The sequence below is a fragment of the Dysidea avara genome, chromosome 5, assembly GCF_963678975.1.
Source record: "Dysidea avara chromosome 5, odDysAvar1.4, whole genome shotgun sequence".
In the NCBI taxonomy this organism is placed as follows: domain Eukaryota; kingdom Metazoa; phylum Porifera; class Demospongiae; order Dictyoceratida; family Dysideidae; genus Dysidea; species Dysidea avara.
Window position 1 is genome coordinate 21,300,448 of NC_089276.1, and position 53,411 is coordinate 21,353,858.

The 53,411-nt window shown below is 37.8% G+C and overlaps 1 protein-coding gene across 2 annotated transcripts; it reads left to right on the forward strand.

Annotated features, from left to right (window-relative positions):
* The first annotated feature begins 335 nt into the window (after positions 1–335).
* On the forward strand, positions 336–36,914 carry LOC136256168 (mucin-2-like). Of its 2 annotated transcripts, none has more exons than XM_066049113.1 (21): positions 336–554; positions 5,464–5,769; positions 6,836–7,097; positions 7,969–8,877; positions 9,943–10,116; positions 10,907–11,830; positions 14,424–14,594; positions 15,547–15,711; positions 17,719–18,648; positions 20,279–20,449; positions 21,225–21,413; positions 22,602–23,099; positions 23,314–23,361; positions 24,336–24,536; positions 30,053–30,253; positions 30,634–30,843; positions 31,096–31,302; positions 31,561–31,767; positions 32,240–32,422; positions 34,686–34,811; positions 36,608–36,914. In XM_066049113.1, the coding sequence occupies exons 1-21, from the start codon at positions 363–365 to the stop codon at positions 36,727–36,729; spliced, it is 6,396 nt and encodes a 2,131-aa protein (XP_065905185.1). In that variant the 5' UTR covers positions 336–362; the 3' UTR covers positions 36,730–36,914. The 2 variants fall into 2 exon arrangements, with proteins under 2 accessions (XP_065905185.1, XP_065905186.1); XM_066049114.1 differs by having other exon boundaries at positions 30,637–30,843.
* Positions 36,915–53,411: the final 16,497 nt, after the last annotated feature.

Genomic DNA, 53,411 nt, shown 5'->3' on the forward strand with positions numbered 1-53,411 from the left:
TATGCCAATACCGAATGCATTCACAAAAAAAGTATGGACAGCACTGAGGGTAGTATTACAGTCTTTTGATAGCTTTAGTTGTGGAGGTTATGTACCACATGGCATACCAGTTATCTCAATAATAGCAATATACATCATATGACAACTACAGCTAACAAAGACATGACAACTACAGCTAACAAATAACTATATGTTATTAGTGACATAATCAACCTCAAGATAGAATACCCTTGAAGCTAACCGCAACACCAAAAGAATGTGCTTTGTTAATTACACACATCCTGCATCCGCTATTTTGGGTATAAAAGTTTATCTTGTTGGATACCTCACTTCAGTGTTTGCAATCTTTAAAAGGTGCAAGAATGATAGGCAAAGCAAGTGGAGTTTTCTTTTTGTGCTTGCTAAAGCATGCTGTGTCTGTTCCAATGAATGACTTCTTTATGCTTGGAACAGGAACTTTCTCTACACTTGGAGATGCTGAAGAGTCAGAGTGTGTACAGGGTTCTCAAAGTATTGTCTCCGAATATTGTGGTGACCCCTTTGATACAATATGCGTAAGTTAAAAATACCTCCTCGGTAATAACTATGTCAAATAATACTATCACTGTCAATGTCTAAAAGTCTAAATAATAAAGTAGCTATCTAGCATAGCTGCATGACTCTTATGTAGAAAAAAGCTATCATGTGCGTCAGTGTACAGTATAATAATTGTTGGGCAATATTAACTGATAGCTATATGTCCTAGAAGACTCGGTCATTGATATAACCTCCATGTACATTGTAGCTAGTTACAAACATGAAAGGATTTTGTATGGCTGAAGTAACCTTTGAAAGCCACTGCATGGCTGCCAGCTTATTCGGACAACGTCATGTGCAGGATTCGATTCTAGCCATTTTCCAATACTACAAGAGAAAAGCACAAATTTCGACCACCATCACATCAGACATGATATCGATAGCTCACAAAGAAGATTCCTATACTCTTCTGGAGAGTTCTACATCATAGATTAGGTTTTGCACGCAAAATTTCAGACTTGCGGCTTCCTTCGTCTGGCTGCACTGAGGAGAGGCAAAAGTGACCTGTCCGCAAAAAAATGGTTGCTGAACCGAAAGTTTTTATTTTCAAGAATAACACAAACTACTCTACAAGGGGTAGTCACTACCAATAGTCCTGTAGAACTATCTGCGACCAAATCAAGCAATCAAAAGCTAAATTAGTACTGAATCAAGCGATCAATACATCCTAGAAAGTGGTGATTAAGCTAGTTCGCAAACAAAACAAGAATTTCGTCAATCAAAAAACCTTGATCATGGTTGCAGATGGTTCTACAGGACTATTGTTAGTGACCTCCCCTTGCTCTTAGTACTCAAGCACACTAGCTGTATGAAGGTAAGAACTCTTCTTACTATAATAATAGCATACAGGTTACTCACATTTATAAGATTTTTTTTTAATTGCTAGGGGAAATGGGCAGCTAGCAGGTATCAAGGGGTCGCAACTCCCTTGAAATCTCGTAAAGCTCTCTTAGAAATCTTGTTGAAATCTCTGAAAATTGTTGTAAAGTTCACTTCTGTATTTTCAGTGTCACGTATGCTCCCCACAAGTTTGCAGAGAATTTGAGAAAGAATTACGCGCATTTCCGTACACTACGTATCACGTGACATTATTTTCCGTATATCTAAGATTCAAATGATTTGAAATCTTGCCATAATTGCTTGAAGTATTGAAAAATCGCAGTTATGTTTGCCTTCACCATTTATACTTTTTTTCCTTTTGTTTTATCCACTTCTTTATCCTTTGATGATAAACACGGTGCTCCTTTGTTCTAAATATTATGGATTTGAAATCTCGTACAGGATTTTCGGAGTTGCGGACCCTTGGCCGGTATAGCACTATTACCCAGGGTTCAAGCTAGGTTTTTTTTTCGTTTCGTTTTAGCAACCTTAAGCTTTGCTGTCGATTCAAATCATAGCCAGTAGCTAGCTACGTTTAATATTGAACCTAAAGTCATCGAACGCTACCTATTATGAACTTATTACACTAAGCTACTATAAGTGAGCTAAAACAGCCAACAATACCACATTTACAATACTTTCCCTCAGTTTCTACGAGGGTTTCTATTTGTAAGAGGGCTCAAGCTAGGCCAAGTGAGCTAGGCTCTAGTGGATACTCGGTACGGTGTGACGAATCGAACAAAATTACAACCAAACACCTAGATAACTTCTCACCACACAGGGCCGTAGCCAGACTTTTATCTGGGTAGGTTCTTTTAGAAGAAAAGTGGACCTTTTTATGTTTCAGATTATATAATGGTGTGTGCATCCAGCATGCGAAGCATGCTGAAACTAGAGGGGTCTGGGGTATGCCCCCCAGGAAATTTTTGAAAATAGATACTAAAAAGTTGAATTTAGTGGCATTTCAGTCAATAAAAATAACAGTTAAGCTGAAGATCATCTGTATGATTGATATCTGGAAAAATATCTACTGCTACTGTAATTATACCATCTGCACATGCATGTGTCTAAATAGCTATAATATATTGGAATGTCATAGTGAATAAGAATGGGAAAGATTGAGCATTCTGCCATGATCAACAGGGGCAGTGGAGTAGAACAAAGGGTGTCTTAAACAATGAAATTTACACATTGCATGCATGGAGTTGAAGCATGGATGCTATTCGTGGGCTCTGCATGGAGGGGCTTGTCCACCAAAATCTTATTTATTTATTATTTGCTTTACAGCATACATACAACAAGATGCGTACAGTATAAACATTAGTAGTCCTTAAAATCTAGTGTATGCTGAAGGTCCGCTGGAATCCAGTGCCAGTGGCCTAATATTTTAATGAAAGCTCGGTTTAGATAATCTACATGTACCATTTAAAAGAATGTAATCGTGACTGTTCTATTAGAGTGATTGTTCTATTAGAGTGGTTGACTGCTCTATTAGAGTATCTCGATCTTGCATTGCATTTAATACAAGCACTGAATGAGTTGCTTGGAGCACTTAATTTAGCTTCTTATTAGTGGTATCTAGTAAACTGTAGCTGATGAACTTTCGCTCCTGAAAATTTGGACTTGTATACTAAAATTGTGGACCTTTTTGGTTAAATTATGGACCTTTTTGCTAAAATTGTGGACCTTTTTTCCAGGAGGGCGGTTCTTCAGAACCCCCCGAACCCCCCCTGGCTACGGGCCTGCCACAACAACGCACCGGAATATTTCCGGTTAGGACCTTTCAATAGAGTGATCTTGGTTCTTCCTAAGTCCCAAGTTTTAAGCAGCATGAGTAGCCGGCAGCCGAGGCTAGAAACCTAGAAGAGGTAGGGTAATTCCCTAGTGAGTAATTCATAGAGTAACTTTTACGTCACAAAATTACGTTTAAAAGCGTCACTAATTTATAACCGCAACTTCCCGGCGTGGGGCAAATTTAATGGCGGGACTCCTTAAAGAGGCTACAACTCGGCTTCTGGTACTTTATTCCGCATGAAACTTACTCAGAGCATAGAACAGAACTTGGAAAAGATGATGAAATACATTTTTTGGCCATCAGGCCGGTTGGTTTTACCCGGGTTTTTGGACTCAACTCGACTAAGATTAGGCTTTATAGGCCCCTTGAACCTTCTTCACTTGTAACAGTACACTAATACTAACAACACTTCAGTGCCAAGAAAGAATGATCAATACTAATGTACGTTGGTTTGTCGATAGGGTTTTACTCTTCGCCACCCCAGTCACCACCTTTCATGACCGGCGAATATTAGGCTCAAAAACATCCAGACTTCCTACTGTAGTTGTTGCTATCTCTCTCTCTCTCTCTCTCTCTCTCTCTTCGCTTTAGGGCACGCGTATAGTAGTTGCTGCGAGTAGTCGACTTTACTAATTAGAGCACTATAGTGCCGCGCGCATAGTCGACTTTAGGGGACGTACACGTCTAGTAGCTAGTTGCCACAAGTGAGTTGCCACGGTTATTCGACTTTAGGGGACGCGTCTAGTAGTATTAAGGTTAGGTTAGAGTTCAGCTTTGGCTTCTTCTTCACATTTAGGGTTACTTAGGTTCTTCTTACTACTCAGTGATATACAGCTTACTTCGATCGTGAGTCACACTCAACATAGTGATAGAAAAGAAGGGAGCTAGCAGTGGTAGCGAATTTGGTAGCACACTAGGCTATCATGCAGGGTTCGATCCCCCATCAGGATTGCACTTTTTTGCCTTCAGTTTTTGGTTACCTTTTTTGTCTAAGTTCTATAGGGATATGAAATAGGGTGAAAAGAGTGATACCCTACCCTTTGTCAATAAAAACGTTGTGGGACTTTTCTATGTTACTTTTGAAAGTGTCGAAATCCGTGTGCCCACGCATTTTTTTGCCAATTACCAACCGTAACTTGCCCATCACCGATCAAACTAACCTGCACTACTTGAATATCTGAACTGACAGTAAAACTTAAGACAAAAAAGGGTCACTAAACGAAAAAAAGCCCCGCAAAACTCAGCTGAAGTGCAGTCCACTATAGCTGCAGGTGTAGCTATATGAGATCCCTCTCCTACTCAAATTTAAAATTTCTACATTTGTTTGCATAGTTTATTTCTGGTGAATCATCACATAAAAGCTTTTACTGTAGTTCAACCAAGACTATCTGTAGTTATCGAGGCATCTTATGCAAAAGTTGTTTTCTTAAGATTTACAAGATCTCAGTGTAAACACTATAATGTAGAAGTGTTGGAAGATGTCACTATAGACATTGTGCGTACCAAGGCGTGGTCTGGCAAAAACCTGAAAAAAATTGCTACGGCTTCAAGTTTCATGCTTTACAAGAAAAGTGAGGGCAAAAGTATCGAGTGTTCTATTGCAAAAACTTTCCCTAGGCAGAATAACTCGCCATGCAGCAAATATGTTATATACTTTTACCCAGTAACTTACTTTATACCAGCGCTACTAACACGTTTCCTTCGTATTATCATTAAAAAAAATTTTGTAGGCATAGAATGCATACGTTTTTTGCCCTCAAAAATGGCGGATGCATTATTTTGATGATGTACACTGTAATAAAGTGCCACGCCTTGGCACGCACATGGTCTATAGTAATGGGACATCCTAGTAATACCGAGAAGTAAATAAATCATTCCTGGATGATAACTTTTCAAAGTAAATTTTATGACATAATAACTGCTCATTTGAGAACATCTCAGTCTCACATTCAAGAATATGATTTTGACCAACTCTCATTAGCCATCAACGGAGGTTAGACTTCTTTAAGCAACCAAATGGACTTCAGCCCCACTGGCTTTATTCTTGTATTTTCTATGTCCTATGATGCCCATGTATCACATATGTACAAAGTGCCATTGTGAGTTATAAATATATACCACTGACAGGATTATAAAATTAAGCAATGCTAACTTATTGATTAGGGATGCATATGGTTGATCACATGTATATATAGCTAATTTGTTTGTTGTAGGTGACAAGAGATGGTGGCCTCCAACTGTATGATGGATTGTTTGGTGGACCAGCAATAGGAGTGCCACATTCTGCTGGAGCACTCGAGGATGTGGGACCTTCCATGGTTGCACCGTATTGGTGTGATAGTTCTAATGGAGAGGTTACATATGGATCAATACGTATGGGTGTTGCTGGTGCAGATGTACAACTTCAAAAAGCTGATGACTGTGTGAGAAAAGGTTTTCCTTTGAAAGCACCAGCCTTTCAGAGTGATGCATTATTTATTGCTACATGGACTAATGTTATACCTCCTGGTGGTGGTCAGGTAAATACTGTGTCTTGTTGTGGGGATTTTGGTGGAGGAACACTTTACAGTTGCATCTCCAAAATTTAATACAACATTAGCTACATATGTTCTCGCAAATCATGAGATCTCTCTATGTTTGCTTTTGATATTCTCAAACTTCTCAAATACTCACATGTACTAGTTAATAATTTTAAGTTCAGTACCTTGGTTTTATGTGAAATAAATACTATTAAGAGGGGAAGAATCTGTTTCTGGTTCCTCGCTATACGGAATGTAAAAAAAGAATGTCCAAAATCATGCTATCAGACCTAATTAGATACAACTAGTCTTACGTGGTATTAAGAGTTAATAATAGTGGGGAAGAGAGTGTGTTCACACTCTCCTCCACTATTACTAACTCTTAGAGGTATGGTTAGCACACTATCAGTTTAGTGTTGTTCTAATTCTCAGCACTGAAATTAAAATTAATTACCAGTAGCTCTAGTAACAATGATACAGTTTTCCTCAATACTGAAGTTAGAACTGGAACTTATCAGTACTGGAACTGGAATTGGTCGTAATTACTGTAGCAAATTATAAATAAGCAAGACCAGAATTAGTGTTCTGTGAAAGGCAACAAATGATTAATATTCAATAGAATAGAATGATCCAACAGACTACGATCATTGGATTGGACTGATGAACTATAGACTACTAGACTCGTACCTTTTCTTTTTGCTATTTGGGCTAAGAGAACCCATTATGTTGGAGTTAATTCTTCCTCCAACTTCTACTTTCTCAGGACCTTAAATGTCCATGCTCTTAAGTGCTAAACTTAGATACACTGATAGAAAAGAAAGGATATTGATATAATTATAAAATTTTAATAGTATATATGACCAGCTTGCAAAAATAGAGCATATATGGGCAGATAAAGCTTTCCTAAGTTTTCAGACTTTCACATCTTATCACTTTTGCAGAATTTTGGTAAGGCTACTACAATATCAGCAAATATTCAATGACTTGTAATATTGTGTAACAGTTTATTCAGTGCGTATTCTTTGTAACATTGTAATTACAGTGTGTGTTACTTTTTATATTACAGACTAATACTTTTCAATCAGTTATTGCAACAAATGCGGCTGAAGATGAAACTTATGTAATAAACCAATATCTTGACAATGGTATCAACTGGGGCCAGTGTAATGGGATTAATGCACAAGCTGGAGTCACTTCAGCTACAGGCTCTTTAGGCCCTCCTTCCTCTAATACAGCTGGCATTGTTAATGTAGAAATGGGAAGTAATGTTGGTGATCCAGGCAAATATGTTTATTGTGTACACAATCAAGACAAAGAAGAACCAGTCAGTAAGCACTTCATATATGTGTTTTACATTAGTTGTGTTCAACTTGTGTACCAATAATTCAAAATTAATTTTAGAGTTAATAGCTGTGTAGCTGCTCAATGAAGGTATCTCAGGCTATAGGACCAGGTGTCCTACAGACCTTCAGCACTTGTGCCTTAATAAATAAACTGAGTTTCACATGTGGTACTTAGAGATAATAAGTCACTCTAGTAGAGTTTATAAATACATGAAATTGACAGAAAACCCTGACCACTTGGCAGACTCCTGTAAGCGTTTAAGAGTAAATCGGATGGCTGCAGGTTCAAGGCTTCCCAGGTACAGTCATGGATTTTTTTCTCCTTTCTGCCTGTTTTCATACATACTTAATATATTTTCTTTAAACAGGCTATAGGACAAGGTATCTTACAAACCTTCAGCATTTGTGCTGTAAAGCCTTAATTAAAAAAAATTATAATCGCCCTATTAGATCCTTTTACAGCATGTAATTCAAACCTAGTGTCATTTTGTCAAGTTGGTTACATTAATGGTAATTACACTACTATTAATTGTGGAATTTGATCATAACAATGTAAAGGAGAATCTAGACTTACTGTATTTTTGACCATGAATTTGTTGCCATTTCCATGACTAAAGTAGGAAGTGAATTTACATAACCAACCACTGGATAAACAGTAGATGCTTTCCTTTAACTTTTTAGAGTTTCTTGGCACAGGCCAGGGTTGTTCCAAGACATTTGTAACAACCAGTCTCTTCAGTTTTATAACCATGTGGGTTAATGTTACTTGTATTGGTGAAGCTATTTTTCTAGTGCACATTATGAACACATTATTACAGGTATGTACGTATATAATACGGTTAATGTTTTACTGCAGCTTGTACTAGAAATGGCATACAGTACCAAGTTAATGAGGAAGTAGTGACAAATTGTGCAGAAAGATGTACCTGTACAGCCTCTGGAATGTTTACGTGTGTACCACAAAGGTGTCCACCAATTAATGGCCCAACCTGCACTGCCAGTGGTGATCCTCATTATGTAAGCTGGGATGGACGCAGATTTGACTTCCAAAGAGACTGTGAACATGTCATGGCTCAATTTTGTGGAAGCAATGACTTTGTAATTTCAGCTAATAATGATGTGTGTGGAACAGGTGTTTCATGTGTTAGAGGTGTGAGGATCAGTATTCCAGGTAGCAATCCCAGTGAAATTTATATCGACCAGGGATCAAGATTATTCTTTAATGGGGTACAACAGGCATCTAATGATCAGACATACCCTTCTGATGTTGATGTTAATATACGACGTACTGGTGGACGTGTACATGTTACCTTAAGACAACACGGTGTCTATGTTTATTATGATGGAGATAGTTATTTAAAAATCCAGGTGTCAACTGATTATCATGGAATGAATAGGCTGTGCGGCCTATGTGGCAATTACAATGGTAATCAGAATGATGATATTACCGCAATAGGAGATTTAAGTTGTCCAGGTGGAAGAGGAAGAAGAAGTGCGCAAGGAGAAGGCACTGATCAATGTGACAATAGTGCAGGTACCCAAGCAGCAGCCAGGGCAGCTTGTCGTGTAATGAATACAAGTAGTATATTTACTGTCTGCAATGCTGCAGTTGATCCTGGTCCATTTATTAGAGACTGTGAATTTGATTACTGCTGTGGTGACACTAGTCTCCGTGAAGGGTATGTCTGTGGTGCGCTATCTAGTTATGCTGCTGCATGTGCTGAGGCAGGAGCTCAGCCATCAAACTGGAGATCAGAATTTTGTCGTAAGCTTGTAGAGAATTCTTAATGTTGTATGTAATCTAATAAATCAAGTATTTTTTGATGACATACATGTAATACTTGTGCTCTTCATGGTATACTGGGTTACGCATTTCCCCTTGAATAGTAGCCACCCTTGAGTAGTGCCACAATCAGTTATAAAATAATTATAATGAGCTTAAACATCATTTCTGATTATCTAATATTCAAGTTTGAATAATTGCCCAGTCAGTTAATAAATGCCACAGCATCTAACCAAGCAAATATGTAGCTATATGTCTAAACTCCAAAGCCTTTTCTTAAGTCTCTTACATAACTAAAAAGGGCTCTCACCATTGCTACTACCGTAATTTGCTTAATTTTCATGCAAAAAATTTTGTGTAAAAATATTTTCATATGATTTATGTGAATGATTACTCTATTAGAGTATTTCGAACTTGTATAAAAGTTTCATGCTAATTTTGCATACGAAAATTATTTTACAACGAAAAAAAGCAAATTGCGGTATTTCACCAATAATATATAAATAGAGTTGACAGAAGCTAGAGCTGACAGAAGCTAGAGCTGACAGAAGCATGTTATAAGATGTCTTTGAGCAGGCTGTAGGACCAGGTGTCCTACAGACCTTCAACATTTGTGTTGTAAAGCATTAATAAATTTTAAAAAAGATAGAAAGTTTGATTGATGCTACATGGGTTTATTGAAGATAGTGTGTTTTACTGTTTCACTATTCAGTAATATTGCAGTGAATCACTTACATATGTGAACTACGGAAATACACTTGCAGTACTCCAGTACATTACATGCCACACTGAGCATCCTTGATCCTCAAATGTGTGAATGTATGTACATTCCTAAGGACCATAATATAATCATATATGAATACTTTATAGATTATTGGATCTTTTGTGTTGGAAAGAGCATTATTTTTCTTTACGCCATACTGCAAAATTTCTAGTCGGTACAATATTTCATTATGGAAAGAAATTTCTTTCATCAGCTTTGTTAATAAGCATTGTAAACAGTGGCATTATATCTATGTACTTTAATGTGCCTGTGATTTCCTTTAGCTGCAAATTGTCCAAATGGAATGATATTCCAACAGTGTGGCTCATTCTGTCCTAAGACATGTGAAGAGATGGACTCTGATGAACTTTGTGAGGGAAGATGTGCTGAAGGTTGTTTCTGTCCTCCTGGTCAGTATCTTCTTGATGGAAGGTGTGTGGATGCTGAAATTTGCACAGGTAATTTTAGTTAATGGCTATTGAATTAAATTGCATTGAGTGAGCAACAGCAGTAGCAGCAGCACATATTAATGGGCTTCTGTACAGTATCAAGCAGCCATGCTGTTTTTATAGAATTGCATAAGCATGTTCCACACCCAAGCTTTTGCGTGTGTATACACTGCTCAAGGAAAGAACAATAACTACACCAACTGGGTATCAAACCTAGAGATTTTCAATTACTAAGCTGATGCTCTTCTCTTTTGGCTATGCTGCCTATGTTCCTGGTTCAATACCAAGTTTTGCAAAGTTTGGTGTTGTTGTTGTTGTTTCCTTGAGCAAAAGAATTTATTCATGGTGCTTCAGTCTCTACCCAGCTGTAAAGGACCTGGTGGCCTAGTGTCAAGCATCCCACCCAGCTGTAACATCAATGGGTACCTGCATGGTGTTAACTGGGGGAAGCAAACGCCAACTGTACTTAGTGGTTTTGGAGTTATTGTAGAACTTTGGGTTCTGTGGCTTCTCTCCATCAGACCTGGACAGTTATCCAATGGGATAGTAGTCCTGCCTCAGGTGGATTTGACTGCACAAGACTCAATTGTACATCCCTGACTGGTACACATGCATCCCAGTGCTTGTTCGCTGAGCGACATTAACTGTGTTCCATATTATGACTGCTGGAGGCTGCGCTTATGTGTGTGTGGTGGGAGGGGTGTATGTATATATGTGTGCAAATATTAAAAGCACTGCATGCATTGTGTATACCACTAATATATCTTTATTATAATAATTACTATTATTATGTTATTAGCTTGTGAGCTCAATGGAGTAACTGTACTTGATGGTCAGCAGATACAACCTAACTGCACCAGCAAGTGCACTTGCCAACGTGGAACATTTGTATGTGAAGCACAAACTTGCTTACTTGATGGACCTACCTGTGTTATTGCTGGTGATCCTCACTATCAGACTTACGATCTTCGCTACTTTGATTTCCAAGGAGATTGTGAATATACAGTATCTAAGCCATGTAGCAGTAATGAGTTTGATATTTCTGTTCGAAATGAAGCACACAATGATAAAGTATCATGTGCTGATCAAGTGACTGTTACTGGTGGAGGTCTCACAATAGTACTAGGTAGAGGTAATGGAGGAACGATCACCATTGATGGTATCCTACAGGATAACAAAGGTGATGGTATAATTAGGGAAAACAGCGAGGTGCAAGTTCTACGAACTGGAGGGCATCCTAATGTATTATTCCCAACACATGGAGTTAGAGTGTCTTTTGATGGACTATATCGTGTTGAAGTAACTGTGTCTACAAAATGGCAAGGCCAGCTTTGTGGACTATGTGGTAACTACAATGGTAATGATGCAGATGATAACCAGAGCCCAGGTGGAATGACACTCGGAACCATTGATTTTGCTAACAGTTGGATTGTTGGTAACTCAGCTGGTTGCAATGCACCTGATACTGATGTAAGACGAATCTGTCCAAGTACACTTCGAGTTGGAGTAGCACGTGCATGTGGTGCATTTACTGGTGACTTCTTTAGTGTTTGCAATGCCTTAGTGGATCCTACACCTTATCGATCAAATTGTATTTTTGATACATGTGGTTGCAATGGAGAAGATCAAAAGGAATGTTATTGTGAGAGTTTGGCTGCTTATGCTGCTGCATGTGCTGCTAAAGGAGTACCCTTGCCAGACTGGAGAGCAAAATATCGCTGCCGTAAGTATGCATATTACAGCAATAAATACTAGTTTATATTAATGTTAGTGGAACTCTTGAACAATAAAATTTTATTACCTATTAGCACCATTACAAAGCATCATTAGTTTTACAAGGCATAATTATACAAGTACACAAAAAATTTGGAATTTTTAACTAGAGTAGGGACCATAGCACATCAATAAAAAGTACTGAAACAAGTTGGAGTAGTGCATGATTTTAAATCACAGTAAAACAATAAGAAGTATTATATCCCTACTGTGCTCAAGATACCATAATGGAAATGCACAGTAAGGATATAACACTTTCTAATGTTTCACTGTGATTTAATATCATGCACTACTCCAACTTGTTTCAGTACTATTTATTGATGTGCTATGGTCCCTACTCTTGTTGAAAATTCCAATTTCTTGTGTACTTGCTTGTTAACTTTTTTTGTAAATAATTATTATGACTGGTGAGCCCACGCATACCACATCAAAAGAAAGAAGTTGTGCCATGCACCACAAGCCCCAGCTATATCAATTATCATCTGAAAAGTGAAGTATCCATTGCGCTTCACTGTCAGCTATGTTCAACCCGTTACACAACATTACGAATCAAGAACTGTTTGAAAAGTGCCTCTACAATCCACACATACCGAAAAAGAAAAATAATGCCACATGCCCCAGTTATATCAATTATCATCTGAAAAGTGAGGTAGCTACTGTGAGAGATACGGACGACTTTCATTACGAAGGGAAGCCATCACATGCTACCACCAAATCGACACTTTTGCTGTCAGCAAAGTTGAGTGGGACATAAAGGAGGACACTGGTAAGGCTATGAAGAATGCATTGTATGTACTGCGGTATGCCAAAAGGTACCTCTCGGGCCGAAGCAATGTCAAACAGTGAAAAAATCAAGCCCATAGCCTTAGCCATTATCGAGTTATGCTTGTATGAAGGCATCAGTCAGTTACTCAGTCAGTTACTCAGTCAGTCACTAGAATTCTGTTAAATAATTTTTTTAATTCCGTAGCAACTTGTTGAAAGCATTTCGGGTCGATCTTAAGGCTTGTTTGGGCTTACTTTTGCCTAACCAATACTGCCTCATTGCCATCTGGGAAAAGTGAGGCTGGTTTTTGGGCAATGGTTTTTCATGGACTACGCCTACCCTTTTGTGATCCCTACTATACAGTACTATCGTATTGTATGATAACAATGATGCAATATATTAGAAAAGCAATTTCTAAGTATGTGTGGGATTGCATGAATTATTAAGCTAATTTACAAGTTATTGCATTTAATTTTGCAGAAGAAATGTAAGCACATAATAAAAACAGCATTGGCCTGTATAATTATGATACTGTATACTAACAGACTGTCATAATCACCCCATACAATTTAGCTTCTTTAAATTGTTAAGTTGAAGGAGGTAGGGTCCATCTCTGACAATATGAAATGAATCTTCCTATGAGTTATGTGGATATTTTAACAGTAAAAATTCTTTTACGGTTTCGTATGCATATGATATCAGGCACTTTGACTTGTGTTTTTTGGAGCAAAAATGCACAATTATTATATCATCAACTTCCTACCCTCCTTTGTGTCCTATTTGTTTTTGCCTCTAGTGAAAAGGTGTTAAAGTAGTTGGATGGCCTTGTGTGGTGATATAATTATGGAATAAAACAAAGTAATTTTTGCGATATGCCTCCATATGTGATCAAAGTGAGGGGATTGATTGTGAATGAGCATACCATAGTGTTCTCTGTAATGTAACAAATAGAACATAATTATGTAGCTGATAACCAAGTTAACGTATACTAAATAAAGCTTGTCAGTATCTAGTATTTGGGCAGCATACATATAATTTTTGTTATAAAATTCACAGCCTAGTGATACATATGCTTGGCACTATTATTTTCTTGATGTGTTATATACACTCCCTGTGCATATTTGGTTATGTTACAAAAACTCAACAAACAAATGTGAGGAAATTATAGTCAACATAAGAAATGATACACGTTGATATTGTGCTACATCCTATAGCTAATCCAGATGCCTAACAATTATTAACATGCAATTGAATAAGCATCGACCATGCGAAATTCAGAACAAACAACTAAACACAAATACACAAATATACACAAGGATTCACATACGTCAGCTGTTTTTCTCTTATCATGTATACTTAAACAAGACTCTTTGACTTAGTGCAAAACTCACTAAAGTGACACCTTAGCCTGAAAATCAGGCCCATAGTACTAGTGCCTGTCTGACAGCATTAGCTGGTAAGTCATTAAATTGTAAAAATCATTTTTAAAAATTCATAGGAACTTCTCAGAACGTTGAGGACAAGTCACTTTGAGGTAATGTTTGAGTGTGAATATTCCTACCAAGACATTGTGAACTTAGTATGACACTAGTTTCTGGTCTATACAGTGTATTTTGAAGGGAAACAAAAACCTCCACAATTCCTACTGTTTAAGTATATACTGTGTACAATATGTCTATCATGTAGCACTTTAGCATCATTTCAACTATTTGTCACTTTTTACATTGATGCATGTATTTGAATTGTGTGGATAATAACTGTTATTGTTCTATTGTAGCTGTGACATGTCCAGCTAATATGGTATACCAGCAGTGTGGTTCTATCTACCCTCAATCTTGTGATAGTGTTGGTAGACCAAGAATTAGTGGATGTGCTCAAGGTTGCTTCTGTCCTGTTGGACTAGTTGTTGATGACAATGGAAGATGTGTTGAACCAACAACCTGCCCTGGTTAGTTGTTGAACTATACATATATAATACCAGTATGCAGGATTATTTTATACTGTCATTTGCTGTGAATTACGATTGCATTATTTTGTTTGGCAGCAGTTGGCTTTACCACAAAAATCTTTCATGGATTTAAAAATGTATTGACTGACTGTATACTGGTGAAAGTGCTACATTGTATTATACTGTTAGCACACACACACACACACACACACACACACACACACACACACACACACACACACACACACACACACACGCACACACACACACACACACACACACACACACACACACGCACACACACACACACACACACACACACATACACACACACACATACACACACACATACACACACACACATACACACACACACACGTATAGGATTGTTTGCTGGTTATCATGTTTATATTACATAATTATGCTATGAATCATCACTGCATGTTTACATTGGAACCTATTAATAAGGACAATTGTGGGGACACCTGCTGGACACTTGATGGTCCCAAAGTATCCTTTAGCATGTAAACGTACCAGGAAAACCATGATACCTTGATCAGCAAAACACTATTGGTTGACCTTAATACACAAATTTCACTGTATTCAAGTATAGTAATGTTACTGCAAGTTCTGACAAATGTGTACCTTTCAAGATTTTAAAACTCAGTATGTGTAATGATCAGAGCTTTAACAGAATGCTGAGAGTGATAATATTAGGCTGAGTTTGAGAAAAACTTATCATAGAGCTTGCGATTATATGGTACATTATAGACAACTTATTGGGAAATAATCAAGAGTCGTTTATTACCAAAGGCACATGATATTATAACCAAGGATAGTGGACATGAGCTTATGCAGCATTTATGCATGGTCTTATAGTTATTTCATTATAGAAGGAGCTTGTTGAATTATGCAGTGACTGTGTGAGTATGTAATGCTAATTTCACTCCAGATCTCTGTTCACCACTTACTGCTCCTGGAAATGGAATGGTCGACTGCTCAAGTGAAGGCACCTGTGTTTTCACATGTAACACTGGGTTTACACTTAGTGGTAGTGCTGTTAGAAGATGTCAAGAAGATGGAACATATACTGGGACTCAGCCTACATGCATACAAGGTATGTTATATAATGTTGCAAAAAAATTAACTTTGCATGCATATTAATTTTAATAGAAGAGTTTATGTTGCATGCATATTAATTTTAATAGAAGAGTTTATGTTGCTAAATCAGGTTAGGGAAACTGCATTTTAATGTAATGACTCAACTTGCATGATGTAAGGAATACTTTTAACATGTGTGATTTATTTATTGAAAATTGAAAAGGCATACATAATTCAAATATGCATTACTTACTACATCCCACACTGAGCTTTTACTCACAAAAGCTACAAAGAAAATTTAAAAATTGCAATCATTATGTTAGTTTGTCCTGTAGCTTGTAGTCTAGAGCCACTGTGGATTTTCAATTCATTTTCTGCTATCTTGGCATGCTGTGACTAACATACTTGTACCAGTGGGTTGGGGATTACTTCTTAACTTGTTTATGGTACAGAGAATCGGTGAATGAAGCGATGATTGTGGACCAATGTATTACTGTGTTGGGTGCAGAGGTGATACTGACAGTGTGGTCCCACATGTGTGACTATGTCGTATATTTTGTCCTTAGGTTTTATATTGCTACGTTAGATCAAATTCAGATGCTTGGAAGTGTACAGACTGTTTGGCTTTAATGTTTGGTCGCAACTTGCTGAGTTATTTTTGCAGCTGGTTTCATCCTTTGTGATGCTTCGTTGCCACTCTAGAGTAAATTAATGGTGGTGGGCTGGCAGGTTGTTTGACCATATAATTTCTGTTCTGGTGATAACCCATCTTTCCTCAATAGTGCATTCCTGTAATGCAGCGGATCTTTGCACATAGTTCTAGGTATCTGCCACACTATGTGGAATGAATCAGCTTCTTTGTCAATTTTACTGCAAATTCTGCTCTCCCATTACTCTGGGGATAATGTGGGGTAGGTTGATTAGTGCCTTATCGAGTGCCTCTAATCGGCATCAGGGAATCTGTCTGCTGAATTGGTTTTCAGGTCTCTAGTTGTTATAACTGCTTGTGTCACCAGATGACTGTAGCACACTCATTAAGTGATGCGATGCTGGAAAACACTTGCAGCCTCATAAACATTGAGTTCCGACTTGTATTGAGTGGCTGTATTAATTGCCACTTGCACATGAGTGCAGGGCCGCCCACAGGGGGGGGGGGGGGGGCAACTGGGGCATTTTGCCCCGGGCCCCAGCCTGAAAGGGGCCCCAGGAGGCCTCATGAAGGGCCCCTTGAATACCTGTAAGAAGATCGATATACTCTAATAGAGCAGTCAGATCTAAATACTCTAATAGAGCAGTCACAGTATTCTTCAGAGGAGCAGTGTAGCAAGCTTATAGATAAGGAGATATGGTTGGTGATGGGTAGTTATTGTCATTGCCAGCAAGTTGTGACCTTTTTTTTTTTTTTTTTTTTTTTTGGTCTTCACCTTACAACTTGGGTCAAGGGCCCCACTTTAACTCTTTGCCCTGGGCCCCTTAATTTCTCTGGGCGGCCCTGCATGAGTGTAAACTTACATCTGTACCATAAGTTATTAATAACTTGCAAAGGATCATGTGCACAAAATAATGTATATTTCAACTGTGTATGCCTTTCGCAGTAAATGATTAACAGTAGTTCTTACATGAGCAGTACCACATCTGAGCAGTACTGCATGCTGGCCCATCTTGCATGTGCCTTCTTTGTTACTATGGATGAAAAATAATATTAACATTCTTTGAGCCTTTCTGTCTTTTATTTCCCACCAGATCCATACATTAACAACTTTAAAAGAAGCATACAGTAGATATTGCCTGAACTACAACTACATTATGGTCCAGATATTGAACTCAAAGATAGGTGTCAAAACACAAGCCAGTTACATTACTGAGCCTTAGTGGGACATAAGCTGGTTCAATCAAAATAACATGCAGTGATACATCTGAGTTATTGACACTTGTTTATGGTGTAACCTCGGACTTGTGTCAATAACTAAGATATTCTATTCCTATTGCACAATATGTATTACATGTTTTTCTTGCTAATTAGGATGTACTCACAATGGAGGAACAGTTGAAGAAGGACAACAAATCCAACCAGATTGTTCTATGAGGTGTACATGTCTTGGTGGAAACCTTCAGTGTGAACCACAAGAATGTCCAATTGATGGTCCAACCTGTTATGCTGTTGGTGATCCTCATTACAGAACATTTGATAGTCGCTTTTATGACTTTCAAGGAGGATGTAGTTATGTTTTAGCTCAACCGTGTGATAGTGATGACTTTTCTGTGATTGCAAGAAATCTAGCACACAATGAAAGAGTGTCTTGTGTTGACCAGGTGACAATTTCAGTTCCTGGAGAGAACAACTTTACAGTGGTACTTGGAAGAGGCTTAGGAGGAACTGTGACCATCAATGGTGATTTACAGACACATACTGGTGATGGAGAAATTTATGCTACAAGAGATGTTCGGATACTTCGAATTGGAAATAACCCTCATGTAATCTTACCAACAATTGGTGTCAGAATATTCTGGAATGGACGGATGCGTGTTGAAGTTACTGTCTCAAAACAATGGGCAAACAGAGTGTGTGGAATGTGTGGAGACTACAATGGTAATGCCGCTGATGACTTTCAGGATCCAAATGGCAATGCATTGGCTACTCCAAATGAATTTGGTGAAAGTTGGGAAACTGATGACACCAGGCTATTTTGCACGCCTACTGTAGATGCAATGTGTTCTCCTGAAGATGGAGCGCGAGCAAGAGAAAGATGTGCTGGAATGAAGTCAGCAGTTTTTAGTGCTTGCAACAAAGTGGTTGACCCTACTACATACATAAACGACTGTGTTGTTGATGGATGTAATTGTGAAGAAGAAGATAGAGAAGAATGTTTCTGTGAAAGTTTTGCTGCTTATGCTTCTGCTTGTACTAGTGCTGGTGTTCCAGTACCAGGATGGAGGAATCTACTTGACTGCCGTAAGTGTGCATATTGTTATATGTGTAGTTCCAGCTGCTAAGTATCTCATTGTAGGGCCTGTACTCTGTACAATACTATTGCTATTTACTTTATGTATGTATTATGTGTATGTATCATACAGTACAATAGTATTGTATAGTAGGGGCCACAAAGGAGTAGACGTGGCCCACGAATTGACATCACTCAAAAACCAGCCTCAATTTCTCTGACGACAATGAGGCAGTATTGGTTAGGCAAAACTAAGCCCAAACATGCCTTGAGATCAACCTGAAATGTTTCAACAAGTTGCTACGGAATTTTACATGTAATGAAATTTTCTACTGATTGAGTAACCGACTGACTGACTGATGCCTTTAGACAAGCGAAACTCGACAACGGCTAGGGCTACGGACTTAATTTTTTCACTGTTCAACGCCGCTTCAGCCCGAGAGGTGCCTTTTGGCATACCGCAGTAGGTACGATGCATTCTTCATGGACTTAAACAGTATGCCATTCATCTTTGCTGACAGCGAAAAGTGTTGATTTAGTGGTAGCACATGATGGCTTCCTTTCGTAATGGAAATCGTCTATATTTTTCATGATGACTACTTTAATTGCAGAGGTACGTTTTGAACAGTTCTTGATTTGTACTGCTGTATAACAAGTTGAACATAGCCAACAATGAAGGGTAATGGATACTTCACTTAGTTGTTATAACTGGGCCACACGCGCACCATTTCTTTCTATGCATGTATTGCAGAGGTGCTTTTCGAACAGTTTTTGATTCAAAATGCTGCATGACAGGTTGAACATAGCTGACAATGGATACTTCACTTTCCAGATGGTAATTAATATATAGCTGGGGCGTGCAGCACCATTTCAGACCTGGTATGCATGGTTCACCAGTCATAATAGTTATTTACAAAACGTTAACAAACAAGTAAACGAAAAATTGGAATTTCCAGCTAGAGTAGGGACCATAGCACATTGATAAAAAGTACTGAAACAAGCTGGAGTAGTGCACGATATTAAATCAATAAGAAGTATTATATCCCTACTGTGCTCCAAGATATCATAAGAGAAATGCACAGTAGGAATATTACTCCAGCTTGTTTCAGTACTGTTTATCGATGTGCTATGGTTCCTACTCTAGTTGGAAATTCCAAATTGTTTTGTGTATTTGTGTCCATTTATCTAGAGGGGTCGGGGGGCAAGTCTGAGAACCCCTAAATAAAGCATGCTCTGTATGCTGAGTGTGCTTCGCACCCTGTCACTAGTTGTATATCAACCAGTTACCACTTTTTCTTATTCCCTACAAGCATAGTTGTTTCTAGCTTAGTACACCCCATGAGAAATCCTAGATCTGCTTTTGCATATCTACACCTCACTGGGCTGTATAGGCAATAACTACCATACAATTCCTGTAACTTTTTTGACTCACGGATTTAATTGGATATATATGAAAATAAGGTGTCCAAGTTACAAGTGTATAAAATTGTAGACTTAAATTGGCTTCCCTTGGCTGCACAAAAAAGCTACTGTATGCTTAAAATAAATATATGTGTAAGATTAATTCATGACACTAATATTAACTATACCATCAATGTACATCAGCTACTTAAACTTTTATGAATGTACACTATTATTCAGCATCGCTGTGTACTGGAGGTCAAACATTCCAACAGTGTGGTCCTCTCTGCCCTCAAACATGTGAGAATATTGGTGCTACCTGTACTGGAGGATGTGCTGAAGGATGCTTCTGTCCATTGGGACAAGTGGTCAATTCTGATGGAAACTGTGAAGATGCATCGACATGTGAACGTAAGTTATTTGTAAAATACTGTTGCAGACAGTTTCTATGTATCATACAGTACTGTGTAGTAACTAGTAGGGATCACGGAGGTTTGGGATTTTTTTTTGCCCTTAAATATCACCCAAAATCAGCCTCACATTTCCTTCAAAACAGCTTGGAGGTATTACATAATTTTACCTATTATGCTTTTGGGCATTGCATAAAAAACAAGCCTATTATGCTCAAAATCATTTCAAAATCAAGTTTATGTTTGAGAAATGACTATTTTATTAAAGCACATTAATGTTTTATGACCGCTGTTTTAGAGTAAGTGACTGCTCTATTAGAGTATATCGATGTTATTTTTATAAAGTATGAATAACCCACCAAGAAATGGTTAAGTAAGTTACCGTATGTGTTTGTAAATATGAAATGCAGTAATAATGTATACTGGCAGTGATCGTTTGCTTTCTTCCAGGCACACGCATTACATATTTTAATTAAAATTTTCAAATAATATTATATTATAGTATTTTGTTGGTGCCTGGATTTTAGAAGCAACACAACGTCAACTTGTTTCATAACTAAAACTGCCATACTATTCAAAGCTGTGTGGTTTACCCATGCCTACTATTCAAAACTGTTCTACACCTTCCATATAACATTTTCTTTTTATTTTCCATACATAACCCTTGCTACTTCAAGCACACTATGTCAATTAGATCCTCCTATGCAAAGTTCAATGTCTTTAGAGTATGTAAAATAATGTTGATTACTGTATGTATTTTTTTTTACATTCAATAGCTATATGTCCAAAAATCTTTGCACCTGTTGGTGGTACAATTTCCTGCCAATTGGGAGCCAACAATGTTGCTAATCCTGGAGAAACTTGCCAGTTCAAATGTGATGATGGGTTTACACTAACTGGTAGTTCTAGTAGGACTTGTCAGAATGATAGGACCTGGAGTGGCACTGAACCCATGTGTGGGACAGGTATGATTTGCTCAATTAATATACAAGTAGAATTTTGAGTCACAGTAGTGATAAGATGTAGCTACCAGTGCATGGGTATTAAATAGAAGAAGTACACTGTACAAACTTTCTGTGTTTATCATTATCAATACAGTTATTTGCATGTTGGCTACATTCTGCGCTGCATCATTAGTTGAGGTGTGTGTGTGTGTGTGTGTGTGTGGGGGGGGGGTTTGGTGGTGTGGGTGTGTGTATGTGTGTGTGTGTGTGTGTGCGTGTGTGTGTGCGTGTGTGTGCGTGTGTGTGTGTGTACATGTCTTTGTGTGCATGTATTATTTCATCAGTACATTTCCACCGCTTTTCTTTACAACTTACTACACTTTCAATATCTCTAATATGCAGTTTTATTTCTTCTAATAGAGAAACTATTATAATCACAGTACACAGTATAGTGAGTTATGCAGCCAAAATACCTTAACCAAAATCATTGTTGCGCCTCAGTAATTATTAACATCACCTCAGGTGTTAAAATCCGCGAAGACACCTATTACAAGTGTCTAACTATTACTTCAACAACAATGGTAAACTTTACTTCTGCTGCACTGTAAATGAACACCCATAGCTCACGTACTTTATGCTGTATGAACGCATAACAAAGATTTTTTTACTCCCTATGAACGGATGAATCTGATGGTGTATAGGATTCATTGATTTGGGCTTTTTTAGTGCATACCGAGGTGATTAAAATGTGTGTAAATTTTATGTAGTAAGCGTATTTTAACCTGGGTTATTTCACTAGCAAAATGGAATTTTGCAAAAATGGCCTCAGCAGGTCACTTACTGTCACAGAATTTTTAATGTGACAGAATTTTGAAACATCACCCATATTGGAGCTTTTGATACCTACAATATTTAATAATAAGTTTTATGGTGTGAATTCACTTGTAATCGATTCTCAATTCCTTGAAATACAAGAAAGTTTTTGAAATGTTTCTAAAGTTGGACCTTGCACTTAACAGTATCACCTTAAATGTTAAAACAATTTCGATCATAGTTATGGGCAAGTTTCCAAAATTTGGTCACAAATTAATTACAATGTGATGTTGCCATAATTATGATGGCTAGAGTTGTTAACATAATGACACATGCAATGCATACATATAAACGGTACAATACAGTTGTATATTATATTACTCCATATATATATAGGTGCCATATCTTCATCAGTAGCAGCTCCTACTTCATCATCAGTAGCAGCTCCTACTTCATCATCAGTAACAGCTCCTACTACCTCATCAGTAGCAGTTCCTACTACTTCATCGGTAGTAGCTCCTACTACCTCATCAGTACCAACTCCTACTTCATCATCAGTAACAGCTCCTACTACTTCATCAGTACCAGTTCCTACTTCCTCATCAGTATCAGCTCCTACTACTTCATCAGTAACAGCTCCTACTACCTCATCGGTACCAGCTCCTACTTCATCATCGGTAACAGCTCCTACTACTTCATCAGTAACAGCTCCTACTACCTCATCAGTACCAGCTCCTACTTCCTCATTAGTACCAGCTCCTACTACTTCATCAGTAACAGCTCCTACTACTTCATCAGTACCAGCTCCTACTACTTCATCAGTACCAGCTCCTACTACTTCATCAGTACCAGCTCTTACCACCTCAACAATGATGATGTCATCATCATCATCAGGTATAGTTAATGAATTTTCAGTGTGATAAATGGTTAAAACTATTAATTTAAATGTTAGTCTACAGACTCTACCAATTGAATTGAGAAGATCATTTTATATTGATGTTGTTAGGAAATATAGTAGAAGTATGTGGGCAGGCCTCCATTGTGCTTATATAGGAAACTGAATGTTACTGATGCGTTCTAAGTATAGCATATACATTTATCTCCACAGTACCCGCTACCACTATCTCAACAATGATGACACCATCACCAACACCAGGTACAGTTAATACTCCTATTTCCATGCTGTTATTCTTTTGCTTGTTGTATTCTCATGTAATAGTTGTATGGGGTTGTGTCTGGTTTTGTAAATACTCTGATCAAAAGCATGCAACAATCTACCAGATTGTTTACAAACCAGGCGGGTTAGCTATCAACTGTTATGCAGAATAGTGCATGTGGACAAAGGTGTTCAATACGTACATTCTTGCTATTATGTCAGCCATTATAAAGGCATAATTTTGTGCATTGTGTATCAGAGAAGCTGAAACTCTTCACATTTTGCCGATGCGGAATTCGGGTAGTCTAATAAAACAGAGAAACACAGTAAAGAATCAGGTTTGCAGCTACTTGTGAACAGAAAAGTGACTGAAGATCAAGATACTGTAAAAGAGAACTCAATGTACAATTTTCTAAGAGCACAATATGTGACTGGAATTGCGAAAAGATACCTTTTCCACACATTTTATATACCAGCACAACATTGTACACACAATGGATGTTTAATTAACCGGTTGATAATTTGTGGGAAGATACCTAGACCCTTTCTTAAATATTGGAGTCACGTGAGCTTCTTTCCATGCAGTGCGTAATCGACCTTCCTCCAATGATTTCTTAAACATTAACCTACAGTACCATCACAGCCATTTTTTTGGCTACCACCTCTAATTACAAATCTTTTTTCTCCTTGGCTTTTTGTGGCCACATCTTTTTTCACAGCTTGGCTGTTTTGGTATAGGTAAAATTATAATTATTAATATGAATTCAAACAATTAGATTACAATGTCAGATAACAAACTAGTATAGGTTGACCACATTTTAGTTTGATGCACAGAGAATAAGTGAATAACCATAACTGAATGTATTAGCTTTACTGAGACAGTCACAATGTTATGTGTATGTATTTATGAATACTGTGATTATCTGAGTATAGAGTAAACATAACATGAAATGATGCTTCTTGCTATTATGTAGGTCGTGTATGTCCAACTCTAATGGCTCCTGATAATGGAATGATTGACTGCTCACTGGGAGATGATGGAGCTGCTACTAATGGAGACACTTGCACTGTTACATGTAATGATGGATTTACTCTACGTGGTGATGCTACAAGAACATGTCGAATTAATCGTCGTAGGATGGATTGGAATGGTGATGAAGCCCGCTGTGAATCAGGTATGCTTGAAATACTTGCTACCACCACAGTAATAGATTAATTGATGTATCTTAATTTGAACAATTAGTTGAATTTGTGTACTGTAGCAGACACTAGCAGTTAAGTGTCTTACACACAAACTCTTTAACGAGCACTTCATCAAGCTTTGCTTATAAACACAAAGAGGCACTGATGATAGCTTTACACATGGACACCCCAAGTCTGAGCACAAATAAGAAAGTTTAACATCCTGACCATTCAGTGTTATAAATGCCTCATACACTAGTATCATAGGTTGTGGGAAGCCATTCCTCCTTCCCTTTTTTATTTGTCATATACCTGTAACAAAAAAAATTCAGGTACCCAAAAGGGCAGTTCACCACTCTAAAAGAATAATTACATCACTTAAATACCTACCTAGTGAAAATGTATTAAGTCTTAGAGCTTTAAAAGTCTCCTGAAACTAAAAAAGTCAGAGCAATAGTAAATAATTAGAATTACAGTCAACTAGATACCTATCATGTGACTTCTCTATTAGGGTTTCTCAATTTCACAGCACTTGTGTATAGTGGTAGAGTTCTGTACAATTTTGATACTTAATGCTTATTATTTAAAGCTACGGTAATTCCCTTTTGTGTTTGTCAGGATAACCTGTGCATTTTGTGCATGTGACTTTATTGCATAATATGCTCCTTTGCAAATACTATATCAAGACACCTTAGACACGTACATGGTAGTGTATCATGCAGCCCAAGAAGCCGGCATGCAACATCATGAGTATATTGACAGGAAGAAAGAAAATGCAATTTTTACACATTCATAGCTCTGTGCTGCCTTTACGAAACAAAATGAGTTTTGCTGTGGACACACCCACCAATGTCAGTACTCCACATTCCTACTTTCAGCAAAATTGCTTCAAGAATTCCTGAGATATGAGACTACAAAAATTGGCTTAGTTTCTTTATTTTTTCTTCTTTTTCTTTGTCTTTTTGCACAATTACAAAAATTGCCATCAAACATGAACGCAATATCCGATTGCCTTAAAATTTGGCACACAGAAGGGGAGTATAAAGGTACATCTTGGTACCAAGTTTGGCTGGAATATGATAAGCAGTCAAGGCGTTATTAGTGATTATTCACGAACAATAATACCAGTATGTTGTCACGCCTACAAGGTAATCCGCTTATGGGAAGAAGCTGAAAATTGGTATGTGAATAGGTTAACTATTGATCCTCAAACGTTTTGTTGTTTGAAGTAAATTGAGCTAAATATCGTGAAGATACAGCAACAACCAACAGTGTGTACCAATCACGCAATCGAGATTAGCTAATAAAAAAACACACGAATACTTGTCACACCTACCAGATAAACCACTCAGTGGAATGATTTAAAAATAGGTGTACAGATGGATTAATCATCTTAGAAAGGCTCTTCAATGGTTGAGAAGAATCAGACTTAAACCCACAGAGTTATAACACAAAATCCAAATCTAAGTCCTTGTAATTAGGTGAGGGCTGCAGCACACGTTGTTGTCAGACCTTCAGTGCTGGTCACTGTAAAGTGTTAATAATAATAAATACTTTAGATTTAAGGAAGAAAACCATCCATCCTGGAGGAAGACTAAGTGTGGCCCATTGGGTGACCTGCAGTTCAAATCCTGGGGTTGGGGGGATTTTTTCCTTACTTTGGTGCCTTTTCTGTTACACCTTATTAGCTATAAGTCATTGAAGTCTAAGTCCTTGTAATTAGGTTAGATAATCCTAAGGCTGCAGCACATGTTGCTGTCAGACCTTCAGTGCTGGTCACTATAAAGTGTTAATAATTAATTATATAACCAATTTACTAATAATAATAATACAAACTTGATGTCATAAATAATTAATTAATTCACAGACAAAACTACAACGTATGGAACAGAACACTAACCGGTATTTGGTGAAGCAATATCCGAACATTAAATAAAATGACGGGTTTGCTTCTGCGACTCTTAATAACCAAGTTTGGTTTTCTAAATGATGCTATCCATAGTAACATCTCTTCAGTACCTGGCAACCAGTTTAAAAACACAGCAACAGCAAACTTGTATAACCAGTTCGAGAACCAGTCAAAACTGATTTATAGTTATCAACCAGTTCATAGCTATGTGCTACACATTTAACTAGGCATTAGATACTACTTTGAACTTTCAAACTCAGCGGATTAGAATTATATAGAATGGAACTGCCATTGGCTAGAGTACCATTCTGGTACTATACTATCAAAAACTTGGTGGTGTGAGATAGACTACTTGACCAGAACATAGATTTAGAAGGACTTAGCGGCCAGGATGAATTAACCGAATCGAAGATTTACAAATAAAGAAGTGTTGTAAGTATCTGTAATTTAAGTAGGGACAGGGCCAAAAGGTAGCACCAGGCTGACAGAGGCATAGCCGGAATCTGGGTCCAGGTCGGTTGTCCATGCATAGCTAAGTAAAGATCGAGATACTCTATTAGAACAGTCACACTAATGTAGCTAGCAGTCGGGCAAATCAGAGTATTCAGTAGTAGCTATTCTAATAAACTGTTGAAACCCGTCTCACACATTCAATTTTAGAGGGTCTAAATTGTAACATTTTCCTGGGTGTTATGTACAGTATTTAGTAGAAAGCTTATAAAATATTGTGATACCCTAATAGAGCAGTCACCCTAATGCAGCAGTAGAATAAATTGTTTAATCGCTGTCGGGTTCAATTTCAAATTTCAAAACAAAACTACCCAGGGGTATTCCCTTGGAACCCCTCAGATTGGAATGCTAGTTATAGTGGTTTGTAGCTAGATCTATGAAATTACAAGCTTTGATTATAAGCAGATTTCAACTAGAAATTTCATTTATAAAGCAGAAATTATGTGAAGTGATCAGCCAAGGCAGCAGTGGTTCAATGGTTAAGGATGCAGGTGTTAGATATGGAGGTCCCTGGTTCAAACTCTTGTACTGTAAATTTTTTTTCGACATTTTTGTGCACCTTTTTTACCCTGCAGTAACTGCTCTATTAGAGTATCTCGATCCCACAATTTTACACCTGCTTGGTTTTTGCTTTATAACTTGGTCACTGTAACTCTATTGCTATTGAAACTATCAAAAGGTACTGCTACAATGATCAGCCTACCTACACACCAATTTTCAAGTTATTTCTATGCTTGGTTTACCATGTAACTGTGACAAAAGTTAGATCTTTTTTTATGTGAGTAAACGCTCATAACTCCTTGAATATTCCTCAGATTCACAACAAACTTGATATGTGAATCCACCGTTACACGTTCTTCATTTGTGCCAAAGATCAAGGCATCAAGTTACACGTTTGCATTTTATAACAATTTTTGCAAAGTGTGCAAAAAGAAATCAAAGCCCCCGTAGCCCCTGTACGGCATAACAAGAAAAAACGAAGAAATTAAAATGAAACTTTGAATGCCCATATCTCGCAAATGGCTGTTGCGAATTTAATCACATTTGCTGTGTGGTGTACCCTACCTGGGGGACAGCTATAATGCAAAAATGGTGTGCTTTGAGAAGGGGCCATGGAGCCATGCATGCATGAAAAAGCTGTTTTCTTTCTTCCTGTCAATATATTCACAGTGTGGTCGCTGGCTTTCTTGGCCGCATGACACATTGCCGTGTGTCTTGATATCATTCATATCGTGACATAAACCTTGCTGATATACGATATGGAGTTTTCTATATTGTGGCAGCACTAATGTCAAGCACGTCAATATAGGCATAGACTCTTGCTTTGGTAGGGAAAAGTATTGGGGAAAAAAAAAAGGTCAATGTCTACTAAGAAGGATTCCCTCCATCAAATATACATTGTATCACTGATAAATAAAACATATAAAAATCTTTATTTACAATATCATACTTTGCTACACTGCTCCTCTGAATACTGTGACTGCTTTTATTAGAGTAATTGACTGCTCTATTAGAGTATCTCAATCTTTACAATTTACAATCAGAAAATTGTGAGGGGGCTTAGCCTTCTTACCTTCTAAGTTACTATGCCTATGATCAAGATACTCTAAATGAGCAGTCAAAAGTTATATCAATAATGTAGGCTCTATTTAGCTTTTGTTTATTACCACACAGCATAAGGTGAAGGGTTTTGACTGTCATTTCCAGTTATATTGAGTCACATCAATTAGTTCTTAGATTGATCTGTTTTGAATGTCAGCCTGCTAAGTGCATGTGTGTCCCTTTGTGTTCGTGGTCATTGTGTTCGGTTCTTCACATAATTCTCAATGACTAGTGGAAACATTGTAATGTCAACTATGCTATAACTCTTTGCAAAAATTACTGTTATTTCTTTCCCAGCTACTCTCTGATAGTATGAAATAATAGATTGTACTGACAACATATTGGTGATTGTTCTATTAGGGAATAGTACATTGTGTGAATTATTTCACACTTGTCCATTTAATCCACTAATGTTTAAACTTCCTCATCAGTAACTGGCCTGATGTTTTGGAGCCAACCTATTGCCACATAATTAAGATTATCTAAATCATATGGCCATTAAACATTCTCTGAATTGGAGCAGTCTCCTTTAAAAATTCTGATTGTAAAGATGTACTGGAAGCTGGTTTTGTATGCAAACAATGTACATAAGGTTACTCTGAGATTCTTTAGTATGATCTTTGGGTTTCTGTGTTTGTTGTGCATAACCACAAACATGCTGTCAAATTTACTTTGTACGGCTGCCCTTAATTGGTTCAGCATCACTTTACCTGAATTCAAAGCACATAATATGTAATGTATTGGCAATACTATAATATTTTATATGTTTGTTAAACATCACATATCATGCATACCGAAAAGTGTACAATGTTATTGACAGTGGTGGGACCAAACCATGGCTACCTCTTCTTCCTTCGTGGATATGTCATTTGATACTTGTGTCTGGCGATGTCATGTCTCCTTTGAAATCCATGGTGGCAAGTTTCAAAATAAACTGTACAGAAAGAGCAATGTTTTGCACTTTCTTCACTCCTTCCTGGCACACATCTCTCCACATGTTTCTGTCTTTGGCAAGGTAATACTGAATCTCTTCAATCAGGGCCTGCCTCACCTTGTTTATTAACAGCTAGTTTAACAGTTATTGGTTTGTAGGGTAACGTTTCACTGTCACACTATATTATTCACTATGCATGTATGTTGCCTAACTGGCATATGTACTTGGTTATATGTGACTTTTTCCTAGTAGTAGTAATAATAATAATAATAATAATAATAAAGCAAGTGCGAGATTGAGATACTCTAATAGAGCAGTCACCCTGAAGAGAATTCAAGAGATCAGCTACAAACAAATCACCCTGTAGAGCTACAAACAAACCACCTAAGTATAAATGTATGTATGTGTATGTGTGTGTGTGTGTGTGTGTGTGTGTATGTTTGTATGTATAAATGTATGAATGTATGAATCGATTTATGATGTATGTATGACCTTCTGAGTAATAAAAATGTAAAATGATTACATATCGTGAAATGGTCTGTTCTTGTGTATAGAAACTGCATGTCCACCAATAATGGCACCGGAAAATGGAATGATTGACTGTTCACTGGGAGATGATGGAGCTGCTACTAATGGAGACACTTGCACTGTTACATGTAATGATGGGTTTACACTACTTGGTGATGCTACAAGAACATGTCGAATTAATCGTCGTGGGATAAGGTGGCTTGGTGATGAAGCCCGTTGTGTACAAGGTATGCATGAAGTAAAAGCTTAATTGATGTACTCAGGATTTGCATCTGTGTGATAATTATAGTTGTTGATTCCATAGATAGTAACTTACACTGATTATGTCAAAAATTAATAATCATTTCATACTGATAATAATGTGATTATGCCCATATCTGATTAATGGTAGTAGTGACTATGATATTATTGAATGTCATACAGCACCACATGTGTGTGAATAATTGTTGTATTTATTGTTACTATTAATACAGAAACTCTGCTGATAAGACATAATACATTCATGCAAGGGTGTGTAGGTAGCATTTTCAACATTGATCAAGCAACTCTATCTTACTTTAACTCTATATTTAATTGTTATAAGTCAATTAAATACTTGTGTCTTTAGCAGTCACAGAGACTTCATGTGACCCTCTGTCTGCTCCTGATAATGGAATGATTGATTGTTCACTGGGAGGTGATGGAGTACCTACTGCTGGAGATACATGTAGATTTACTTGCGATGATGGCTTTGAGCTAAGTGGTAGTCAATCAAGAAGGTGTCGAATCCGAAGCAATAGAGGCAAATGGACTGGAAATCCAACTACCTGCAACATGGGTACACATGTTATGTTATTTATACATATTACAATATGTAAATACAAAGTTTACTGCATGGTTAAGCTCAGTTCCAGGCCAAGCACTGTGTAGTACCCAAACACTTGCCCAATCTCCTACATATTTCTATCACATGGTATATGTTTAGTATAATCTAGCCCATATCCTACCTAAAACACTTTCTATATTTTCTTACTGTAACTCTATCTTTAATTGTTATAAGCCAATTAAATACCTGCTGTGTCTTTAACAGTTACAGGAACCTCATGTGACCCTCTGTCTGCTCCTGATAATGGAATGATTGATTGTTCACTGGGAGGTGATGGAGTTCCTACTGCTGAAGATACATGTACATTTACTTGCGATGATGGCTTTGAGCTAAGTGGTAGTCAATCAAGAAGGTGTCGAATCCGAAATAATAGAGGCAGATGGACTGGCAATCCAACTACCTGCAACATGGGTACACATGTTATGTTATTTATACATATTACAATATGTAAATACAAAGTTTACTGGTGAAGCTCAGTTCCAGGCCAAGCACTGTGTAGTATCCTAACACTTGCCCAATTCCCTACATATTTCTATCACATGGTATATGTTTAGTATAATCTAGCCCATATCCTACCTAAAACACTTTCTATATTTTTTAACTCTATCTTACTTTAACTCTATCTTTATTTGTTATAAGCCAATTAAATACCTGTTGTGTCTTTAACAGTTACAGGAACCTCATGTGACCCTATGTCTGCTCCTGATAATGGAATGATTGATTGTTCACTGGGAGGTGATGGAGTTCCTACTAATGGAGATACATGTACATTTACTTGCAATGATGGCTTTGAGCTAAGTGGTAGTCAATCAAGAAGGTGTCGAATCCGAAATAATAGAGGCAGATGGACTGGCAATCCAACTACCTGCAACATGGGTACACATGTTATGTTATTTATACATATTACTATACAGTGTATATGTGAATACAAACAAAGTTTACTGGTGAAGCTCAGTTCTAGGCCAAGCACTGTCTAGTACCCAAACATTTGCCCAATCCCCTACATATTTCTATCACATGGCATATAATCTAGCCCATATCCTATCTAAACTACTTTCTATATTACAGTATTGTCAATTGAAGATTGTCATTTTTAACAAATTTACAATATGCATAAGACTGAGTTGCTGCCTGAGTAAATAGGTACAACTGCAGTCATAAAATCCTTAGCAATGAAATAATATTTATTTTGTCTACTACATGAAATATTACACATACAATTTAATATTAAATTTGCAATTATCAAGCTTGATGTATAATTCTATGTGTATTGTAATTTATAAATGTTATATACAGTATGCGTTCATATTAATTTTGTTATTTATAACGTTCTCGCTTATTGCATTAGTTACAACGTGTCCAGTACTTTCCACTCCTGATAATGGACAGATTAGTTGCTCACCAGGAAATGATAGTCCAGGAGACACATGTACATTGACATGTGATGATGGGTTTGAAATTAGTGGTACTGAGAGTAGGACCTGTCAAGATGATGGAACCTGGAATGGTGCAGATGATACTCTGTGTTTAGGTTGGTTATACAATTAGCAGATTGTAAAATACAGGAAACCTCACCAATGCATCTACATGGATACATTTAATACACAATTCAGGGTGAATTACTGTAACCAAAGTACAGTGTACTGTTACAAAACTTATTAGTGATGCATGTGATATTGTAGTGAGCATCTGCTGCGTGCCATACTTGTTGGCAATATTGCATGTGATTTATATAGCTAGCTGTTTATATATCCGTAAATAATTTTATAGCTGTGTTGCAGTAAATTAATTAGCATACTTTCCATATCCTGGTCATTAAAAACCTTATGACTATAGTAAAGCATTCTTCAGCACTTTGGTCCTTCCTACTTTATAATCTGATGCTATTTTGCTTTCAGTGTACAGTCCTAAAACTTAATGTTTATTCTTTTAATTTTAGTGATGAGCGTACTAATTTAGTCAAATACTAATCAGACCTGAAAATTGTATATATTAAAAATTCAATAACAATGCATGCCAATGAGTTTATGAACACAAACTAATGAACTATGGCTCTCTGTAAACAGTTCACTGGTACTGTTTAGTAGAGAAAATAAATGGTGCCCACCAGTGTGGTTAAAAACCATTCATGCATTCTTCTTCATGCAAGGAAGCCATAGCAAGATGCTAATTCTCCACATTGACACTTTTGTTAGAAGAATGTATTTAGATAGTGCATAAACGAATGTTCTGAAATTCCAATGTTCATTCGTTTGGGAGCATTCGAATACGAATTCAAATCCTTAATGCGGGCGCCCAGTGTATATAATTAGGTCACATGCAGCTGAAAATAGTACAAGACAGGACACGCACCAGGTGTCAAGTTGTTAACATGTACCTCGCTATTGTTTACAGTTAGGTAACAGTCTGTTGTCTACAGTCAGGTGTATGTGAAGCCAAAAACACTACAGCGATGCTAGCGCGCCAAGTGTGAGGTCAATTACAGTACAGCGATAAGACTATATACTACTTCGCTACTGTTTACACTCACTTTACTGTCTGTTTCAATAGGTAAGTGCATAGAATCCTCACAACAAGTCTTACTCCTTAGATTCAATAAATTAAACATTTGATTGTTGGTTTTAAATATTAGAAACATTCGAATAATCTGCAGTTTTTTTTCAAACATTCGAATGTTCAATTCTAGTATTTGTTTATGCACTATATTTAGACATCACAAAATTACTTGAAAGGCTATAAAAGGAAGTAGCTGCACTTATACAATGATCACATGTTGACCATGCCACTAAACATCAGAACACACTGGTTGCCCTTAAACAATCAGATCACAGATACCACACATTTTAACGATCTACTTGCAGTCAATCGCAGTTTTGCTGTAGAGAAAAACATGACAATCACACCACTTGTAGTCACTTGAGATAAGCAGTGAAATTGAGTTATTCTAATAAAATTGTCACAATATATGTGACCGGATTTGCGAAAAGGTACCTTTTCCACACATTTTACATACTAGCAAACAAAATGATGTAACAGTTTACTTCTTCTACTGATTAACTTTCTCTTAGTATCAAATTGTAGCCAGATACTGTAGCTACACTCATGAAAAATATCAGGATAATATATGCAACGATTAAAACGTTATGAAGCTTCAAAGTTCAAAAAATGGGTCAAATTTTGTGTGTGAAAAAGGTACCTTTTTGCAAATCCGGTCACATATTATGGCTATGCTTTAACAAGTTAACAATCTAATGCAATCAAAATTATTAATAACAGAAGTAGCTAGGGTTCCTTCAAAAGTAATAAAACTAGACTCAACATGTAGCATAACTACATGTGGAAAAACCCTATAGCTACTTTAGCATTAAACAGATGATGTAGTATATAGGGATTTTAGCTCATAGCTATGTTGTCGTGTTGCTTTTTATTGATGGAATCCTACTTCATTTTTAAACTAATAATTTTTAACTACACTGGTGCAGATTCTTGTTGTTAAAGACAGTTACATATTATTTCATTTGGTCAGAGTTTAACTTATACTTCCATGAAACTGTTCAAGAAGCAATCAAGATACTACGGGTTAATTTTTTCACTCAACAAGTCATAAATACTTGGAATCCACTCCTTGAATATGTGGTGTGAGCATTAAACATTTAATATTATTAAACAACAACTAGACTTTTACTGGGAATTTGATTAAAGATATGGTTATGAGCAAAGGTCCAGTACCTAAACCCATTTTTGTATATTTATCCAGTATATGTGTATCCATAACCATGCAATGCTTATTTTAGGTTGTTTTGAAATTGGAAGCATTACTGTAAGCACTGTCACAAGAGGAACTACAGCAACCATAACATTTTCATCACACCAGGATGCCACTTTTACATGCCAGTTAGATAGTGGAACAGCAGTCCCTTGTAAGTTGAACTTTGATTAATACATACAGAACACACAGTAATGCCATACGTAGGTTAGGAATAATCATTATGCATAATCGAGTTGTTTTGCATTATTATTATACATACATATGTATAATAGCTTTCTAGTTTCTTTAGTTAAGCTGATGAACTTTGAATTCTTCAAAAGTTAATAATAACAAATGTCAGTACCAACTCTTAAATAAACCACCTTCATTCACCTCCCCTATCTCCCTATGTGTATCACCTGGGAAATTTTAGAATTGTGTATATATGGTACGTACCGCTCAAATGCAACGTCATCTCGCGAGAGTGCAAGTGATTACAAACTTGCTAATTAAGGGGTGTGGCACCAATTTCACTCACAAGTATTCATCCTAAATGAAATGGGATGAATACTCGCAAGTGAAACAGGTGCCACGCCCTTTGATTAGCAAGTTTTTAATTACTCACTCTTGTGAGACGACTTTGCATTTAAGCGGTACTGTACCCACACAGTGGTACGTAGTCATCATACAGTACGATAGTACTTTATAGTAGGAACCACAAAGGTGTAGGTGTGGCCCATGAAAAAACATCACCCAAAAACCAGCCTCACTTTTCCCAGACAATGATGAGGCAATATTGGTTAGACAAAACGGAGCCAAACAAGCCTTGAGATCAACCCAAAATGCTTTCAACAAGTTACTACAAAATTTAAAAAATTATTTAATGGAATTTTCTAGTGACTGACTGACTAAGTAACTGACTGACTGATTCCTTCAGACAAGTGTAACTCAATAACGGCCAAGGCTATGGGCTTGATTCTTTCACTGTGGATGTCGCTTCAGCCCGACAGTTGCCTTTTGGCATACTGCTGTACATACAATGCATTCTTCATGGACTTACCACTGTCCTCCTTTGTGTCCCATTCATCTTTGATGACAGCGAAAAGTGTCGATTTAGTGGTAGCATGTGATGGCTTCCCTTCATAATGGAAATTTTCTGTATTTTTCATAGTGGCTACTTTGATTGCAGAGGTGCTTTTTGTTTGAACAGTTCTTACCTCGTAATATTGTGCAACAGGTTGAACAAAGCTGACAATGAAGCATGATGGATACTTCACTTTTCAGACGATAATTGTGGGGCGTGGTACCATTTCTTTCTTTCGATATGCGTGGATTACAGAGGTGCTTTTCAAACAGTTCTTGATTCATTCGCAATGTTTTGTAATGGGTTGAACATAGCTGACAATGAAGCGTAATGGATACTTCACTTTTCAGGCGATAATTGATATAGTTGGGGTATGCAGAACCATTTTCTTTCTTTTGATGTGGTATGTGTGAGATCAACAGTCATAATAATTATTTACAAAGAAAAGTTAACAATTACACAAAAAAATTGGAATTTTTAACTAGAGTAGGGACCATAGCACATTGATAAAAAGTACTGAAACAAGCTGGAGTAGTGCATGATATTAAATCACAGTAAAATAATTAGAAATGTTATATCCCTACTGTGCATTTCCATTATGGTATCTTGAGCACAGTAGGGATATAACATTTCTTATTCCTTTACTGTGGTTTAATATCATGCACTACTCCAACTTGTTTCAGTACTTTTTATCGATGTGCTATGGTCCCACTCTAGTTGAAAATTCCAAATTTTTATTACTTGTTAAAATAGAGTGGACATTAGTTTAAAACATTTTGCTAGCCTTAGAGAGACTATTTGAAATCATTATGCCTACCGACTTTTGCAAAAAATTAGAAACATACTGTCTTGTGTATAAACTTTAAATTCTATAATTTCTCTAGGCACAAGTCCTCAAACATACGCTGGACTAAGTGTTGGAACTCATTCAATCACTTTGGTGTCCACATGTCCTGGTGAAACAAAAGGAATATCCAATACATCAACATTCAGGATCCGTGGTTAAATAACTGGATTGATATACTATAGTCTGGACTGATACAACACTTGTTATTTAGTTGTAGACACACATTACTTTTAATGTACTGTCTGTACGCATACATAACTTTGCACCTGTAAATATTACCATGAAATTGTGTTGATTGTACACTGTTACAATATTATGAATGCATTTTGTGGTTATTAAGTAAATTGGATAACATCCATTGATTGCTTTGGCACGTGGTTAGCACATTAGCAGTACATTGTTAGCCCCGTACTAGTAAGATACCAAATTGGTAGGGCAGTATAGTGCACAAGTTGTGTCATTTGTGAGTAAGGTATGAAACTTTCGATATCAATTGTACTCCTAATGAAATTCATTTTTTTGATATAGTGCCATTTTAGATTTTACCTATGGTGACCTTTGCAGCCATTTTTGTATTGAAAACTTGACATTTTTGTCATTATCTCCCTGAGGAATTAATTTACATGTTAAAACATGGTTAAGATGACACAACTTGATTTTATATGAAGTTGATATTTCATTCCACTCCAAAGTTATGGTCATTAACTAGTCACAAGGCCGGAGGAGGGAAAATTGAGTTGGTCAGGCCATTGACTATAATGTTGAAATTGCTACTATATACATGCCAATGAGAGAGGGGCTGTTGCACAGTGTGTGAAGCACGAGCATTCTAGGGGGGTCTAGGGGCATGCCCCCACAGAAAATTTTTGAAAATTAGACATATATACAATTTTAGTGATATTTCACTGCTAGCTACACTGCTTGAAGTATCTTAGTTTACTAGAGTGGTATATCCCCAGTATATGGAACAGTTAATTGTTTGGAATTTTAGTAGCTTTTCAGTAAACCTGCATTCACTGATGTTTACTGAGAGTTTAAAACTTAGTAAAACAATTATGTTCCATATACTTAAAGTTACTGACATTTTACTATCAGTATAACTGGGCACAACTACAGTAAAGCAGCTTAACAAATTAGTAAACTAAGAACCTTCAAGCAGTGCTAGCTATATAAATATGCTCAAACCTATCTGTTGTTCTTCAGACTTTCTATACTATATGTAGACCTGACATACAGGGGGCACAGCATGAAACTTGATGTATGGTTCATTTAGTTATAGCTAGCAATTAGAAGTTCAAGGGGGGTCTGGGGGTGCAACCCCCAGGAGCTGCAGAATTTTTGCAATTTAAAGGCTTGAAATGCCTTAAAATTTAAAATTGATGCTAAATTTTAAAGTAAAACTAGCTAGCAACTTACAACTTTCCCCCCAAATTTCACAGGGAACCCATGCAGCATGGCGGCCCAGGGGCGTAGGGAGGGGGGTTCTGGGGGGTTCAGGAACCCCCCTGTAAAATTTAGACTTCTGCAAGCAGGATCCTAACACACCATTTAGTGTGGCAGGAGAAAATGAGTGAGCAATATAGTGTAATGGCACAGCACAATAATTGATAAAACTTACATTCATCTCTCAGGGAAGGATTTACAGAGGTAACATGAGCCCTCTTCAAAACTTGTTAAAAAGATCGATATACTCTAATAGAGCAGTCAGGTATATACTCTAATAGAGCAGTCAGGTATACCCTAATAGAACATGTAAATATCCATGTCCATATGAAGTTTTTCAGACATTCCAACATTAAATGCAAAACTTAGCATGACCTTATACTGCTATAGCTTTGGTGTGCAGTGCATGTTTAAAGATATAGAGCTCCAGTAATTTATCACTTGTGTTATGCAAAATGAATTCATGCTATGCATATTTGTATAGTTATATTGTTTTGATTGTCATTTGTATCAGTGGATTCATGGCTCCTATACCACAGTGAGATATAACCATCACTTACAGATTACTATATGTGTCTCTATGTGTTATGCTGTCTGTTTCCACTAGGTGACTTTATCTAGTACTACCTTCATCCCAGGAGCACTTAATGCATCATAATTAATGTACTTTTTGCATAAAATATAGCAATTTGTTGAGTTTTGATTTATTAAAATATTAAAAGTCTCTCAGCGGCTGGGTGCGCCCCCAGACCCCTGCTTCTAGTAACTCAATGCTGGTGCTGGAACCCCCCTTCAAAAAATCCTGGCTACGCCCCTGATGGCCCCCTTTAGCTAGGATATAATTACTATACATGTACAGTGAATTCACACAGCTACAATAGAAAGCTACACAGCTACAAAATTACAGTATACTACTATACTGGCTTGTATATGAAGTGAACGGATCATCACGTAAATAATTTATACTGGGTACACAGTCACGAGACTAATGAGTATTCGAAAATGGCGCGATGTGGGTGAGACTGAGAGTTTGCTCAGTATCTCGACAGGACGAGTGGGTAGTTGAAGAGGAGTGATTTCTACTCAACATCTCATCCAGATGGTCACCATGTAATGTATGGGTGTACAGCTTCTTGCCGCGGAATGAGTCGTCTGGTTTGTCACTGCCAGCCCTTCGCCCAGTAAAAGGAGACAAGCCAAGGAATGCTAATGATTATTTTATGAAGATTGAATTGTGATATAAGTGTGCTGGTTTAGAATCAAAGAAGGCACCTGCCTTACACGAGATAAATGCCAACTGTCAGCACACGTGATACTGTACGTATAGAACCCACAATCATTTCTGTACGAAACAACACGAATGTTATGTTGTACTGTAAGGTACTATACGTGTAGTTCTGTGCTTTAGTTAGGCTGAGAAACTAGGTAACTACTCGTGTCATGCATTTTCAATAACACCTGTAAAATGTACGTAGCTACACCAGATGCTTCCCCGGAAATGGGCCTAACAAATGGCCCTAGGGACTTTTAGATGTCCCGCTTTTCAGTTCTTGTCCAGCACGTTTGCCTCTTGTGCTGGGGGTGGTAGGAAAGGGCATTACATCTAGCCCGGGAAAAAAAAAAAAAAAGCTACATGTAGATGTGATCGTCCAAAGATTGCATGAGAGTAATGTAGTTCGAGCTGGTCAGCTAGTTGGTTCAACTTATTGGTCCGGCTCAGGCCTGACCAACCGGACCGTCTCCTCCGGCCTTGACTGTTCTGATGATAGTGTAAAGCAAAACATCATCTGCATATAACTTAATCTAACATTGGTTGGCAAGTCATTAATAAATCATAAGAAAAGTAAGGGCCCTAAAGCAGAACCTTGTGGTACCCCATAGTTAATTCAGCTGAAGAGCTATGATGCCCTCAACGACGATTTGCTGTTTTCTCTCAGAAAGAAAGTCAGTCAACCACAATAGGAGCTGTCCACGAATGCTGTAATGTTTTAGTTTGTGTAATAAAAGGTTATGATCCACTTTGTCAAAAGCCTTAGAAAAATCTAAAAAGATGACATCTGTTTGTAAACCATCATTCAAGTATTTGGCCAGATCATGTACAGTTGATAGTACTTGAGTCTCACATGATCTATTTCTTTGGAATCCGTGTTGTTCATCACATAATATATTGTAGTGAGAAAATAAATATGAATATATGATATGTTCCAACTGTTTACAACATACGTGACCGGATTCATATAACCAGGCTTCCACACACACAAAATCAAACTTGCGTTTTTACCAGAAATGGATTGCTGGTCTAACACACTATCATATTCCACACTGTACTTCCTTCAGGACTGGCAAGTCTGGTTTCTGTAGCAGCTTTCTTCTGACCCTGTCAAAGCCACGAGTAGGAGATTGGCACCATTAAATGGCCATGGCTTTGTGATAATGGTGTGTAGTGAGCTGGGACTTCACAGAGAGCTCGTCAATAGTGTTCTCAGTCAGTTTGGAGTGATTTGAGGGCCATGGAGGGCCCAAACTTTGCCTCTGGATTCCATCGTCTTCTTACTGCATTTTATACCCCTATATTAAGCCCACCCTCCCACCCTATTACTACCACCTGTGATATTATTATCCACTCAAAAAAAGCTGCCCAAAACAGGGCAGATTTTGAGTATCAGAAATTTATACACCCACTCAGTTATAGCTAGTAAATAGATGAATAATTGGTGCAAGTTTTGTTTGCATAGCTGTAGGCACTAGGAAGTTACTACACAATGATTACTTAAAATTGCCATATCTCCTAACAAAGTTTTGTGCGTCGAAGCCTTGTTTTTGTCAAATTCAGTCACATATGCTGGTCAATGACATGGGATGGTAATTACTTGGTGTACTACGATTGCCTTTCTTAAAAATAGGAACTACGTTATTCGTTTTTCCATTCAGTTGGTATATGGCCTTGTTGTAAAGATGCTTGAAATATGTGGGTAAGTGCCGGCACATATTCAGAGCTCAATTATTTTAATAAACGTGCAGGAATACAATCTGACCAGTAGATTTTTGCACATCAAGACTGTCCAGCAGCTGCTTAACTCCATCAACATTTAGTGACTGGGCCTGCAAAAACAGGGCATGTGGGCACAAACTACACCCTGTCACTCTACAGATCATATCTCAGTGCTGAAAAAGAATATTTGAATTCTGAAACTTGCATCATAAAGCCAAATACATGCTTTCTAAGAGCCAAAAATTGCATTGCCATTGCATGATGGTACAAAAAGCTATGAGAGATGAAAGTTTGAAAAAGTAGGTAAAAATCATGTGCCCACATGCCCTATTTTCACAGGCCCAGTCACATAATACTAATAGGTGGTATGGATGGAAAGGGCCCTTCTTCAAAACCAGGATACTCATCACATGATCTTGCAGTGAAAACAGAACAAAAGTAATTGTTCAGACCTTCTACTTTGTCAGAGTCGTTAGTGTAAGTATTTCCATTTGATTGAATAGGAGGTACACTACAATGATCCTTTCTTTGGGTATTGATGAATGACCACAGTCTCTTGGAAACATGATTTTCACCAGCTAGAGATGACACATAATTTTTGTAGGCCAATGGACATTCCCTTTGAGTCTTTTTTCATCTGACAATATGCCTGCCATTTGATAGGTGATTGAGTGAGTTTAGCTGTGTTATACCAACATTGTTTTTGACAAGATAGTGATGAGTAACCCAAGGATATATGCTTCTGTTAGTAGACAAAATTCTAGATGGTTCACAATTCATACAGTCTGAACAGACTGACTTGAACTCTTCCCACAAAAGATTAACTGGTGTAGATGTAGAAGTGTTTTGCAAAAAGACAGAGCAAAATTCAGATACAATTTGTTTCATAACAGGTAAGTTAGCTCTTCTCCACAAATGTACTCTGCGTCTCACTGATTTCATGGTCACTTGTACATGGGATTTAAAACTAACTGCTTCGTGGTCACTGACTTCGGAAACTGGATAACATTGTGTAATTGTGATAAAAATATCCAGGAAGTTATTTTTATGTGTAGGAAAATTTACTGACTGAGAAAATCCATGTTACTGCATAAAATTGACACAAAGTGATAAAGGATATGTACTATCAGTAACAGTACTATCAGTAACAGTGAGATTTTCCCAGTCAATATTTGGTAAATTTATGTCACCTCCTATCCAAATAGGTAGACTAGAGTAAGTTAAGCACAATGTTTCTAAGGCCTGACACAGATTCTCCATGGTCACAATATTTCTGTCAGGAGGTTTATTGAACAAACTATTACAGACTGGTGGTTATCTAATGTAAGTTTGCACGTAACTATTTCAGTAGGAGAGTCTATATGATTATCCTTACAGGTGATACCATTTTGACATGCTATAAGTACACCTCCAAAACCATCTGCTCTATCTTTACGAAATATTCTATATCCAATAGGAAAAAATTCTGAGTTTAAAATGTCTGGAGAGAGCCACGTTTCATAACACCAGCGCGGTTGTAACTCATCTATCATAGTGCTCATAATTGCTTTCTTGTTTTTGATACTTTGAGTATTTAAGAGGGTGATTATTAGTGGTGTGGGGAGGTCCAGTATTACTGAAATTTTAAGAATTTATATTATCAAAAATAGTTCACGAAATGATTCTGATGTACAGAGGGGTTCTAATCCCTCCTCTGCGCAATCTGCCCATTTTTTATTTTGAATTGATGTCCTGATTTGTTATCCTCAGTTAATTCAGAGCACAGTGCCTTGTTTACTTTCTGTTCCCTTAGGGTAAGATCAGGGGTAATAAACATACGCCTTAAATGTTCTGGAGTAGAGGGTAACCTGAGCTTTTTGACATTTCGCAGTATTGCAGCTTTTTCTTCTTCTGACTCAACAGTAATCTTCAGAAATCTTGGTTTAGGGCCACCTTTTCTCTCTAGTCTAATAGTGTTAGAAATGTGGGGTTGAAGTTCAAGCTGGGAGCCTAGTATATCTCGAATGTTAACAATATCTTGCTCCTTGCGAGTTTGTGCCTGATCTGCACTAAATTCGGCCACATTATGAACTATGAGGTTAAATCTACGTTTTTGCTTTTCTTTTTCCTCATTAATTACGGATGACACTGCATTTCTATGTTCAAATGGAGTAGGTGGTTGTGTTTGACCAGGTAATTGTGATTGGCCAAGACTAGGCTGCGTAGAGCAGCTCTCTGGTGAATATTGTAAACTGGGATGGGAAGTTTGTACAGCTGCTGCATAGGACTTTTTGTGCAGATTGTTCAAGGAAGTGGTGATGGTTTCAATCTGCTTTTGGAGTTGGTTGTTGTTGGAGAGTAAGTCCTTAACTTGTGAGGTTATATCACTTAACTGGACTTTTAATTCATCACTGGTAGAAGTAAGATTGTTAGGACAAACTGTCTTAAACATACTCTCCATTGATTGGAATTGTTTGAGTCCATCATCCAGCTTAATTAGAATAGGTCTGGTAGCGAGATAAGGCTTCAGTAACCTGGGGCAAGCAATGACTACAGAAAAAGGCAACATTTTGGTATTCACCAAGTGTTGTTAGGTCTGTTTCATTAATGTTAGCACATGAGCTATGTTCCCATTCTAGGCACCAATCACAACTAATACAATTGCAGTCTTCAGAAACTAATTCACTACATTTCACACAAACATATCCAACTTTTGTGGACTTACCTGAAGCCTTTTCAGGTGTACTGTTGGGCAATCTTGATCTCTTCAGTGGCATGTCTCCAGTTAATTCTCACCCAGCCGAGTCGCCCCAGCTTGAAGAGAAAAACACACCATGTGAAAATAAGCAGTTCCTCGACCAGTTCCACAATTGTATAACGAAGAAACACAGTAAAACAATTTCAAAATCACTGTGAACAATTCAATAACATGATGAGTGAACCAGGGATAAGAGATGAGAGCGAGAGAGAGAAAGTTGCAAACCACTCGCATCAACAATTTTTATTTATTTTTATTATTTTTTTACAGTCTTAGCTACTACAAGTTTACACTCGACGGAATGAATACTTTTCATTGTGGGTTTGAGTTTTATAGGACACACGTTGTCATGTGCCAACTAGTACCAAGGCAGTTTAACTGAGCTTCAATCATTGAATTTGGTATTATATAGAGCATCTCATCATCTTATTTTGAATAAAATTATATCAGGGGCGGATCCAGGAGGGTTCAAAGGGTTCCATGTAACCCCCCTTTTGAAAGAGCCTCTCTTACTCGAGATCAGTGTTGGGGATACGCATTATGTAATAAATTACTTTTGTGGTAACAAAGTGATAGAACAAAATATGCTCTAAAAACAGGTAATATAACTCAAGTTACTTTACTTGCAAATATAATGCATTACCTAAGTAATGAAGTTACTGTAACGAGTCTAATGTTACATAATATTACTTTAAGTAACAGAGTTACTAACCTCGTAGTAATCCACTGAGTAATGCCTAGCCACTACAAAGCAACGAAGCCTACTGAATGAAGCTTATTCACCAGTATACCCAAGATTTGCACACTGTCCAACAATGCAATCATGTCACATGATAAAGTGGCAGTTTCACACGTGACAGCTTATATAAGGCTGTGGACACAAAGTAATATAATATGTAATATTATTATAGTTACTTTATTATATGGACAATATGTAACTGTAACTAAATAGTACAGTTGTAAATTATATCTAATCCAAAACAGCCAAGCTGTAAAAAGAGTGCGGCCCTCAAAAAGGCTATGGTGAAAAAAGATGTGAAATCCAAGGTGACAGCCAAGAAATGGCTGTGATGGTAGGTTAATGGAAAAAATTATAATAACGACAATTCAGGTGAATTATTGTGCCACTTGGTGAATTGGCACAAAATTTACCTACGTAAATTGTCGTTATTAAAAATTTTACCATTAACCTACCATCACAGCCATTTCTTGGCCACCACCTTGGATTTCACATCTTTTATCACCATAGCCTTTTTGAGGGCCACACTCTTTTTTTACAGCTTGGCTGTTTTGGATTAGATTTCACTTCTTTTTGTATTTGTAGATATTGGGTGGTCGATAATAGATTCATTTCGACGATAATACATGCATGTACATACTGAAAACTACACCATACTACTACTTAAGTGCGGCCCTCAAAAAGGCTATGGTGAAAAAAGATGTGAAATCCAAAGTGACGGCCAAGAAATGGCTGTGATGGTAGGTTAATGGAAAAAATTTTAGTAACGACAATTCAGGTGAATTATTGTGCTGCTTGGTGAATTGGCACAAAATTCACCTAAGTAAATTGTCGTTATTAAAAATTTTACCATTAACCTACCATCACAGCCATTTCTTGGCCGCCACTTTGGATTTCACATCTTTTATCACCATAGCCTTTTTGAGGGCCACACTCTTTTTTTACAGCTTGGCTGTTTTGGATTAGATTTCGCTTCTTTTTGTATTTGTAGATATTGGGTGGTCGATAATAGATTCATTTCGACGATAATACATGCATGTACATACTGAAAACTACACCATACTACTACTTATTACCTAACTATATACTTATAGGGTTTCCAATGTAAAATTTCGACTTCTTCAAAATAATTTGCTAACTGCTGTTACATGTTGGACTAACTCTCACTTGAATACAGCTGCAGTGGCAATAAATTCCATTGCCTTCTTTGGGTAGAAATCAATCGAAATATCTGCAAAAACCCGACATTACGAGCTGTAACTCTCAGAAACCTTGATCCTTTATTGCAATACTGGAGTTCAACCTTCCTCTGTGAGTAAACCTTCACCTAAAAGCATTGGTAGTTTGATTGGTGAGGTAGGTTTCCTGTCTCTGCATCATTTGAGCACGATTTTTGGCTCCAAAAATGGGTTTTCGTCTATGGGCACCAAACAGTAGTAATCATCCATCGGCAAAGAAGTCACATACGAAGTATGGTTAAGTTGTGACATCTCTAACCATCTGGGTGAGCATGATATAGGGAAAAATTTGCTGGTAATCACACCTTCACTACATAACTTATCCACTCAACTGTGTAAAAATTGATATCTCAGTGTAAAACAACTGTATGATCCATAAAGTATAACTAATAGCGAAGTTATCATTGTTGCAATTCAGCTACAAACGCACTTAGCCTAGTTCAATCAAGCTCGTGTGATTAGGCTTGGGTGTGGTCAGTAATGATACACTGCCTACATTTATTTGTTTATTTTTACTGGGCAGGCAATATTTGTATTGAGGGGATAAAATCACAGTTGTCATAGCACTGCATAAGACATCAAGTGTTTAGATTACCACCAACACTTTATGGTGCTAAAACTGTCAGAATTTAAGAAATTGTATTGCATGTTGTAACTTCGTTTTGTGTATGTATGTATGTACTGTAAGTTACTCATATTGTATTTGTGTTCTCAGGGCATAGCTGAAAAACAGCCTTTTTGGCTGATGCTATTTTCCCTGATTTGATAAAATTAAAAAAAAAAAAAAAAAAAAAAAAGATGGCAGAAATCACGGGTGACGCGAGCTTAACTCAGTGTAAATTCCTTAGCGCGATTAAATCAAATTTTACGATTCCCGACTACGATAACCTCACTTCCAGCTCGACTTCCAGCCGTACTTTAGGGATCATACAGTTGTTTTACAGAAAGATTTCTACTGATTTGCAAGCAGTTAACTGAGTGGGCAAGTTATGTAGTCAAGGTGTGATTTCCGGCAAATTTTGCCCTATGTCATGCTCACCCAGATGGTTAGAGGCGTCACAACTTAACCATACTTCGTATGTGACTCTTTGTCTCGCTCTTTGTCGATGGATGATTACTACTATGGTGTGAGGAAGTTTGGGCTATCAATCGTTTGGTGTCCGTAGACGAAAACTCGTTTTTGGAGCCCAAAATCGTGCCCGAATGATGCAGTGACAGGAATGGAATCCTACCTCACCAATCAAACTACCAATGCTTTTAGGTGAAGGTTTACTCACAGAGGAAGGTTGAACTCCAGTATTGCGATAAAGGATCAAAGCTTCTGAGAGTTACAGCTCGTAATGTCGGATTTTGCAGATATTTTGATCGATTTCTACCACAAGAAAGCAATGAACTTTATTGCCACTGCAGCTGTATTCAAGTGAGAGTTAGTCCAACATGTAACAGCAGTTAGCAAATTATTTTGAAGAAGTAGAATTTTTACATTGGAAACCCTAATACTTATTACTAGCTACGTACTTAACTTAACCAATGTCAAAGTCAGGAAATTCGTCCTCAGCAGTAAGCGAATACTGGCGGAGTATCATATTCGCATTGTACCTCCACAAAGTCACAGACAGCTGCTGGAGAAGTTGGCGCCTAGCAAACTTTCAAGACAAACTGTTTCTAACAGTTGTTCTGTCAGCTATGGATCCTAAAATTGATAGGGCATAATATGGTGAACAAACACCAAAGGTCTCACATACAAGATCCGTTTCTGACACCCATATCCACTGTACATCAATGGCGGATCCAGGATGGGGCATTTGGGGCAAATGCCCCCCCCCCCCCCCCTCCCTCCTCCTTGTGGAGTAGCCATATATAGCTAGCTACTTCTTTTGATTAAAATATTTACTTCATGTCAGGCCATAATCAACTTATAAATCATGAAAATATACACAATTCACTAGCATTTATTATTACAAATTCACCCAAAACCAAACGAATCAGTAAAACTAGCTGTGAAATTGTCAGCCAGCACCTTCGTGTGTACTAAGCGCCTCTAAAAATAATTATCGTGTTGTTGCTTTTAAAGATTTTTAAGACTTCACAACCATCTGCAAAGGCCAAAATGGCAAAAATCAACTGTGAGACACTACTAAGAGGTGATTATTAAACATTTTGCTGCTTCAAAAATGCAGCAAACTAACAAGAAGATCTGGCTCTCCCCAACAGTCTGTTTGTGCCCCTCCCCTTGCCAACTCCTGGATCCGCCCCTGTACATAGTACCAGAGGTCTTAATATGAGATTTATGCAACCAATGACACGGATTGATTCTTATATGTACTCATTTTTCCCTTCGGCAATCAAAATCTGGTATAGTCCCTGCTTGAAACATTGTGTGCATGTAACATGCATGATACATGCATTTTACATGCAACTTACATGACCTCCTAAATACACATGTTATAGGTATCAATGCTTCATGCAGTATGCATATAACATGCATGGATTTGGGATGTTTTCTCTGCATGCAACATTGCACAGTTGTCAAACACAGACATGCATGCAGCTTGCATATTGTTTGTGGTTGCAATGGTTACTGTTATATCCATGCTACCGTGTGTAGCACTGCTGAGTATTTACGTATAATCTAACGGCCAAGTGTCTGTTTTGCATGTCCACACAACATGCATGTTGCCTAATACATCAACCTAACAAACATGTGATATGCTGTTTCACTAAACATGCACACCATTTTTAAGCAGGGGTATATATACAGTGCAAGGCCGGAGGAGACGGTCCGGTTGGTCAGGCCTGAGCCGGACCAATAATCTGGAGCTGAACCATCTAACTGACCAGCTCGAACTATATTACTCAGGGGCGTAGCCAGGATTTTTTGAAGGGGGGTTCCAGCACCAGCATTGAGTTACTAGAAGCAGGGGTCTGGGGGCGCAGCCCCCAACCGCTGAGAGACTTTCAATATTTTAATAAATCAAAACTCAGCAAATTGCTATATTTTATGCAAAAAGTACATTAATTATGATGCATTAAGTGCCCCTGGGATGAAGGTAGTACTAGATAAAATTACCTAGTGGAAACAGACAGCATAACACATAGAGACACATAATAGTAATCTGTAAGTGATGGTTATATCTCACTGTGGTATAGGAGCCATGAATCCACTGATACAAATGACAATCAAAATAATATAACTATACAAATATGCATAGCATGAATTCATTTTGCATAACACAAGTGATAAATTACTGGAGCTCTATATCTTTAAACACTGCACACCAAAGCTATAGCAGTATAAGGTCATGCTAAGTTTTGCATTTAATGTTGGAATGTCTGAAAAACTTCATATGGACATGGATATTCACATGCATGTTCTATTAGAGTATACCTGACTGCTCTATTAGAGTATATACCTGACTGCTCTATTAGAGTATATCGATCTTTTTAACAAGTTTTGAAGAGGGCTCATGTTACCTCTGTAAATCCTTCCCTGAGAGATGAATGTAAGTTTTATCAATTGTTGTGCTGTGCCATTATACTATATTGCTCACTCATTTTCTCCTGCCACACTAAATGGTGTGTTAGGATCCTGCTTGCAGAAGTCTAAATTTTATAGGGGGGGTTCCTGAACCCCCCCTCCCTACGCCCCTGTTACTCATGGAATCTGGACGATCATATCTACATGTACCTGTGTACATTCTATAGATGTTATTGAAAATGCACGACACGAGTAGTTACCTAGTTCTCAGCCTAACTAAAGCACAAAACTACACGTATAGTACCTCGCAATTACCTTACAGTACAGCATAGCATTCGTATCGTTTTGTACAGAAATGATTGTGGGTTTTACGTACAGTATCACGTGTGCTGACAGTTGGAATTTACACAGAGGAATTTACATACCGTGTTTTTCAGGGGTAATGGTAAAACCTGGAACGGAGAAATGAGGAATCGGAAATCAGAAATCAGAAACGGAGGAAACGACGGAATGACGGAAACAGCTGTCCTCCTGCGCACGTGCTGGTTGGCTACTGTACGCGTTCAGCACTGTAGAGTGTTGAGTTGGACTGAGCCTAAGTAACTCGGAGGTCTTAAGAAATGGATTGGGGTTATCAGTGTTGGGATGAGGGATCTGGAGCTGAGGACGATAGAAATAGAGAAGAGTTAGAAGAAGTAAGCTGCTAGCTGATCACATCTCTATACACGTATACCTACGTAGCGATCATACGACTACTCTAATTTATTAGCAAAAAAACAATTCATTATAATTACTATATCACAGTTTTTTGTCATAAATTCTAAAATTTAAGTGTAGCTACATAACAGAAAAAATCAAACATGACAGCAAATCAACTTGTCTTTTGAGCAACCACTAGTGTCCAGTTCAGAATTATATTTTAATAGATAGCTCTTGCTCGATAAATCTGATGTGACCATCAGTCAACTTTGCTTTCACTTCTCCTGGAATGATAAGCTGTGGTCCACTGGAGGAAGGGCAGGCCAGTCGTAAACAAGAGAGTTGTAAATGGTAATGCGAATTAGATTCCCTCCCTAAAAAATTTGTGCCATTAGCCATGTTTTGTACCAGGCGACGCTCTGCTCGCGCAACAACCAGTTGTAAATCATTTGAAAAAATTTGACGGCATGACTGACAGACACGGATTTGATTAGTTTTAAATTTAAGAATGAAAGGATTAGCTGGTTGAGAGGCTGATTGATTGACGCTGGATATTGCAGGGGATGTCCCAGCTTGTTGACCTAAGGTGTTCCCTGCATTCATTAGAATTTGTTGGAGAATGTTAGCCACTTGTTTGTCAACAGGTGTAGTTACTACTGGGGATAACTGCTGTGCTGAGTAAGGTACAGAAGTGATACAATGTCCTGAAGTTGAAAGAGTAGTTAGTTGGGATGGTGCAGTGACAACGTGGCACATCGTTGTGGATGGTTGCAAAGAAATCAAAGAAGACGAAGAAGCAATTCCTTGATTACGAACAACATTGCTCAACTGGCCTGTTGCAGTACTAGTACTTGCATGAAGTGGAGCAGGTGACACTGGTAGGCAAAGTAACTGTGGGATAGTTTATTGCTGGTTGCAATGGACTAGAAACATATGCTCCACTGGTTGTATTTCCCTGAGTTAAAGAGACCCTTTTGGGATCTGGTACAGTGGTCAAAAATCGAGATGAACAGGTCTCAACTGCAACCCGAGAGGTCCTTTTCCTTTTGGAAACTCCTCCCTTTCTCCCAGCTCCCGTTGGCATTCCTTGTAGGGCAATAGATGTTAAGTTTGGTCTGCACTTGTTAGCTACATACCAGGTTATGAAAGATCCCAAGTCTCCATTTGCTTCAGCCGTAGCAACAGTATGTGCACAGATTGAAAACCCTTTGAACATGGGATACTTGTCATCACAACAATATTGCTGACTTTGCTTTTGATGTGGTTTCACTAAATGGGGCTGATCACCAGTAGTACTTTTCACTAGCCGGTCTCTGTTGCCTGAACTCCATGGAACCATTAGAATATGTCCTTCAGTTTGAGTAAGTGTTTCAGCCTTTTTCCAAATTCCTTGTATCGTTCCCAGGGTAATAGGAGCAGCTGGTAGCTCGTCCGATTCACTATCACTCCATCTACACGTAGGCTCACTGTTATTCGCATCACTGCTTGAGTATATCTAAGTTGCTGGCACGATTGGGGCGTACCGATAAAGCATACCTGCTATAACCGTAGGTAGACATGCGCTCTAATGCCTGGTCTTCCTCGGAATCGCTCTCCACTAGAGTTATGGCACTACTTTTGGAGCTGCCCAATTGATTAGAGTAGTCGTATGATCGCTACGTAGGTATACGTGTATAGAGATGTGATCAGCTATAGCAGCTTACTTCTACTAACTCTTCTCTATATTTCTATCGTCCTCAGCTCCAGATCCCTCATCCCAATAACCCCAATCCATTTCTTAAGACCTCCGAGTTACTTAGGCTCAGTCCAACTCAACACTCTACAGTGCTGAACGCGTACAGTAGCCAACCAGCACGTGCGCAGGAGGACAACTGTTTCCGTCATTCCGTCGTTTCCTCCGTTTCGATTAGAGTAGTCGTATGATCGCTACGTAGGTATACGTGTATAGAGATGTGATCAGCTATAGCAGCTTACTTCTACTAACTCTTCTCTATATTTCTATCGTCCCTCAGCTCCAGATCCCTCATCCCAATAACCCCAATCCATTTCTTAAGACCTCCGAGTTACTTAGGCTCAGTCCAACTCAACACTCTACAGTGCTGAACGCGTACAGTAGCCAACCAGCACGTGCGCAGGAGGACAACTGTTTCCGTCATTCCGTCGTTTCCTCCGTTTCTGATTTCCGATTCCTCATTTCTCCGTTCCAGGTTTTACCATTACCCGTTTTTCAGGTTTCTTGCGAAAATCAAAGCATAAACGTGATCAAGCACGTGATCTGTAATTCAAACATCTCGAACTTGCAAGGCATTTAAAGTGAATATTCGCACCTTTTGCCGATCATTGTACACGTTCAAGTATTGCTAGTACCGTGTTTTTCAGGTTTCTGGCGAAAATCAAAGCATTAACGTGATCAAACACGTGATCCGTACTTCGAACTAGCAAGGCTTACATAACTTGCAGCATACTAGCAATACTTGAACAAGTACAATGATCGGCAAAAGGTGCGAATATTCACTTTAAATGCCTTGCAAGTTCGAGATATTTGAATTACAGATCACGTGTTTGATCACGTTTATGCTTTGATTTTCGCAAGAAACCTGAAAAACACGGTATGTTGCAAGTTATGTAAGCCTTGCTAGTTCGAAGCACGGATCACGTGTTCGATCACGTTAATGCTTTGATTTTCGCCAGAAACCTGAAAAACACGGTAGATAATTATTATCTATGGCATTTATCACGTGTAAGGCAGGTGCCCTTCTTTGATTCTAAACCAGCATACTTATATTACAATTCAATCTTCATAAAATAATCATTAGCATTCCTTGGCTTGTCTCTCTTGGCTTCTTTTACTAGGCAAAGGGCTGGCAGTGACAAACCAGGTGACTCATTTCGCGGCAAGAAGCTGTACACCCATACATTACATGGCGGCCATCTGGATGAGATTTTGAGTAGAAATCACTCCTCTTCAACTACCCACTCGTCCTGTTGAGATACTGAGTAAACTCAGTCTTACCCACATCGCGCCATTTTTGAATACTGATTGGTCTCGTGACTGTCCACCAGTATATTTACGTGATGATCCGTTCACTTCATACAAACCAGTATAGTAGTATACTGCATTTTTGTAGCTTTTTATTGTAGCTGTGTGAATTCACTGTATGGCTACAGCTAACTGCCTAGTCGATTAATTATATCCTAGCTAAAGGTGGCCATGGGTTCCCTGTGCAATTTGGGGAAAAAGTTGCATTGCTAGCTAGTTTTACTTTAAAAATTTAATATCAATTTTAAATTTTAAGGCATTTCCAAGCCTTTAAATTGCAAAAATTCTGCAGCTCCTGGGGGTTGCCACCCCCAGACTCCCCTTGAACTTCTAATTGCTATAACTAAATGAACCATACGGTAAGTTTCATGCTGTGTCCCCTGTATGTCAGGTCTACAAGTATATATAGTATAGAAAGTCTGAAGAACAACAGATAGGCTTGAGCATATTTATATAGCTAGCTAGCTAGCAGTGA

Bases quoted from the DNA above. Each gene is read 5' to 3' on its own strand.
- LOC136256168 (XM_066049113.1), top strand. From the start codon at position 363: ATGATAGGCAAAGCAAGTGGAGTTTTCTTTTTGTGCTTGCTAAAGCAT. The intron at 23,100-23,313 runs GTATAGTTAATG...TTATCTCCACAG, and splicing joins GATGTCATCATCATCATCAG to TACCCGCTACCACTATCTCA. The intron at 34,812-36,607 runs GTAAGTTGAACT...TAATTTCTCTAG, and splicing joins TAGTGGAACAGCAGTCCCTT to GCACAAGTCCTCAAACATAC.